At 54.5% G+C, this 70,148-nt stretch overlaps 1 protein-coding gene across 12 annotated transcripts; it reads left to right on the forward strand.

Annotated features, from left to right (window-relative positions):
* The first annotated feature begins 293 nt into the window (after positions 1-293).
* On the forward strand, positions 294-47,465 carry CELF5 (CUGBP Elav-like family member 5). 12 transcript variants are annotated; one of them, XM_059918804.1, is made up of 13 exons: positions 408-552; positions 19,720-19,802; positions 33,294-33,348; positions 33,846-33,850; positions 35,194-35,341; positions 36,816-36,895; positions 38,567-38,713; positions 39,469-39,610; positions 39,695-39,841; positions 41,353-41,436; positions 42,087-42,170; positions 44,779-44,922; positions 47,338-47,465. In XM_059918804.1, the coding sequence occupies exons 1-13, from the start codon at positions 408-410 to the stop codon at positions 47,463-47,465; spliced, it is 1,392 nt and encodes a 463-aa protein (XP_059774787.1). The 12 variants fall into 12 exon arrangements, with proteins under 12 accessions (XP_059774786.1, XP_059774787.1, XP_059774789.1 ...); XM_059918806.1 differs by having other exon boundaries at positions 44,779-44,862; XM_059918808.1 differs by having other exon boundaries at positions 41,353-41,415; positions 44,779-44,862.
* Positions 47,466-70,148: the final 22,683 nt, after the last annotated feature.

Below are 70,148 nucleotides of genomic sequence, written 5' to 3' on the forward strand. Positions count from 1 at the left end.
GGGTGCGCGATGAGCGCGGAGGCGGGATGCGGGATGCGGGATGGGCGATGCGCGCGGGGGGCGCCGCCTCGGCGAGGCGCGCTCTGGCCGCCAGGGGCCGCTGCGGAGCCGCCCTTTTGTGGTCCTGATGCTGGAGCGAGCGGGCGCGCGGAGGAGGGAGGAGGGCGCGGGGACGGGGCGGGAGAGAGGCGGGAGGCGGCGTCCGTCGCTCCAGCTGCGAGTCCGCCCGCCGCCCGCCGCCGCCGCCGCCGCCGCCGGCTCGGTCCCGCGCCCGCCGCCCGCCTTCGCCCGCCATGGCCCGCCTAACGGAGAGCGAGGCGCGCCGGCAGCAGCAGCAGCTCCTGCAGCCGCGGCCCTCGCCAGTGGGCAGCAGCGGGCCCGAGCCCCCCGGGGGGCAGCCCGACGGCATGAAGGACCTGGACGCCATCAAGCTCTTCGTGGGCCAGATCCCGCGCAACCTGGACGAGAAGGACCTCAAGCCGCTCTTCGAGCAGTTCGGCCGCATCTATGAGCTCACGGTGCTCAAAGACCCTTACACGGGCATGCACAAAGGTGGGCACCCGGCCCCCTCCCTCCCCTCCCCTCTCCTCCCTCGGCCTCCCCACCCCACCTTCCGGCATCTTCTCCCCCCCACCCCACCAACCCTCCTCTCCTCACCTCCTCCCTCTGCTTGCCTCTGCCACGGCATCATTTCTCCCCCCCACCAACCCTGTTCCACCCACCCCCTCCTCCCCGCTCTGGGGGTGCAGCTGACAGATCCGAGCTGGCCCCCTCCCCTCCTCCGCCCCCTCTCCCTCCCTCCCCACCTTCCGGCATTCTCTCTCCCTCTCCCTCTCTCTCTCTCCCTCTCTCTCTTCTCTTTCCTTTTCTCTCCTCTCCCATCTCCCTCTACCTCCCATCCTCCCCCCCCACCAGCATCCTTCTCCTTCTCTCTCTTGCTCTCTCTCTCCCTCCCTCTCCCTTTCATTTCCTCTAGACCCCCACCCCTTCCTCCCTCCCTCACCCACTCTTTCCTGCCCTTTTGCTTGGGGAGCTGCCTGAACACTGCCACCCCTCCCTGCCGCCCCCCTCCCCATTCATTCGGCCTCTCCAGGCCCCGTCGGGGAAGTTTGCACCTCTGGACTCCATTGCTTTGGTCATTTTCACAAAGCCAGGCCGGTGGGGCAGGTCCAGCCGGCCACGGGGGACACGGATGCCCAGGATCCCGGGCTAATCGGTAACTACAAAGAAAGCGGGGTGGGGGGCTGGGGTGCAGGCAGCTAAGCCGGTCAGGGGGAGCACCAGCCTCGGGTGGTTAAAAGGCTACCGTTTGCCCTCCCCCCTGCCCACCCTGTCTGGAGCAGCATCCCCCTCCATTTCTCTATGGCCCCCCACCCTGAATGCCGCCTCCACCTTTGGCTCAAGTTAAAACTGGCCAAGCCTGTTAGTGTGTTGAAGGCTGAGGCCAAAGACGATGAGCCTGGACCGTCCATCTGGCAGAGCCCAGATCCTGGGGTGGATGAAGAGGCGTGGGCGACCTGTGAGCCCAGCGGGGGAGGCAGGTGGGGTGTGGAGGCCTGCCCGCCTCCCTGCCACCTGATTCTCTGGTGGCATGCTGGGAGGGGGTGCCAGGGACTGTGGCCCCAGCCCTGGGCTCTGATCATGGCCCAGTATCCGAATGGGGGTGGCCCTGACAGTTCTTCCAGCAGGGGCTGGGGACTGCGGGTGGGGATGGTAGAGGCTTTGTGCTGACACCCCAGGTGAGACCCTGGAGGGGTCTTTGGGATGGATCAGGTCCCATGACCTATTTCAGGCCCCATTCATGCCTGTCCTCCCTTCAGTGTGGCAGGCATGGTAAGCATGAATACGTGTTTGTTGAATGAATGGATGAATGAATGAGTGAATGACTCAATGAATGATGGGTCAGGGCAGGCCATAGGGAGGGTCTGGTGGGTTGGAGCCCAGGCCTGCCACTTCAGCTAGACCCTCCAGCCGGTACCCTGGGGGAGGAAAGCAACTCTTCCCATCCCCCACCTCTTTTCAAATCCAACCATCACCAAAAAAAAAAAAAAAAGGGCCTGGAAAATCTAACTTCTCCCTGTGGCCTAGGAGGGCAGAGGGCTTGCACTCATCCACGAGTCAGGCTAAGGGGTCCACGGCTGTACGGAGGGCTCTTTCCACAGCCCTCACCTCCTGGTGTGTCTGAAGGGCCATTTTCTAGAAAGATTCTGGTGGGGTGGGGGAGTGTCCACGTGGCCCCCCACAAATGTTGAATTGAAAGGCTGTCGGTCAGCTCTGGGTCAGGGAGACAGATGGGGTACGGGGAGAAGGAGACACCCGGTGGCCCTCCCCTCGTTTCTCATTTTTAAATCTCCCCTGGAGACCCCTGCCGCCCCCGCAGCGTGGGAAGGTGAGGGAGAAACTGTGGCTGGATTTTCACCTGGTCAGAGCCTCAGTTTACCTTCTGTTAACAGAGCAGGGTCTCATGAATGTGGGTGGGATTATTTTTTTCTGGCTGGAGAATGTTGGGATGGGGGGCATCTCAGGGTGTTTCCCATTTGCGATCTTTCTTTGGAGGGTGAAAATTAGGAAGCTGGATGTCCATGACACCTGGCTCTCAACCTCCACTTTGCAAGAGACTTGGGTCGGGCTGAGCCCTGGATGCAGGGCCTGGGGGTATGGGGGGTGGGGGTCTTCCCCTTCTATTCCCCCTCCCAGTACCATCAGGACCCGAATGGTTCCCCCTCCTGATCCCACCTATGCTGGGCCTGGCAGGACCTTACCTGTGGATGGGAGCTGGGGGGACCTAAAGGCCAGCAGCTGGGATCGAGGCCTGTTTGTGGGGCTCAGCTGTGTGACCTCTGGCCAGTGGCTGCCCCTCTCTGGGCCTCAGCCAAAGGGAAGTGGAAGGATGCCTGGGAGGTTGTGGTGTGGGGACGAGCTCCAGGCCCCTCCTGCCAACACGTCTCTAGTTTCGTTTCTGGGGAGCCTACAGGGTGCAGGGTGCCTGCTGGGGGTGCTGGCTGAGAACCATGGGGTGGGAGTGTGGACCCCGGGTTGTGGAGAGAAATCCCCTGAGAGCTTTCTGGGCCACCGGAGGCTGGGCACCAGGGGAGCTGAAAGGGTCGGAGTGGGGTGAAGTGAAAACACCCATTGTGGTCCCCGTGACCCCAGCACCCAGTGGGAGGAGGACCATCCAGTATCACATTATTCTTATGATCACCATCGCACCCTTAATTTTCACATTTGGGGGCCTGTTTGATCCTCAGTGAAGGTATCGTCACTCCCATGAGCTTGTGAGCACCTGTGCATTTCATCCAGAAGGGAAACTGAGGCTGGAAGGGCAAATACTGGGTCCCAAGGACCGACCAGAGCTGCCCCCCAGCTGTCACCCACCTGTCTCCCTCCCAGGCCAGAAGAAGCAGAATTCTATATCTGTGTGATGAAGGGGCGACAGTGTCCCCCAAGCTGAGGATGAGGACCCCCCCACACCGCGGTGGTGTTGGGGGGGGGAGGGGAGGGGGCGGGGCTGTGACATCTGACAGCCGTGGCCAAGGGTGGGGGGTAGGGGCACCCCATTTCCTATGGGCCGTGCTGGGACCAGGAGAAAGGCAGGGAGTCCAGCTGGGTCCTTGGGCTCTGGGGATGGGGCAGCGTTGCAGGGAGAAGGCAGGGCGGGAAGTGAAGATTCCTCAGGAACAGGGCCGGCCCCTGGGTGCTGGCTTTTTTTTTTTTAAGAGAGAGAGATGGAGACAGAGGTGGAGAGACACAGCAAGAGCAGAGAAGGAGAGAGATACACAGAGACGGAGGGAGGGGGAGACTCAGGGAGCCGCCCCCAGACCCCCCCCCCACACAGGAAGAGGCAGAGAGAGGGCGGGAGTGGGGCAGAGCTGGAGAAGGGGGGGCAGGGAGGCCACGAGACCTTCCCCCCGCCGAGATCGGCGCCCCATCCAGAGAAAGGAGGCCTCCCCCGCCGCTCCCAGCCCAGCTCGGGGCTCAGGCCAGGCACTGGGGGGTCTCCCACTGGCCAGTGTCCAGTCATCACCCCCTCCAGTCACCTGCTGGGGGACAGGCCCCCTCTGGGACCCTCCCTCCGAAGGCGCTGGGTGCACGTGGGGTCCCCGGAGGTGCCTGGTGTGGCTCGGGCCGTCCCTCTCCCGATCGGGCTGAATATTAATACCCAACCTGCCCAGGGCAGGCGCCTGCCAGAGGGCTCGTCCGCTGCCGCGCGGCCCCCATTTATGGTAATCACATATATATTTGCATGTTAATGACAATATTTGTCTTAAAGCGGAGGTTGTGAGGGGGGCCTGTGCAGGTGGAGGGGGCGGGTCGGGGGCCTACGGTTTCCATGGGAGCACCAGCTGCTCGGCTGGCGGCAGGGGGGGAGGCTGTAGCACGCCGCGATTGAGGCGTGAGATTCCGAGTGTGACGTGCCAGCCCCAGGGAGACGGCGGGCTGGGCGGCCGGCAGGCGCTGCCTGGCGGGGGGGACGGAGGGAGGGGACAGCGGCGGGGGGCTGGGGAGAGCCACCAGGGCTGGCTGTGCGGCTTCGAGCCAGGCACACCCCTCTCAGTGCCTCAGTTTCCCATGATGATGGGTTTAACAGGCTTTTCTGAGGGTGACTGTGACATCGTTTCTGCCTTCCTTCAGGCTGAGGGCATTGATTGAGCGCCTACTGTGTGCCGGTGTTGGTGCGGGGCTGAGATTCCGAGCAAATAGGATTCCCCATGTGGCACGATGGAGTCAACAAGCCGTAAATCCATCTACCCCTATGACCAACATTTATTGAGCACCTGCTGTGTCCCAGGCCCCGTCCTAGACCCGGGATACAGTGTTGGACAAACAGATAAAAATCCTCTCCCAGACTCGTCCCACCCCCAGATCCCATATGGTGGGGGACACAGTGAGGAACCAGGAGGTTACAAGGCACTGATGTCAGGGCTGCGATGGTGGAAACACATGAGCGGGGACAACCCAGAGGAGGCCCCAGCCTCCTCAGTGCTGTTATCTATAGAGTTGGGAGGCCAGCGGGACCTCCCATCTCGGAGAGGGTTGGGGGATGTAAGGACCGGAATGGTGGTTAAAGCTCTTGACACAGGGCTGGGCACAGAGCCATGCTTATTATGCGAGTAAGCTGAGACCTGAAGGGTGGGAAAGCTCTGTTGACGGGGAAGGGTGTTCCTGGCAGAGTATGTGCAAAGGCCCAGAGCAATGCTGATGCTGACTCTGGGAAAGTTCAAGCAGGGGAAAGACAGAGTTTTTGCCCTGGTGGGAAAACAGCAAAGAGTCCTGGGAGCCCCAGGGTCCCCTTCTGATGTGGGGCATATCTGGCAGGGCTCCTCTGAGAAGTTCTGGCACGGGGGGTGGACCCACGAGCTATCTCTGAAATAGGCCCGTGACTCTCTCTTTCACCCCTGATGTTGGCAGATGAGACCCTCGCCATTAGGAGCACTCAGTAGGACCACACTCACTAATTTAGCCAACACTTCCTGAAAGCCTTTTGGGGCCTTGCCTTGTACTAGGCAAGAGAGATGTGAGACCCCTCTGATCAGTAGACAGAGCTAGACATTGGCACCTATAGCTGGAATGGTCAGGGTTGTATGAAAGGGACGGGATGCAGGGTTGAGGGAACTGGATAGGACGTTGAAGGCTCTGCCTGGGGACTCTGGCTGCATGGCAGAGGGGCATTAGAAGTGGGGTTTTGAAGGATGAATAGGAGCTTGCCAGGTGGAGAAAGCGTTTCATGTATTTATTCACAGAGCACTTTTTTTGTTCTGGGCCCTTTTATGGGTGTGAAAAAAAGCAGTGAGTCAGCTAGGTGGATGTCTCTGTCCTCATGGATGTGGACAGAGGGAACTGGGTTTGCAAAGGCCTGGAGGAGTGAAGGGGCACAGATGGAGTAGAGGAGGAATTAGGTGAGGCATGGGAGGTGAGGCCAGAGAGTTGGCATGGGCTGGACCCTGAAGAGCCTCTTATTGCTGGACTGAGCTTGGACTCTTTCCTGAGGACACTGGGGAGCCATGGAAGAATATGGAGCAGGGGAGGATCTCAGACCTGCATGAAAAGGGAGCTTCATGTCCTGTTAACTGTCATGGCCACCATTGGCCTCTTTCCAGCCTCCCAGCCTTGTTCAGCATATGCACATTTCCTACACACCTGGATGGGTACAACAGGAGCTTCCCCTTGGGGCGAGGCTCACAGTGTGGGACAAGAGGGTCACAAAGAAGCAGACATGTGCTCAGGTCGCAGTGGTTCTTAGAAAACCAGGTTCCCCTCCCCCACATGGATAGGCGAGGAATTGGGGCTCAGTGACGGGCAACACCCATACTCAAGTCACACAGCAGTATAGCTAGGTGTCACACCTCCCAACCTGAGACTTGACCCACTTTGGAAGAGAAATAAAGGAGTCAGAGAAAGAGATGTGATTGTGGAGACATAGACTCAGGATGAAAGCCATCCAGGGATGCTGGCTGTCCTTGTCCAGGGCCAGAGGGAGGGGCTGCTAGGTTTGGAAGACACTGACCTAGCAATAGCCCTGTTGGTCTGGGGTCATGGTCATCATCACTGACATGTAAGCTCTGTGAGGGCAGGGACTGTGTCTTGTTCACCATTTTTTTTTTAATTAATTAATTTATTTTTGCTGTGTTGGGTCTTCGTTTCTGTGCGAGGGCTTTCTCTCCAGTTGTGGCAAGCGGGGGCCACTCTTCATCGTGGTGCGCGGGCCTCTCACTATCGCAGCCTTTCTTGTTGCGGAGCACAGGCTCCAGACGCGCAGGCTCAGTAGTTGTGGCTCACGGGCCCAGTTGCTCCGCGGCATGTGGGATCCTCCCAGACCAGGGCCCGAACACGTGTCCCCCGCATTGGCAGGCAGACCCTCAACCACTGCGCCACCAGGGAAGCCCTTGTTCACCATTTTGAAGTGGATCGTGTGGATGAACAAGGGCCTGAGGGAATGAGAGGATGGGAAGGTGAGGGAGTGGTTGGATGTGGGGGGTGGGGCTGCTCAACAGGTGGATAGATGGATACATGAGTAGATGGCTCTAGGTATGAATGGACGGATGGGTGACAGTGACTTGTCTGTATGAGTGCATTGCTGGATGAAAGAGTGGGTAGACAGATGAAAGGCTGAATGGATTGATGGATGGATGGGTGGGTGGGTGGGTAAATGGATGGATGAATAGATGGATGGATGGATGGATGAATGGATGGAGGAATACATGGGTAGGGGGGTGGATGGATGGGTGAGTGGACGGATAGAGGGACGGATGGCTGGCTGGCTGGCTGGCTGGATGGATGGGTTGGTGGACACCCCTCCATTTACCACCTTCCTCCCCACCTGAATGGGAATGACCATCAGCTTTGCAGCCGGGCAGGCTTGGTTCCTATTCCTGGCTCTGCTTTTTATTTCTGTGTGATCTTGGACAAACCACCTTATCTTTTTTCTGAGCCTTAGTGTCCTCATTTGTAAAAGAGAAAGAATATCCATAGTTGTCTTACAGAGTAGTTGTAAAAATTAGAATTAATTTATAGAATGTGGTTAATGCAATCACTGTCAGTAGTGTCTTGTGTATACTTGGTGTCAGTAAATGGTTGGGTAGCCAGATAGTCAACAACTGTCTGTCAAGTCTCTGGGATGTGCCAGAGCTAGGCTCTGGGGGACACAAAGCAATCTGAGGGGAGGAGGGATTGACAATAAATGAGCAAACAGTTGAATAAGATTTGGGTAGGAGAGAGTTGCTCTGGAGGAAGTAAAATGAGATGTGTGTTGAAGGGTGACAGCTGACCTTGGGTGACTGAAGATGTCAGGAGGTGACATTTGGGATGAGACCTGCAATACAGATGAGAAAGATGTTGTTCTAAAGCCAAGGGAAAGGCATTCCAGGAAGAGGACATGGCATGTGCAAAGGCCCTGAGGTCAGAATTAGTTTGCCGTGTTGGGAGAATAGTGGCCTGTGTGTCTCAGGGCCCAAAAATCTGGAGGTAGAGAGCACAGCATGTGCAAAGGCCCTGGGGCAGGATAGGGCCTGGTGTATCAGAGGAATAGCAGAGATTTCTGCCACCACGGTTGAGCCCAGCTCCTCTGAGGGGCTCCTGAGAGATGGCGGGTTGCCTGCAGATGTCATGTAGGGTAGATTGTGACCTCCCCTAACTGTCCTCCTACTTCTCCCAGCAGCCTTTAAGGGTGGAGTCTTCACTTCTGAGAGGTGGGGAGGGGGCACTCATTATGTCCTTGTCCCTAACCCTCTGCTAGGAGGAGGGACCCAAGGAAGCATTCCCACCACAACTAGGGGTCTTCCGAGCAACCTCATGGGGAAAGGCAGGCTCAGAGAGGGGAGGGCACCTCCCCAAGGACACACAGCATGTTCATCATAGCAGTGTCTACGTTGGAAGGGTTTTGGTGTCATCTAGAGCTACCCCAAGTGGGCGGGCAGGGCTGCAAGGTCATTTTTCACCTACCTACCCACCCCCTCTCTCAACTGTTTGTTTTTTTTTTTTGTCGCTATTATGTGCCACCTTTGAGTGAACCAGACCTACTGTGCCCACGAGGAGCACAATGTGCTGTGAGAAAGTTGTCAGAACAGCTGAGTGGTCCTAAGGGTGGTGATTTGTGGTAATTAAAAAAGTCAAATCATCATCTCTTGGCGGGGGGAGATGAGGAGGAGGAAGGGGTCCAGTGAGGTGGGTCTCACCCAGAGCGATCCTGCCCCCTGGGGGACACTAGGCATTGTCTGGGGACATCTGTGGTTGTCATGAGTGGGGGGGGTCCTGGCTTTGGCTGGGGACCAGGGAGGCTGCTCCACACCCTACAGCACCCAGGATGGCCCCCACAGAGGATGACCCGGCCCCGATGGCAGCAGTGCCGAGGGGGAAACCCCGATCTAGGATCACACCAATATTCTGGCCTGAGCGGTTGGTGGTCAGTGTGGTGTCATGTAGACAAGCCCTCAGGATGCTCAGGATAGAACCATGGAGTCACCCTCACTCTCCCCCCCCTCACACCTCTGCTCCCCATCCCTCCCTCCTGATGGCTCTGCCTTCTAACCTTCTCCACATCCACTCACTTCTCCCCCCAACTCTGTCCACCCCATCATTGCCCACCTGGACCGGCTTCATCTCCTCCACCCTGGTCCCTCGTCTCCCATACTCACCCCCCACTGTCTGTCCTCCCCACAGCAAGCTGAAGGTGCCTGTGAGCACCTGAGCCAGACCCCACCCCCTCCTCTGCCCACAGCCCTCCAGGGTCCCACCTACCTCCCTTGGGGTAACAGCCCAAGTCCTCCACAAGGCCCTGCACGACCTGCCCCGTCCCCTCCCCTCCTCCCTCTCTCCCCCTTGCTCACTCTGCTCCAGACACACAGGCCTCCTCGCTGTTCCTCCAACACACCAAGTCCGGTCCTTCCCCAGGGTCTTTGCACGGGCTGTGCCCTCTGCCTGGACCACACTTCCCCCAAATAATCACATGCCTCCTCCTTCATCCTCTGTAAACTTCACCTTCTCAGTGAAGCCATCCTGCAGACATGATTTATAATCTCAGCCACTCTCCAGCACTCCAAACGCCTCTTCCCTGCTTTCCCCCTTTTTTTCCTGTGAAAATGAGAACTTCTGATGTACCATAGATTTTACTTTGTATTTTATTGGTTTTTCTCTCCTCCCAATAGACTAGAAGCCCTATTAAGATGGGATATTTCTGCCTTTTGTGTTCACTGATAGGTCTCGAGTGCCTAGAAAAGTATCTGAAACACAGCAGGTGGGTGGGTGGATGCACGGATGTATGTATGGATGGATAGGTAGCTCGATGTGTGGATGGATGAATGGGTAAATGAATGAATGATGGATGGATGAATAAAGTAATGGATGATAAACAAAAGGATAATGGATGGATGGATGGATGGATGGATGGATGGATGGACAGGTGGATGGATGGATGGATGGATGGGTGGATGGATGGATGGATGGATGGATGGACAGGTGGATGGATGGATGGATGGATGGATGGATGGATGGACAGGTGGATGGGTGGATAGATGGATGGATGGAAGGATGGATGGATGGACAGGTGGATGGATGGATAGATGGATGGATGGATGAATGGATGGACAGGTGGATGGGTGGATGGATGGATGGAAGGATGGATGGATGGACAGGTGGATGGATGGATGGATGGATGGATGGGTGGATGGATGGATGGATGGAAGGATGAATGGATGGACAGGTGGATGGATGGATGGATGGATGGATGGATGGATGGACAGGTGGATGGATGGATGGATGGATGGACAGGTGGATGGGTGGATAGATGGATGGATGGAAGGATGGATGGATGGACAGGTGGATGGATGGATAGATGGATGGATGGAAGGATGGATGGATGGACAGGTGGATAGATGGATAGATGGATGGATGGAAGGATGAATGGATGGACAGGTGGGTGGATGGATGGATGGATGGATGGATGGGTGGATGGATGGATGGATGGATGGATGGATGGATGGACAGGTGGAAGGATGAATGGATGGATGGACAGGTGGATGGGTGGATAGATGGATGGATGGAAGGATGGATGGATGGACAGGTGGATGGATGGATAGATGGATGGATGGAAGGATGAATGGATGGACAGGTGGATGGATGGATGGATGGGTGAGTGCACGGATGGGGGAATCACTGGTGCAGCGATGGTGACTAAAGCTGTGGGAGGAGTCAACATGGCCGCAGGCAGGAAGTCGGGGGTCCAGATGAGCCCTGAGAAGCCCCAGTGTGTAAGGTGGGGGCAGAGGAGGAGAGAGCAACAGAGGCTAAGGAGCAGCAGCCCAGAGACGGTGTGCCCGAGGGAGTGTGAGCCCTGGGTCCTAGGTCTTGCCCCCTTGGACAGGAAGCAATGAGTTTATAAGCAGAGGGAGGGGCCCATCAGCTCCACTATCTCAGCAAAGTGGGGGATGGCTTCAGGATGAGAGGTTGGACGAGGAGGTGGAGAGGGTGACCAGGGACAGGGGGTGGTGGAGAGGTGGCGCCACAGCAGAAGGGAATGTCTCCTATAATCCTTAGTGGACGGTATTATTATTTTATGGATGAGAAAGTGGAGGCTCAGAGAGGTTAAGTGGCTGGCCCTAGGTCACACAGCAGAAGGGCATCGGGCAGGGTTAATTCCCCATCTTTAGTCCCTAGATGAGTGCTGAATTGAAAGACCTTGAACCTGGGGTGCCAGTCTGCGGTGGGTGGGGATCAGAGGGGTTTGAGACGAGGGCTTTGCACAATCGGTCATGGTGGGAGTCCTGGCTGGGGAGGGGAGATGTTGGTGGTCAGAGAGAAATGAACAAGGCTGTCTCTCCTGCTTTTGTTTCCCCAGCACAGCTGGCACATGACAGGTGCTCAGGAAATATTGACTGACCCGATGCTGGGCATGGGGGGCGGTGGAGGGAGGGAGAACAATGAATCAAATGTAGTCGCCGCCCTCCAGGAGGTGGTCTTGATATTAGCAGGTCAGTTTGGAAACAAAGTCATTCATTCAGTCAGTATTTATTGAGCACCTACTCTGTTCCTGGCACTATTTAAGTTCTGGGGACCCAAAACTGAACAAAATACAAACCTCCCCCCATCCTCTTGGAAGTGGCATTTCAGTGGGGGAGACAGAAAAAAAAATTATGTGCCATTTGAGATGGTGACAAAGGCACTGGAAAAAATAGAACAGGGTGGGGGGTGGTTGAGGACTGTTTTTGGTTGCACTGGGTCTTCGTTGCTGCGCGCGGGCTTTCTCTAGTTACGTCCAGCCAGGGCTACTCATTGCGGTGGCTTCTCTTGTTGCAGAGCACGGGCTCTAGGTGCGTGGGCTCAGTAGTTGTGGCTCGCGGGCTCTAGAGCACAGGCTCGGTAGTTGTGGTGTGTGGGCTTAGTTGCTCCGCGGCATGTGGGATCTTCCCAGACCAGGGAATCGAACGAATGTCCCCTGCACTGGCAGGCAGATTCTTAACCACTGCGCCAACAGGGAAGCCCCAGGACTGTCGTTTTAAACAGGGTGCTCCATGGAGGTTTCACTGAGGGGGTGACATTTGAGCCAAGACCTGAAGGAAGTGAGAGGGTGAACCGTGCAGAGCTCTGGGAGAACTACATCCCAGAACAGCTTGTGCAAAGGCCCTGGGGCAGGACAGGGCCTGGCGTGTTGGAGGAACAGCCGGGAGGCCCGTGTGTCTGGAGCGGAGTGAGTGAGGGGAAGAGAAGAAGGGGGGAGGGCAGGGAGGGGACGGGGCAGGTCGTGCAGGGCCTTGTGGGCCACGGGGAGGACTTGGGCTTTTACCCCAGGTAGGTGGGAACCCTGGAGGGTTGTGGGCAGAGGAGGGACGGGGCCTGACTCAGGTGCTCACAGGCGCCCCCTGGTGGCTGCTCTGGGGAGGACTGAATGTGGACGCCAGGGCGTAGCTGGGGACCAGGGCGGAGGGGACTGAGTTGGTCCAGGTGGGGCTGGACCAGGATGGAGACCAGGAACAGTGGCCAAATTCTTACTGAGCACGTGCTGTGTGCTGGGCCCAATGCTGGACACTGGGAACACATCAGTGACTGGGACACTACCTGTCTCCACCCCCCTGACCCAGCATCAGTTGGGGATGGGGAGGCTTCCCCGAGGAGCAGTGACTCAGTTGGGACCTTCAGGCTGAGGAGAAATGAGCCAGGCAAAGATGAGGGTGAGGGTGTGTGAACCAAGGAAATGGCAAGTTCAAAGGTAGTCAGCGAGGGACTTCCCTGGCGGTCCAATGGTTAAGACTCCACGCTCCCAATGCAGGGGGACCAGGTTCGATCCCTGGTCAGGGAACTAGATCCCGCATGCCGCAACTAAAAGATCCCACATGCCGCAACTAAGACCCGACACAGCCAAATAAATAAATATTAAAAAAAACCCAAAAACAAAGGCAGTCAGTGAGAGGCCAGGCGTGGGGTGTGTCCAGAGTCAGGGTGCAGCCAGGGACACGACCAGTGTCAATCAGGGTCAGTCCCCAGACCTACCAAGCTGCCTGGGAAGTGACAAAAATCCCAGACTTATGCATGAACATAAGGGCTATGAATAGTAAAAAGGAAAAAAAATTGTTTTTCTTTTCATTTTTTTTTTTTTTTCTTTTCATTTTTAAAACAGTTTTTTTAGTTCATTAGATCAATGTAACAAGCTCCAGCGACTTAAGTCGTCCCCAACGCTCTGGAATTTTCTGGAACTCAGAAGCCCTTTACCCACCCCCAGTTTGGGTTTAGCACCAGGGGTTGTTTCTGACTTGCTGTGTGACCTCAGGAAAGCTGCTCAGCATCTCTGAGCCTGGGTTAACTCATCTGTAACATGGGGATAAAAATAGTGAGAATCCAGGGATAGCAGGGAGAGCAGCTGCATGAGGGCTTGGCTCTGTGCACAAGGCTGGTACCACTTGGGGGATTTTTAGTCAGTCCTGCGGGGGTCCTTCCTATGAAGACCCCCAAACCCTCAGATCCAGCAGGGCCCAAACCGGGTTCCACCTCTTCCTTCCAAACTGCTCCTCCTCCTGGGTCCCCATCTGTACTAGTTTCCTGGGGTAGCCGTTACAAACGATCACAGATTCTCTCTCAGTCCTGGAGGCCAGAAGTCTGAGATCAAAGCTGTGCTCCCTCTGGAGGCTCCAGGGGAGGGTCCCTCCTGCCTCTTCCAGCTTCTGGGGGCTCCAGGCGTCCCTTGGCTTGTGGCTGCATCCGTCCAGTGTCTGCCTCCATATTCCCCAGTCTTCTGTCTGTGTCTCCTCTTCTGTCTCATATAAGGACACTTGGCACTGGATTTGGGACCCACGTGGTTGTCCAGGATGATCTCATGTCAAGATCCTTACTTACATCTGCAAAGACCCTTTTTCCAAATAAGGTCCCATTTCCAGGTTCCTGGAGTGGATGGATCTTTTCTGGGAGGACCACCATTCAGTGCCCAGAGATGCTTATCTTCTGGGCTTCCTTAGCCCTGTGTCCCCACCTCTGCCCCAGGCTGACAACACACAGGGGTGTGTCTGTCTCTGCCTCTACCCAGCCTGGAGGCTTAGCATCACCCATTAGTCAAAGCATTGTCCCCAGAACCCCAGCTGAGCAGAGGCCTGTTGCCATGGAGGGACAATGGCCACCTCCGCCCCCTTCCTCAGAGAGGAGCATCCCCAGGGCTGGAGAGAGGAGCATCCTGTGGGCTGGGGGAAGAGCCCTGTGTCATGTGTCATGCAGGTATGGGCTTAAGTCCTAGCCCTGTCCTATCTGTGGGTGACCTGGGCCACTGGGAACCTCAGTCTCCTCATCTGTAACGTGGGCACTCTTCTCCCCACCATCGTAGGCTCTGTGGGGTCGGCCTGGGTCTCCTTGTTTGGGAGGCCTGTATTAATGGTTCAGTTTATCTGTGCATCAAACAGTTGGTGTCTAGACTAGATTGTAGGTGGCCCACAAGGGTCTTTTCATGGATGCGCTTAAGGCCACCTTTGTCTTAAAATATTAAAGGTGTGGAGTGAGTTCAAGGAAGATGGCAGAATTGGGTGCCCCTGCCACTCCACACCCCAGGGACCAAAGCCCCAAAGGTGCAGTGGATGGGAGTGAAGCCCATGACATCGGATACCCCTGGCTTCAAATTCCAGCTCCACCCCTTACCTGCTGTGCAATCATAGGCAAGTCACTTTGTCTCTCTGAACCTCAATTCCTCCGTACTATGCATAACACCTCCCTCATAGGATTCCTGCAGAGAAGAGAGGGGCGTGGAGCCAAGTACCCAGGACAGCGAACGCCCTAAGTGTTCAGTGAATTGGCTGTTATTGCTACTACTGTTATCTTATAAGAGGGGAAATATTGTGGTGCAGAAGGGCTGGGACTGGAGTTAGACTTCCAGGGTTCAGATTCCACCTCTGGGACCCGTCGCTGTGTGACAGCTCAATGTCTGGTGTCTCCATTTTCCCCATCTTAAAATGGGGAGAAAAATAGATACAATAGTGCCATTCTCTTGGGCTAGGCTGAGGGTTTGAAGGGTTCATATGGGTGATGTCTCTATAAGATGCTTGGCACTCAGTGAACTTCAACTATTACTGTCATTATTACAACTTCAAGTCATGAAATTCCAAAAGCTGTGATCTTGGAGCAGAGAGCAGAGGACCTCGTCTAGAGGAGGGACCCTCTGGATTTCCCAGTAAAGAAGTTTCCTCTCTGGGGGTCTGCTTGCTTGCCTCCAGGGACAGGGCACTCCCTCCCTCCAGAGAGAGCCATGATGAGGTAGATCTAGTTGTTAGACAATTTTCATATATTGAGGAAATCTCTTGTTTCCCAAGGATCCCCCCATTGGTCCCTACTCCACCTCGGGTGTCGAGAGGTCAGCTCTTGTCCAGGCTTTGAAAATGGGGGTGGGTGTGAAGGGAACCATAGGGTTGTCAAGTACTGAGCATTCTGGGTTATTGGTTCTTGGAGGTGGGGCTGCCCTCTTGACCTGCCCCGCCTCTACAGAACCCCAGGGCTTGGCCAGCGCGGGGCTTGGAGTGTGTTTTGCTGAACACCTGGTCCCACCCTCTTGTCATTGACGAGGCTGGTGTATAGGGTGAGGGTAGCCAGGGCTGGAATCTGCTGAGAGGCTCACTCATTGTGGGCACTGGCTGGGCTGAGATTTCCCTGGGAGGGTCCCTCTAGGACTAGGATGCAGCAAAACAGACCCCCTCAATTGAAATGGGGTCCATGGCTTCTTCAACATTTGATCCAGCAGCACATTCTCTCAGAAAGGTGGTACTATTTTAAGGTTCCTTACAGGGAAAGTTAAGGCAGGGGCCTGTGACCCTCCACAAAGGCCTGGGGGACCTATTTCCCTCATAGGCCCTGGGGGAAATTTTTAGAAAAGATGCAAACTCCAGGTAGTGTATCCCAGTGGCTAGCACACAGTTCGAGGCGCCTGACTGCCTGGGATATTCCACTGTGTGACCTTGGGCAAGTCACTTCCCCTCTCTGTACCTCAACCCCTCATCTGTAAAACGAGGACAATGCCAACAGCTCCTTTGTGGGGTTGTTGTGAGGATTAAATGAGTCAGTATTGAGTATAAGCTTATTAGCAATAAAAACTAAGGAGCTTTATTAACATCATCACTAAAAGTCTGTGTTTGTTGGGAACTGTATTCGTTTGTTAAGGCTGCTGAAATAATGTGCTGCAAACCAGGTGGCTTAAAAAAACAGAAATGTAATCTCTCCTAGTCCAACAGGCCAGAAGTCTGAGATCAAGGTGTTGGCAGGGCTGGCTTCTTTTTTTTTTTGCCGCACTGTGTGGCATGTGGGATCTTAGTTCCCCGACCAGGGATCAAACCCGTGCCCCCTGCATTGGGAGTGCGGAATCTTAACCACTGGACCGCCAGGGAAGCCCCAGGGGCTGGCTCCTTCTGAGACCATTAGGGAGAATCTGATCCAGGTCTTCCAGCTTCCGGTGGTCCTGGCAGTCCTTACCGTTCTTTGGCTTGTCATACATCCCCCAGATTTCTGCCTTCGTGTTCACATGGCGTTCTCCCTGTGTGCATGTCTCTGTGTTCAGGTTTTCCCCTTTTATAAGGGTACCAGTCTCATACTGGATTAGGGTCCACCCTACTCTACTATGACCTCACCTTAACTAATTACATCTGCAACGACCCTATTTCCAAATAAGTTCACATTCTGAGGTCCTGTTGGTTAGGAGAACAACATATGAGCATGGGGGAGGAGGGAGACAATTCAACCCTAATAGAACCTGAAATTCGAGGCTCTATTATCCAGAAACTGGTGAACATGACACGTTTTCACCAATTAGAAAAGAGAAGCTAAGAGGCTGAGAAGAGATAGGGCCAAGAAAACAGGGAAACATTTCAGTACCAGGGACAGCGGTTCGCGTGTTTGTTTTGGTTTTTTCTCTCGCTGCAAACCTTCCAGACCCAGAGGCTGATGGAAGGTTATTCAGGGGTCTCACCTACCCTCCTAGGGCCAGCACACTCACTCCATCTTCTGCATATAGGGCTCCACAGGCAAGACAGGACCCAAGGAGAAAGGGCTTTGCCCCTATTTTACATCTCCCTGCAGCCCAATTTCTTGCCAATCATGCCTAATTTCTCTCAGTCTTTATGGCTGATTTTCGTAGTGCTTCTCCTTTCCCTGAAGACCTTGGGAGATTCTATTCAGAAAATAGAAACACCAAAAAAAAAAAAAAAAAAAAGGAAAGACAAGGCATGTATTGGAAGAAGACATGGGCATCAAATATAATCAAAAAAGGATAAGTACACACAATTTATAAAGAGGGGATGTTTGTAATATATCCCAATTACAAGTTTTTATTCTGGTAAAATTACATAACAAAATTTACCAACTTAACCATTTTTAAGTGCACAGCTCAGTGGCATTCAGTACATTCACATTGTTGGGCAACCATCCCCACCATCATCTCCAGAACTTTCTCGTCTTCCTAAACTGAAACTCTGTCCCCATTAAACACTAATTCCCCATCCCCCTCCCCCAGCCCCTGGAACCCACCATCTACTTCCTGTCTCTGTGGATCTGACTCCTCTGGGTCCTCCTATGAGTGGAATCATACTGTATTTGTCCTTCTGTGTCTGGCTTATTTCACTGAGCATCAGGTCTTCAGGGTTCATCCATGTTGTAGCAGGTGTCAGAATTTCTTTCCTTTGTTGTCCTTTTATAGATGGACCACATTTTGCTTATCCATTTATCTGTTGATGGATATTTGGGTTGTTTCCACCTTTTGGCTGTTGTGAATAATGCCGCTATGAACACGGGTGTGCAAATATCTCTTCGAGTCCCTGCTTTCAATTCTTTTGGGATATATACCCAGAAGTGGAATTGCTGGATCATATGGTAATTCTATGTTTAACTTTTTTTAGGAGCTGCCAAAGTGTTCTCCACAGCGGCCGCACCATTTTACATTCCCAACACATTTAAATGTTTTTTAAATGCTAGAAGCTGTCCTCAGCTCTGCCTGGTGCCCCTTCCCCAGGGCTGCAGGGCACCTCTCAGGCCTGGGGCGGGGACCCCTCCCCATCACCAGGCCCAGCTGGTGGGAGCAGCCGCGTAGTGAGCGCAGCCCAGCAGGATGCAGCTTTAATTAGCTCCAGCCTGGGGCGGAAGTGGTGCCCACGGAGCTGTTCCTAGGGGCTCTGCACAGGGGGTCCTCTTCGGGGGAGGCAGAGAGACCATGGGGAGGGAGCTGGGCATGGAGGACACAGGACTCGACAGCATCAAAGAGCCAACGATGGTCTCATTTCACAGACAGTGAAACTGAGGTCCATAGGGGTTAGAGAGGCAAACCCAGTGCTGGGGCCCAGATCTCTATGTCCATCCCAGGGAACTTGCCTGCATCCTCTAGCCCGCCTCGGGCAAACATCTTTCAAAATATCTTTGATCTCATTGGCCTTTCTCTGGGCGCCTCCCTCTGCTCGCTCCTCTTCTGTGTCTGTCTCTCAACCTTTCTTGTCTCTGTGGCTCTCACGCTTCTCACCCCCCGCCCCCACTCAGGACTTCCTCCAATCACACCCTCTCTCTGGACCACTTTAGGGCCGGCCCCGCCCCTTGCCTCTCCTGATTGGCCCTGCCCTTTGACGCCACACCCCACCCGTGTAGCTCCGCTCCCCGCCCCTTGGTGGGTCCATCCCACCGCACCCTCGGACCATCCTCTCTGATGGGGGAAACTGAGGCCCACACAGGGGCAGCGTCCCATCCGAGGCCACAAAGCTGGTTAGTGGCAGAGTCACTGTGCTCGTCATTCCAGTGTTGAGGCCTCTTCTGACTCCCTGGGGCTGCTTGTGCCCTCCCCACCCTCCTCCCTGGGGCAGCAGCTCTGTCCCCTCTCCCCTCCCCCACCTCGCCCCGCTTTTTAGCATCAGCCACGGATTTAATTAACAGCGGATTCTCCTCTCTGCCTTTCCCTGTCTCACCCTTTGGGAAGTGTACGTGTGGGAGGGGAGAGCTGAGCTACTCCTACTGCCCCACACCCAAAGGGGGCTCCAGCCTCCTTTTCTCTTTTTGTTTTTTAAATTGTAGTAAAATACACATAACATTAAATTTACCACCTTCATCATTTTTCCTTCTTTTCTTTCCTTAAATTTTTTTTATTGTGGTTAAATACACATAAAGTTGACCATTTTAACCATTTTTAAGTGTGCAATTCAGTGGCATTAAGTATACTCCCACTGTTGTGCAACCATCCCCACCATCATCTCCAGAACTTTCTCATCCGCCCAAACTGAAACTCTGTCCCCATGAAACACTAACTCCCCACCCCCTCCCCCAGCCCCTGGCCCCCACCATCTACTTCCTGTCTCTGTGGGTCTGACTCCTCCAGGGACCTCCTGTGAGTGGGATCACACAGTATTTATCCGTCTGTGTCTGGTTCTCTCACTGAGCATCACGTCCTCAAGTTCATGTATGTTGTAGCATGGGTCAGAATTTCCTTCCTTTCAATTTATTTATTTGGCTGTGCCGTGCGGCATGTGGGATCCTAATTCCCCAACCAGGGATCGAACCCTCGCCCCTGCAGTGGGAGCGCGGAGTTTTAACCGCTGGACCGCCAGAGAAGTCCCATTTCCTTCCTTTATAAAGCTGAGTAATATTCCATTGTACAGGTGGACCGCGTTTAGTTTATCCATTCGTCAGTCAGTGGACGCTTGGGTTGTTTCTGCCTCTTGGCTATTGTGAATAATACTGCTGTGAACATGGGTATACAGCATCCTTTTCTCCTAACACCCCTTTTTGTCTCCCCTCCAGGCTGTGCCTTTCTCACCTACTGTGCCAGGGACTCCGCCATCAAAGCTCAGACTGCCCTACACGAACAGAAGACCTTGCCCGGGGTGAGTCCTGGGTGCTGTCTGGGAAGGGAGGGGACACATGGAGGAGATGCTTTCGGCCTGGGGAAGGCTAAGGCCCTTCCTGGGATCAGCTGTGAAGCCCACGTGCCTCTGGACTCAGAAAGAGGCATAAGGAACAGGGAGACAGAAATCATCACCAGAATGAGCATTTCTTGCGTGCCTACTGCATCCCATGCTGTATACTTCACACCAGGGTGGTTGTGTGCCGTGCAGGCTGCATACTGCACAAGGGCACCTGACTTCGCATGTGAGTGTCATTGGACTGAAACCTGAAGGATGAGGAAATATTGGCAGGGCCGAGGGACAGCCCGTGCAAAGGCCCTGGGGCAGGACCAGGCCTGGCGTGTTGGAGGAACAGCGAGGAGGCCCGTGCGTCTGGAGCAGAGTGAGCGAGGGGGAGAGAGGGAGGAGGGGAGGGCAGGGAGGTGAGAGAGGCAGATGTGCAGGGCCCGTGGGCCTCAGGGAGGAGCCTAGACCCTACCTGTTTCTCACCATAAAAAGGGAAGGGGTTCTCTTTCCCCTTGTCCTTATGGAGCAAATGAAGCTATGGCCCCTTAATGTAATAGTTCCTCCCCAGGGAAGGCTGGCCCAGGCTCTGTCCCTGCTGGTCTCTCTTATCAGCCCTGTCCTCTTTGGGTGGGCAGGAGGTCCCTGCCCCCAGTGAAGGATGGATGGTCCCCCTGAACCAGCCAAGCCAGGTCTCCAGTGAGAACTGTGGCACACCCCCCCATGAGTTCGGGGGTGGGGGGTCGCCCCTTCCCTCTGGAAATCTCAGGGACCCTTCAGCCTCAAGGGGATTCAGCGGATGCTTTGGTGGCATCATGCCATCACTGCTGGGAGCATGGGCACAGCACGGCTGACAGTGGACAATCTGGGGTTCGCCTGCCAGGGACATGAAGCTGTGGCATGGGTTTGACTCAACTCTGAACAAGCATCAAAATGTTTGGGATGGGGGCTTCCCTGGTGGCGCAGTGGTTGAGAGTCTGCCTGCCGATGCGGGGGACACGGGTTCGAGCCCTGGTCCGGGAGGATCCCACATGCCGCGGAGCAAATGGGCCCGTGAGCCACAATTGCTGAGCCTGCGCGTCTGGAGTCTGTGCTCCGCAACAAGAGAGGCCGCGATAGTGAGAGGCCTGCGCATCGCGATGAAGAGTGGCCCCCGCTTGCCGCAACTAGAGAGAAAGCCCTCGCACAGAAACGAAGACCCAACACAGCCATAAATAAATAAATAAATAAAATTTAAAAAAAAAAAAAATGTTTGGGATGGGGTGGCCTCAACCTTATCTTGCAGAACAAAGAGCCCCTCTTTGGAAGGTGAAGTGGCAGAGGCAAGAGCATACGCTCTGGCGGCCACATCAGTGGACTCCTCATTCAGCTCCCACCTGTTTTTGCTGTGTGACAGAGAGCCAGTAACTCAACCTCTCTGGTCTTCAGCATCGGAAGAGTATAATGTGGTGAAACTGTAGAGAAGGTCATGGAGGGATTCACAGAGTAGGTGGCATCTGAGAAGAGACTTGAAAGATGAGAAGGCAGGGCATGCCAGGAGAAGGAGCAGGACATGCAAAGGTGACTTAGAGCCTGTGGAATAAACACCATCCGGAATTCACTCTTCTCCCTCCCTTGGACCTTCTGCCAATACCTCCCCAAACCAACTGGAAACTGGAGGGCAGGTCCGTCCATACAGGTTAGCGTCAAGGGGCACAGTGGAGTTCTGCGGACTGTATTAGTTATCTCCTGATGCATCACAAATTACTGCTCACCTTAGTGGCTTCAAAAAATCAGCATTCGTTGTCTCACAGTTGCCAGGGGTCAGGAATTGGGGCGTGAGTTTGCTGCATGGTCCTGGCTTCGGGGTCTCTCCTGAGGTTGCAGTGGAGTCGTCAGCCAGAGCTCGACTGTTGGCTGGAGGCCTCAGCGTCTCTCCCCGTGGGCATCTCCCTCGTGCTTGCTGCTTGAGGGAGGGGCCTCGCAACAGGGCTGCTGGCTTCCCCCAGGGCACGTGATCGGAGCGAGCGTGAGCCAGGAGGAAGCCACGGCGCCTTTTATGGCTTCCTTTCAGAATGACACACTCTCATTTCTGCCATATTCTATCCTGGCAATTTGCCAGGAGCCAGGGGGCCTTGGGGAGGGACACCTTGGAGGGACAAAGTTTGGTAGTGGATTTGTCCAAGTTCTGGCAGCCAGCAAGCAGCAGAGCAGGGATATGACCTTCATGGTCTGACTGCAGACCCCATGCTAGCAACAGCCCCAGTGCTGTTTCCCAATCCTTCCATATCCAGTGGACCTTTTTTTTTTTTTTTTTTTTGTGGCATCAGGTCCTGGCTGGAAGCTCTGACTCTCTGTCCAGAGAAATCAATACCCACATGGAGATTTGCCAATGTTCCTAGCAGTTTCCCTCCACCCCCATCAGCTAAGTCCCTCTTCCCCATTCCCCTGCGCCCATTTTCCTGATGGGATCACTGAGACCCAAAGCCAGTGCCTTTGGCTGCCTGAAGCCTCAGGGGCCTGTTCCCTCTGTGTTGGGGGCTACAGCTGGGCTCTGGCAGACGGTGGAAGAGCCAGGAGTCAAGGAGCCATCCCTCCCTGTATGCCCCACCCCTCTTGCCAGGCTGGTCTCTGGTCCGAGGCCTCTTCAGGATGTAAAGATGCCAGTTGCCAGGGGTTCATTCTCTGTGTCAGGCTCAGGGCTCTCTGTCCTCCTCTCTCTGCTCACTCTCCCAGCCCATGGATCCAGTTCTTTCATCCATCTATCCAGCCACCAGCAAACTTTCATTGAGCACCTATACTGCACTTCTCTTGCCAGCTCTGTGTGCAGAAATCACCCCCTGGTGACTCTCCCAGGCACCCCAGACCCAGCAGAGCTCAAACTGGCCACAGCATCCCCTTTGAACAGGTTTCTCCTCCTCCCTCCCTCCCCCATCCCCCCCCATCCCAGCCATCCCCACATCCTGCTCTCCAGAGCCTCTCCTCCATGTGTCACCCCTCCCCCCACTTCTGTGATCCTGTGGGTTCACATCCCAGCTCCACCCCTCCCAACCTGTGTGACCTTGACAGTGTCTTTCCTTCAGAGGCTCAGTCATCCTTGTCTCCAAAATGGGCATCGCCAGGTCCATCTGACCAGCCTGGAGAGAGGGTTGTTAAAAAATGTGGGTACAAAGTAGATTCCATTTTTGGAGATGTTAAGCTTTTATATTTTGGTCTCCGGCAGCCCCTAGTTCCTAGAAATTCCTCACTCCCCAGATACTGAGGGACTGGAAAGAACACCAACCTCTAGGTCATGCTGAGAACGTGCGGGAAACTGCCTTCCTACCTGGAGAATCTCTATGCTGCTTTCAAGGCGACCCCTGTTATCTCCTCCCTCTGCTCATCCCTGACCCCTCGGGGCCGGGAGTGTCTGCGTCTGCCTATGTCTCCCCCTAGATTGAGGGTCCCTTGAGAGCAGACCCTGACTTTCAGGATGGGAGTAGATCCGGGGGTGTAGACGTCTCCTAGGGCCACTCTTAACAAGGCACCACAAACTGGGTGTCTTAAAGCAACAGAAACTTACAGTCTCCCAGTTCCAGGAGCCAGAGTCCAAGATCCAGTTGTCAGCAGGGCCGCCCTCCCTCTGCAGGCTCTCAGGGAGATTCTATCCCAGGCTGTCTCCCAGCTTCTGGTGGTCGCTGGCAATCCTTGGCTTGTAGACGCATCCCTCCAATCCCTGCCTCTGTCATCACGTGGCCTTCTTCTCTGTGTCTTCAGCTCTCCCATCTCCCTCTGCCTTTCTCTCTCTCTCTTTCTCTTTTTAAAAAATATTTATTTATTTATTTATTCATTTGGTTGTGCCGGGTCTTAGTTGCGGCTCGCTGGCTCCTTAGTTGCGGCATGCAAACTCTTAGTTGCGGCATGCATGTGGGATCTAGTTCCCTGACCAGGGATCGGAGCCGGGCCCCCTGCATTGGGAGCGAGAAGTCTTTTTTATTTTTAATTAATTTATTTTATTTTTATTATTTTTGGCTGCGTTCGGTCTTTGTTGCTGCGTGCGGGCTTTCTCTAGTTGCGGCAAGCAGGGGCTACACTTCGTTGCGGTGCGTGAGCTTCTCATTGTGGTGGCTTCTTTTGTTGCAGAGCATGGGCTCTAGGCACGCGGGCTTCAGTAGTTGTGGCTCGCAGGCTCTAGAGCGCAGGCTCAGTAGTTGTGGCACACGGGCTTAGTTGCTCCGCGGCATGTGGGATCTTCCCAGACCAAGGATTGAACCCGTGTCCCCTGAATTGGCAGGCAGATTCTTAACCACTGCGCCATCACAGAAGTCTCTGCCTTTCTCTCTCTCTATTTTTTTTTAATAAATTTATTTATTTTTGGCTGTGTTGGGTCTTCGTTGCTGCGTGTGGGCTTTCTCTAGTTGCGGTGAGCGAGGGCTACTCTTCGTTGCGGTGAGTGGGCTTCTCAGTGCAGTGCCTTCTCCTGTTGCAGAGCACGGGCTCTAGGCGCGTGAGCTTCAGTAGTTGTGGCACGCAGGCTCGGTAGTTGTGGCTCACGGGCTCTAGAGCGCTGGCTCAGTAGTTGTGGCGCACGGGCTTAGTTGTTCCGCGGCACGTGGGATCTTCCCGGACCAGGGCTTGAACCCGTGTCCCCTGCATTGGCAGGCAGATTCTTAACCACTGTGCCACCAGGGTAGCCCCTCTGCCTTTCTCTTATGAGGACACCAGTCATTGGATTTAAGGCTCACCTAAATCCAGGATGACCTCGTGTCCAGATCTATCACTTAATTACATCTCTAAAGATGCCTTTTCCAAATAAGTTCCCATTCACAGATTCCAGGGGTTAGGACTTGGACATATTTTTAGTGAGGACAGCCATTCAACTCACTACAAGGGGTGACCACAAAATGAAGAGCCAGATATAAGGGCCACCGTGGGCAGCATCTCAAGGGAGAACCAGGTGACCTGCGTTGATGACCTCGTGGAGGGCAAAAAGGGTGGCTTCTTGGAGGGGGATGCATTTGAGCTGAGTCGAGCAATGGGGAGGATTGTGGCAGATGGGGGTGGTGTGAGCGCGGGGTGTACCAAGACTTGGAAGCAGGAACATGCCTGGCCTGCTGAGTGCAAGGACATGTGAGAGCCTGACGGACGAGTTTACTGCCCCCAGGGACACTGGGCAATGTCTGGGGACATTTGTGGTTGTCATCACCGGGAGATGCTGCTGGCATCTTGTGGGTAGAGGCCAGGGATGCTGCTCCAAACCCTACAGTGCCCAGGGCGGCCCGCCACGATGGAGAATTATCCAGCCCCAAATCAACAGTGCTGAGGCTGAGAAACCCTGTTTAGGAGAATAAGGAGCTGGTTAATGTTCTAGAACGGTGCTAATAGGAATAGAATGCAAGGCATGTATAGCATTTAGATTTTTCTAGGAGCACCATTTAAAGAGTAAAAAGAAACAGTTGAAATGAATTTTAATGCTATCTTTTATTTTAACCCACTATCTCCAAAATCCTATCAAGAGGCAGTCAGTAGGGCCCATGTAAAGCTTACTAACGAGATAGTTCACATTCCTTTTTTTCATCCTAAGTGTTCCAGAATCCGGTGTGTTGATTGCACACTTCTGGTCCATCTCAAGTGGGACACTCAGTGGTTATCAGAGATGCTCGATCTGGATTTGCATTTTATAAAATTGACAGTTGAAAAAGTAGATTCACTTGCCCAAATCGTCCTAAACATACTTAAAGGTTTTCCAAGAATGAAGTCAGCTAGTATCAGTTTTTAGACTTAGGTTTACCTTTATATTAATTTTAAAAGAAATAAGTTCATTTATTTATTTTTGGCTGCGTTGGGTCTTCGTTGCTGCGCGCCAGCTTTCTCTAGCTGCGGCAAGCAGGGGCTACTCTTTGTTGCGGTGCGCGGGCTTCTCATTGCAGTGGCTTCTCTTGTTGCGGAGCACGGGCTCTAGGTGTGCGGGCTTCAGTAGTGGTGGCTCGCGGGCTCTAGAGCGCAGGCTCTGTAGTTGTGGCACATGGGCTTAGTTGCTCCGAGGCATGTGGGATCTTCCCGGACCAGGGATGGAACCCGTGTCCCCTGCATTGGCAGGCAGATTCTTAACCACTGTGCCACCAGGGAAGTCCTATATTAATTTTAACTAAACACAATTAAACACAGTTCCGTGTCTCGGTCACACAAGCCACATTTCAAGTGCTCAGTAGCCACATGTGGCTGTTGGCTGCTGTACTGGATGGCATAGTTCTAAAATGTTCCAGGCCAAGGGTCAGCGAGCTTTTTCTGTAAAGCAGAAATGTATGGCTTTGCTGGCCATACAGCCTCTGTCACATCTACTCAAAGTGTAAAACAGTAACAGATGACAAGTGAACAAATGGGCGTGGCTGTGTGCCAATAAAACTTTATTGACAACAATAGATTGGGGGCCCGAATAGGGCTGTAGTTTGCCAATCCCCATTATAGACCACTGCTGTCCAATAGAACTTGAAGGTGGAAGTGTTCTCTCTGTGCTGTCAAATAGGGTGGCCACTAGCTCCGTGTGGCTATGGAGCCCTTGAAAAGGGGCAAGAGTGACACAGGAACTGAAGTTTTAATGTTATTTAATTTTAATAGATGTAAATTTAAACTTCCAATGTCTACATGTGGCTAAGGGCTACCATACTGGACAGTGCAAATCTAGAATGTTCTAGATCAGGGATCAACTACTGCTTTGGACAGCCCAGACCCAGAATGTTCCAGACCAGGGCTCAGCCACCATATTAGACAGTGCAGACCTAGAATGTTCTAGGCTGGGGGTCAGCTACCATGTTAGACAGTGCAGACCTAGAATGTTCTAGGCTGGGGGTCAGCTACCATGATAGACCGTGCAGACCTAGAATGTTCTAGACCTGAGGGTCAGCTACCATGTTAGACTGTGTAGGCTAGATTGTTCTAGAACCAAGAGCATGGTGCAGTGTCATTATACATCTAGGTTAGGGAGTTCTCGGTCTCTCTTTGACACCTGCTCACAGTTGGGGATGGGTGAGGAGTCTCAAGCAATGCCCTTCTCTTCTTGGGCGTCAGTTTCCCCAGGGTTATCACTGTTTCCCAGCACTGCCGGGGCACCTCATCCATCTGCCATGTCAAGGGGGCACCAGGGCTGCTGCTCACCCCATTTGACAGGTGGGGAGACTGTGGCAAGAGAGAGGAAGGGACTTGTTTGAGGTCACCCAACAGAGTGAGGACTGCAGCTCCACCCACCCAGTTCCACAGACCTTGAACCTCTTGGCTTCTCTGGCTCAGTTCCTGCAAGCTGGCCCCCTTCCTCCCTGGAGGTGAGGGCTGATGTTTGATAAAGAAGAAGGAGGTGGCTCGGGGCTGGACCCTGGGGACGGAGGGGCCCCTGGGGGCCACCTCCTGACTGGGGCAGCATTCTGTGGGAGTAGAGCCTGGCTTAAAATTTTTTTTTCTTAAAATTTGAAAAATACTGCACACTTAGAGAAAAGTGCATGCAACCCAACTGATTACAAAGCAAGCACCCTGTTACCACTACACAGTTGGCACCCTGGAAACCACCCCGTCCCATGTCCCCAAGCCCAAGCCCCTCTCTTTTGTTGGAGGAGCTGCTGCCCTGACTTTTACGGTAACCAACCCCTGCTTTTCTTCTGGTACCGCGCCCGTGAGATTCAAAGCGCTTTGCACTTTGTCATCGCTGTGTGGTATTCCATGGCTGGGACACACCATTTATTCGTCCACTCTCCTGCTGGTGGACATTTGGGTTGTTTCTAGTTTTGCTGTTAAGGCATAGAGATCCTTGCCGGTGTTTTGTCTTTGGTGGACACATGCCACGTTTGGGTCAGGTGCATACCCAGGAGTTCCGATCCCTGAGTACGCGTATCTTCCGATTCTGATGAGCGAAGACGCTGATTTGGGGGGTGAGCCTCCCTGCCTGAGAACACCCGCAGAAATGGAATCAGCCTTTCAGAACAAGCGCTGGAGGCTTGCTTGCTGATCGCACGAGGAGGCATGGGGGCTACTGCGCAGGAGACCCCCTTGCCTGTCAGCGGCAGCTGAGCACGGGCTTCCGAGCCCCCTCCCAGGCGTCTCCGCCAGAGGATGGAGCCTCGGCCGGCCGCAAGAGAAAGCCCACCCCGCGGGCTCACGTCTCCGCGCATGCCCGCGCGCACCGCTGGGGAGTCGGGGCGGGGGGGCCGGGGCTGGGTTGCGCTAGAGACAGACAGCCACCATCTCTCCTGTCCCCGTGTGTGTGCGCGTGTGTGTGTTGGAGGAGACGCATAAAGCGGACACTTCTGTTTTTCTGTCTCTTGATGACCCAGGAGGGAAGTGGTCCCCGTTGTTTGCCGGCTCGGTGCATCTCTCCCTGCCCTGGCAGAGCCCAGGCCCCCACCCACCATAATGCTGCTTTCTGCAGCGAGTGACCCACCCACTCCCACTTCCAGTTCCCTCCTCGAGTATGACAGCGGCGTCCGTGGGGGACGCAGTTTAATCAAATCTCAGCACTCTGGAATAGGACCCTACATTGAATAAGAGAATCCCAGAATAGAACCCAGAATGGACCGCAGGACCCTGGAATCCACGCTGGGTGGATGTCTCCGATTCCCGCAGGGGTTTCCTGCTGGCTGTCAAACCCCAGGACGGGGTTCCTGCGGATGGAAGGGACCCCCCCTCCCCTCCTCACACCCCCACCCCTATCGACAACAGGCAACAGGTCCAGCTCCCGCCTCTTGGACGGTGAGGGGCTGGGCCATGTGAGGCAATGCCATCTCTTTCTTTGTGAAGGCCTTGGCGAGTGAGGGATGCCCCAGACCTGCTGGCCGCCCTGCTGCTCATCTGAGCACCCTGGAAAAGGATGAGTTTGTCCAGCTATGAGTCCCCCCACAGGCCCCTCCTGAAGCCCCTTCTGTGCACACAGGGGTCTCTGAAGTGGTCCCTTTGCACGATCCACCCCCATATCCCATGACTTGGCTCAGAGTCAAGCCAACCCTGAGAATGGGCGGGGGGGCCCCAAAGTGCCGAATGTCTCATGATCTGGCTTCCCCAGACCTCAGTCTCCTCGTCTGTAAAGTGGGTTTGCGGAGTGTTTTGAGGGTCCTGTGAGGTGACACAGGCCAGATGCTGAGCACACACTTGGCAAATAGATGCTGAGTGAATGAACGCAGGGTCCCAGGCAAGTCGAGCTGTGGGACTCTGGCCAGTCATGTCTCTTCCCGAGCCTGTTTTCTCCCGTGAAATGGGGACAGTGCAGACATGCCTGGCACGAGCTCTTGGGTTACTTCCCGTGCAGGGCACTGTGCCCAGCACGCCTGCCCCACTCTTGCCAACAGGACAGGAGTCTGGAAACCATAGGTCTCGTCTCGTTTCATCTCAGTTGTCATTGGTGGACCCTATGCTGGGTCTTTCTGGGGAGGAGTTCCCAGAGCCCCTCAGCCCTGACTTCAGGAGTTCATCCCAAAGAGGGACGGTGTGTGTGTTGGGGGATGTGTCACCATCAAGGCAATGCCTGGGCAAAGCAACCAAAGCAGATGGGGATGGAGGGGAAGGCTTCGGGGATAGGTGGCATTCAAGGGGCTTGTGGGGCGAGGATGGGGTGTACAGGGGTGCATTCCAGCCCTGTGTCCTCGGAGTGTGGGAGGAGGAGGGGGCAGGAATGGCTGGGACTGAGCAGTAAAGGTGCCTCGAATGCCAGGATGAGGAGCTGGCACTCTACCCCAAGGGCAATAGGGAGCCAAGGCAGAATCTAGACCAGGAGAGGGGCTTGGTCTGAGAGGTTGGGCTGGGGCTTGGGTGGGAGAGGAAGAGGCTGGAATGGTAGCCCAGGCGGCCCAGATAGGGGTCCACTTGGCTTCCTTAGCCTCCACACCATCCAGAAACCACCCAGTTGGGGCTTTCCCTGGGCCCCCACATCTGAAGGCATAGCTTTGCAAATCCAGGAGAATATTTTGGGCCCCAGCCTGTCTACCGAAGAACCTTCCTGCAGTCCCTCCCCACAGTGGCCTCAGTTTCCCCATCTGTAATATACACAGGTCAGACATACGGGACCCTGTTTTCCCAGTGGTGTATGGCTTGATTGAAGTCACTCAGCAAAAGCTAGGTGGCAGAGCAAGAAGTGGATTCCAGCCACTTAACGTATGCCCACCCAGAGCCCTATCCCATCTGATCCTTGGCTGGAGGAATGTCTGGGTCCTCAGAGGCCCCTGAGGAAACTGGCAGTAGGTCTGACCCCTGCTTCTGATTTCCTCCTCTCTCTTTCTGATTTGCTACCTGTAAAAGGGGCATGTTCCCATCTCATGAAGTTGTTTGGAGATTAAATGAATCAGTGGACGTAGGTATTGCTCCAACATGCTCCCCCCGCCCCACCACCAACTCCTATTTATACTTCAAAACCCACTGCAGATTTTCCATCTTCAGTGCACCCCCAGGATGATAGCCTTTGGCTCTTCATTGTTCTCGGCTCTAGGCTCTCCCAGCACTTGATCCTTCCCTCTGCCCCAACCCTGACCCCATGAGTCTGGAAGTGTCTGCATATGCCTCTGTTTCCCCCTCTGCCAGACTAGTAGGTTGCTCCCTGAGGCTGCAGAATTACTCAGCATGAGGCACACGGGAATGTTTTTGAATAAGTGAAAAGAGGAAGGGAGGGGGCAGGGAAAGGGTGCGGTGATGGGGAGCCAGAGAAGGTGGAGGAGGGAGGAAGGGCACTCGGCAGAGACCTCGGTGGGACAGATGGAGAGAGGGAGCCGGAAGGAGGTGGGCAGAGCCAGATGGGCGGGTTGGGGTGGGGGGGAGACCCAGCTCTCCCCTGGCACGCCTCCTCCCGGCTTGGGCGGGCAGCGCGCGCAGGGCCCGGCCTCTGGCGGGCGGATCGCCTGGGCGTTGGGCGCGGAGAACGAGGCGCGGAGCCCGGAGCCCGAGTGTGCGTGCGGCGTATGCGCGCCCGTGCGCCCAGGGCCAGCCGGGCGGGAGGTGGCACATGGATGCCAGCCTGGCGCGCGTCTGCAGGCCGGTGGGTAAGGCGAGGCGCGGGTCCGCGGGGTGTGGATGGCCGGGCCTCGCAGCCTCGGCTTTCGAGTGGGCGACTAGAGAGGAAGGGGCTGCCCACCTGGCTTCTCAGAGCCAGACCAGGACCACCCCCCCCACCCCCCCGCCGACCTGACCCAGGAGGGGGAAGGGGCCTCCCAGTCGGAGGCGGAAGGTCCCAGGCTCTGCAGCGGGTGGGGGAGATGGGAAGCAGGTAGCCAGGCCGCGAGAATGGGGTGGGGGTGGAGGATGCCGTGATGGGGGCAGGTTCCCTCCCTGTGGTCCCCCTCCCTCGCTCCCTCCCTCGGCTCATCCATCTCCAGAAGATTATATTTAAATATCTCTTTTGTGCAAGGCAGGAGCTGGGCTCGCCCCTAAGAGGCGGTTTCCATGGCAACAACAATTGCCAGCTTCCGTGTGGTGAATCAGCGTTGCCATGGCAACCCCATCCTCATCTGTCCAAGGTGCTGGGGGTGGCGGGGAGGAGGTGAGGGCCAGCGGAGGCGGGTGAGAGGGGTGGGAGAACGGGAGGCTGGCGCCCAGGTGCCCCCTCCCCGCCACCTCCCTTCACCACCTCAGTCTGCCCTCAGCCCAGAAACTGGTCCCATCGGTTGAAATAATCTCCCCTCCCGCCTCCAGCTAGAGGGGTGTGGCACCCAGGTGAAGAGGGCCCAGGGTGTGTGTGTGTGTGTGTGTGTGTGTGTGTGTGTGTGTATGGTGGGGGAAGGGGGATGTGGTTCGGCCTTTCCCAGGTGGTCAAGGTTCCTCTGAGGGTGTGGCTGGGTGGCAGGAAAATTGGGCTGGGGGAAGTGGGGGCCAAGAGGGGAAAACAGAAGCCTCTCTGGTCTGGGGCTCCCAAGGCTGTGTTCACATTGAGGAGGCCCATATGTGCCCCAGACACACACTCAGAAAGAGGGAGAGTATCAGAGCGGGAGGGGCTCACCGAGGGGAGGGGAAGCAGAAAAATAACCTTTCCAGGCCTTGATTTTGACATCTGTAAAACAGTGTAAAAATTGTGCATCTTTCTGAAAGCTTGCTGGGCAGCTGCACTGTGATTTAAAAACATGTTTATCAAGCACCTCTGAATGGCTGTGGGGATCTACTCCGAGACTGTCTGACCTGGGAGGGGGGGCTGGGACCAGTACTCGTTCCAACCCCAGGCCTGGTGCAGAGGGACCAGGTGCCTTTCTATGCTGGTGGGTGTTGGCCACTTCCTTCTGGTCAGTTCTGTTCAGCAAACTCCTCTGATTCTCTCCTGTACCCTGCCCTGAGGGGTGGGGTTGTGATGTTATGGTCTCAGTCTGGAGGGAAACAGAGCAACACATAGACACTTCCTGCCCTGAGGCAGAGGGAGGAAGGGACCCAAAAAGGTGGAAGGATTGCCTGCATGGGGGCTTTTGAGCTGGGTTTTGAAGGATGAGTAGGAGTTCACCAGAGACACCGGGTTGGGAGGAAGATTCTGTCCTAGAATCAATAGAGAAGCAAATGCCACCCAACCCCACATCCCTCAAATCTGTTCTAAAATATTCACATTAGCTCATACCCCTGGCTGGGTAAGTTGCAGGAGTGGGGGTTAGAGAAGGATTTCTTCCACTGAACAGTTCACTGGTTTCTTCCATTTTCAGTGCTGGGAGTGGGGGACAGTGTCCAGAACAATAAGTCCAGATTGCAGGGCAGTCCACTGAAGTATGACAGTTCCCCCAACTTGAGGCTCAGGGAGCTGGCCAAAAGTAGCTGCCTTGGTGTATCAGTCAGCTACTGCTGAGTAATAAACTGCCCCAACCATTTTATTTGTTCATGATTCTGTTGGTTAAGAAGCTCAGGCTGGGCTTAGTTGGGCAGTTCTACTGCTTTGTCCTGAGTCATTCATGCAGTTTCAGTCAACTGGGGCTCGACTGAGGCTAGCTGAGCCAGGACTCCCATGCGTTGTGTGTCAGCAGGGCATCTCTGTGCATGAGATCTCCTGTCTTCCAGTAACTCGCCTGGATTTGTCCACCTGGCAACCTCCATGGTTCCAAAAAGGCAAGTTCTCTTGAGGGCAAGGCTTGGAACTCTCACAACTTCACTTCCACCACATTCTCTTGGTCAGAGCAAGTCGCATGGCCAAGTCCAAAAGGAAAAGGTGGGGAAATAAGACTCCAGTCCTTGATGAGAGGAACCACAAAGTCACATCACATACAGGGACTGCAGGAGTTGGGCCATCTTTGCAAACAATCTATCACACTTGGGGAGGCAAGGAGACTTCCTGGATGAAGGGTTATTGCTACTGGGCTTTGAAGGCAAAGTGGGAGTTTTCCAGGCAGCAAGAGCAGAGCCCTGTAGGTGGGACCATGTGTCATTTGGTGTGACTGGGGTGCTGGTTGCTGCCAGAGGTTGGTGGGATGCTGAGGCTGGGGAGGTGGGCAGGAGAGCCCAGCAGAGCTCAGGTGAAGCTCCCACCCATGCTACCCCCACTGCCCACCTTGACCTCCCTCCCCCCTCTCTCCACAGATGGCACGGCCAATCCAGGTGAAGCCTGCGGACAGCGAAAGCCGAGGAGGTAGTTGTCATCTCTCCGTGGCCACCAGGCTGCGGGTTGGCAGAGGAATGGGAGGAGGGAAATCCTTGCACAAAGGTGGTGGGAGAGGCAGAGGCGCAGGCTGGGGTGGGGTGGGAGAGTAGGGAGGCTGTGTCCCCTCCTCCTAACCACAGGGCCACAGGCCCAGCAGTGGGAGGTGTGGCCGGGTCCTGCTGCTTTCCCCTAGAACTTGAAATACCCCACTCGTCTCAGGGTGCAATAACGGGGATCTTCAGACGCAGAGGGGATAGGGTCCCTGAAGGACTATGGATTGGTTTCTGGGCTCTGCGTGTGTGTGCATGTTTGCATGTCTGAGCAAGTGCAGGTGTGTGTATATGAGCATGCATTCCTGGGCACAGCTGTGCGCAGATGTATGCAAGTGTGTGCACAAGTGCGTGTGTGTTTCTGGCAGGTGCAGTGGGGGCGCCTGCCTGTCTGTGTGCACATCTGCGTGCCTGGGCTGTGCGTGGGTGTATATGTTCAAGCGTGTGTGCTTGACTGGTCCCGGCTGGGCGCGTGGGTGTGCAGGCTGGGCCCTGTGTCTGCATTAGGCTGGACCTCTGGGTGGCTGTGTGCCTATGGGGAGATGCTTGGCTGGCCCCAGTGGGATCCAAGGCTAGTCATTCTTGGATATTTTTGACCCCCCTCCCCATCTCAGGTGGATTGGGGGCTGAGGGAGAGCAGCCAGCCTTGGAGGTGCTGTAGGGGGTAGGGCTGTTAGGACCTCTGTGTATGTGTAGGATCCTGGTAAAGCCCATCGGGACTGGGAGCTTGTTTCCACACTCTCCAACCTGGCTTCCACTGTGGGTCAGGGACTAGAGAGGGGGAATCTGCACGTTTTCATCTCTATCTCTCTGTCTCTCTCTCTCTCATTCTCTCTCTCCTTCGCTCCCTCTCCCTCCATCTCTGTTTCTCTCTCCTAATCTTTTTCTCTCCTCCTTTCTCTCTGGTTCTCTTTGTGCTTCTCTGTGTATCTCTCTTTGCCTCTTACTGTCTCTCTCTTTGCCTGTCTCTGTCTCTCAGTCTCTCCCTGTCCCTCTCTCTCTCCCTCATATGTCTCTCTCTCCCTACTTCTGTGTCTCTCCCTCCCTCCCACCCCTATGAGTGACAGCTGCCAGAGAATGGGTTTCCATAGTAACCAAGCTCACCCTTCCTGGAAGAGGAAGCTGCCGTGTTCCTGATTACAGGGGAGCAGTGCAATTCCCCCGGGGGGAGGGGGGACAGAGCTCTGGTACCTCACATGGGAGAGGCTGGTCCAGACTGGCCCCTGGCCTTAGAGTTGGGCAGGTCCCAGCCAGGCCTGCAGCCAGGCCCCAAGCCAACCCCAGGCTCCCCAGGCACCTGGTCTTGTGCACACACACTGTTCATTCATTTAACAGACGTTGATTGCTTGGCCCTTCCTGAGCCCTGGCAAGGTTGGGCGGGGAGCTCTGCTGGGCACTGTGAGGATGCAGGGGCCCTCAGCGCTCACCCCTGCCTGGAAAATCTAGATGGCAGACAGACAGACAGACATGGACCCAGGCCAGGCAAGGCAGTTCCTAACCCTGGTACTATGTGTGGACTCTGAGTGCATAGGAGGGAGTGGCCGTTTTGCCCAGAGAGTGGAAGCAGTTGGACAGAGAGGCATTCCAGGCAGCGGGCACTGCATGAGGTGGGACCTCGCAGGCACGTGGAAAGGTGGAGAGACCCAGGCAGGGAAAGCGCGTGGCTGTGTCCTCCCTCACACGCGCAGAAAATGGCCCAGGGGGGTCCAGGCGCCCTGCTCCACGCCCTGCTACCTCCACTCTCTGCTGGAGGGACGGAGAAATTCCCGGAGGTTAGGACTCGGCTGAGGTGGTGTCTCCGCCCACAGGGGACCGGAAGCTGTTTGTGGGGATGCTGAACAAGCAGCAGTCAGAGGAGGACGTGCTGCGGCTGTTCCAGCCCTTCGGGGTCATAGACGAGTGCACCGTGCTCCGGGGGCCCGACGGCAGCAGCAAAGGTGATGGGCCGGGGGCGGGGCTGGCTGCCGGGGGCGGGGCTGTGGGAGGGCGGGGCTGGAGGGATGGGGCGGAGCGGGTACAGGAGAGCGCGGCGGGATCCAGGGGGCGGGGCCGGGCTCGTGGGGCGGGGCTGGCCCACAGTGGGCGGGGTCTAGCACGTGGAGAGCGGGCTGGAGGGATGGGGCCCCGCTAGGTACACAAGAGGGTGGGGCTCGCTCAGGAGGCGGAAGCGGCACATGGGAGGGCGGGGCCGGCTCCGGGGGGCGGGGCGAGCAGAGACTGTCCAGTCCCACGTGGTCCTACCCGTGTGCCCGTGTCCGTCTGGGGCTGCCTGTCTCCACCTGACTCTGTCCATGGGGCTGTTGCCGTCTGGATTTGCCTATGTCCTGTGCCTGATCCTACTTCCTCCACCGTTCCTGTATGGTTGTACCATGCAGGAATGATTGTTTAATGATCTCCAGAAACTTGTTTTCCGGTCTGCCCACGTGACTGCATGTACCTAGGGTTGAGTATCACTCCGCCTGTGTCTCTTAGTCTCTGACCCTCTTTCTGAGTGTCCAAATGGCTATTTCTGTTTGGGTATCCATGTGCCTGGTGGTCTCCGTCTACCTGATTCTACGTGTTCAGGTTCATCTGTCTGGGACTGACTCTCAGTTTCCCTGTCTCTGCCCTGGCGACTTTATCTTACTGGGACTGAATGTATCTGATGGTCCCTGACTGTTTATTTGCCTGGCTCTTTTCTTGTAATTGAGATGTGATCACATACTGTAAAATTCACCCTTTTAAAGTGTACAGTGAAGTGCTTCACAAAATTCACAAAACTGTGCAACTGTCACCACTATCTAGTTCTGGAACATTTTCACTCCCCTTCCCCCAAATCTGCCTGGCTCTTCCATAGCCCTCTCTCTGTCTGGAACTGTAGCCTATGACCGTCTGTCTGGATTTGCCTGTGTCAGGTGGTCTCTGGTTGTCTGTCCACCTGATTCTGCCCTTGCCTGGTGACTTTTCATCCCCATCTATCCAACTCTGGCCACATGGGCATATCTGTCTGGGTCTGAGTGTACCTCTGCCTGAGTGTGCCCACAGGACTGCATCTCTCTGTGTCTATGTCTGATGGTTTGTCACTCTAATTCTGCGTATCTGATTACAACTCTGGATCTCGTGGCATCGGTGGCTGGTGGGCGTTCTCTAAGCCCGTCCCCTTCACTTGTTCTAACGGGCAGGGCCTGCCTCTCCACCTGTGCACCTCCTCACACCCTCTGATGAGGTCTTGGACAAACCGCTATCTGGCTGGCTGGCTGTGTGCTTGTCTTACTGTCTGATCCTTCCTTGTCCAGCTGTCTGTCTGAACAAATGGCTGGCTGTCTCTCGGACGTCCGACTTTCGGGCTGCCTGTGTCCACGCTGACCGGCCGTGCAGGGCTGTCAGCCCCTCTCCTGTGGCCCCTCACCCGTTCCCCTTCTCTCGGAGCAGGCTGTGCCTTCGTGAAGTTCTCCTCCCACACGGAGGCTCAGGCGGCCATCCACGCCCTGCATGGCAGCCAGACCATGCCGGTGAGTCGGAGTTGCCCTGGGCCATGGGCATAGGGGTGGGAAAGGAGCAAGGGGGCCTGGCCTTACCATCCCAGCCATCCGGTGGCCCCTGCCCCTTCTTCAGAGAGGTCATGGCGGGGAGAAGAGGCGCAGTCTCTGATGGTGGTATGGGTGGGTGTATGTGTGTGATTGTGTGTGTGAGCCTGCAAGTAAGCGTGGAGTGTGTTTGGATGTCCTGCCAGCACGTGGCTGCCCGTACGCGAGTACGCGCAGGCCAGTGTGTGTGTTGGTGTGTGCACGTGTGCGTGTCTGTGTGTGAGCGTGTGGTTGTGAGTAGGTGGGTGTCAGTGTGCACATGAGGTGTGTGTAATGGGTATGGATACATGTGCACGTGTGCGCTGGTGCATACACACATGTGTACACGTGTGACTGCATACACACAAGTGTGTTAAGTGGGTGTGTTCGTGGGAGCACACGTGTGCAAGTATGTAGCTGAGTGCACATGTATATTTATGTGCGAGTGTGTGTCTGGGTGATGTGGGGGGAGCGAGTGCACGTGTGTACATCTGTAGGAGTGTGTGAAGGCAAATGTCTATGTGTGGAGGGGTGAGCATGCGTGTGAATGTAGGCAGTCACGTGTGTACATGTGTGACTGTGTGCACGTGAGTGTGTGAGTATATGTGCACGTATTTGGGAGTGTATGCATGTGTGTCTGTGAGTGTCAATGGTAAGTGTGAGTCTGTGTGGGCGGAATGCATGTGTGAGTGTGTGCAAATGTGTGTGAGCCCCAGAGGAGCAGGAAGAGATGGGGCTGGAGGGGCCTGCAGTTCAAGGCTGAGAAGCATGGGGTTCCTCCTAGGGTGATGGGGAGTCCCAGAGGGAAGGGACCAGGTCATTTGAAAATGTCCCCGTAGGGCCAGAGTGGGGAATGGGCAAGTCTGGAGCCGGGAGCCTGTGGGCCTGCAGCAGTGAGAGGCTGGAGGGGACCACACAGGTGTTGGGGGTGGCCCGCCCTCCCAGGAAAGTGGCCCTGGGAGCCACCATCACTGTACATAAATGTCCAGATCTGCCACGGGGAAGACAGGCCTTGGGGACCCACTCTCTGTTGTTCTGGAAAATGGGTGTGGAGAGCAGGGCAGTCTCAGATCCTTCCTTCTATTGCTCTCTGGGTCCTCAGGCATCAGTTTTAGTCCCTAGAGGGGCAGGAATCAGCTCACCCGAAGGGCAGGCTTTCTCCTGCTCCGAGCTGTCCAGTGATGGAGCTGGTGGGCGGCGCAGGAAGTGAGCTCTCCATCAGAGGAGGTATTCAACCTCTCTGATGGTTGGAGCCTTACCTGTTCTCAGGTGTGGGTGGCAGCTATAGGGTCCTCCATGCGGGCCCCCATTGTTCCTCTCCAGCAGTTGGATTCTCCACCCATTTTGAGAGTGTGGTTGACAGTCAGGGTCCTCACTATGCCCCAGATGCAGCCCCCCTGCGCCCGGATGCCCCACTTGTGCGCACGAGGGGGCTGCAGGGTCAAGTGCGAGACCTGGGATGCTGATCTCCGGACTGTCCTCACTGTGGCACCTGGGACCTCGAGGGTGGGGCTGACAGCTGCTGCTATCCACACCCCTACACCCCTTGTAAGGGACCCCAGAGTCCTGGCTACGTCCCCCCCTTCTTTCCCTCCCTGCTTGCGGCTGCCCCTGCAGGGTGCCTCCTCCAGCCTGGTGGTCAAGTTTGCTGACACGGACAAGGAGCGGACACTGCGGCGCATGCAGCAGATGGTGGGCCAGCTGGGCATCCTGACGCCGTCCCTCACCCTGCCCTTCAGCCCCTACAGTGCCTACGCCCAGGCTGTGAGTGACCCCGGCAGACACACTTCTGTCTCCAGCAGGGCTTCTGAGACTTCTCTGGGGATCTGGCTCAGTCTGTCTCGCTCTCTTTCTCCATCTATTCTCGGTCTAGGGCTTCTGCCTCTTTGCCCATCTTTCTGTTTCTCTGGCCCAAGCTTTCTGACTCAGGGCCTTATTCTGACTGTGGCTGAGTCCCCAAATCCAGGCCGCTTCCTGACCCCAACCCCAGCTGAGCCCCCAACCATGGACTATGCTCCGAGCCCAAGCGGAGCCCCACCTCTGGACGGACAGGACACCAGACTCAACCCCTACATGCAGCCTGAGCCCTCACCCTGCGTGAACATCAAATGAAGATCCAACCTTGAGTTGACCCCCAGATCCTAGCTGTTCCCCAAATCTAGATTAGCCCGAATTCTAGCTAAACCTCCTGGCTGACTCCAAGCTGAGACCCAACCCTGAGTGAGATCAACATTGGCTGAGCCCTGGTCCCAGACTGAGTCCTGATCTTAGACTGAGCCCTAATTCCTGGCTGAGCTCTCATTCCTAGATGAGCCTGGAACCTAGTCTAGGCCCTGATCCTACACTGAGACTTGATCCAGGCTGAGCCCCAATTCCTAACTGATCCCTGACCACGACCTGAGCCAAGACACCCGGCCTGACCCCCTAGTTCCTGGAGGACCCGCCCCCCACCTCATGAGCCGTGATCTCAGGCCAGATGCCACTTTGACTGTGCACGTTGACTCCCTCTCCACCCCCAGCTCATGCAACAGCAGACAACGGTCCTGTCCACCTCAGGCAGCTACCTGAGCCCCGGCGTGGCCTTCTCACCCTGCCACATCCAGCAGATCGGCGCCGTCAGCCTTAACGGGCTGCCCGCCACACCCATCGCCCCTGCCTCTGGTGAGAGTCCGCCAGGGACCCACGGATGGGTGGGCAGGGCCGGGGCCAGTATCAGGCTCCCCATGACGCTCTTCCGCTCCCCAGGACTGCACTCGCCCCCGCTGCTCGGCACCACCGCCGTGCCCGGCCTCGTGGCTCCGATCACCAACGGCTTCGCAGGTGTTGTGCCCTTCCCTGGTGGGCACCCTGCCCTAGAAACCGTATATGCCAATGGCCTTGTGCCCTACCCAGGTAACTCGGGTGGTCCCCGGGGGCCGAGGAGAGTGGCAGGCAGGGAGGGTGTCCCCCGGACAAGCATGAGTCCCTATGCCTTGGTGTCCAGGGAACAAAGGGGCAGGACAAAGGGAGTCTCAGGCGAACAGATACTAGCTGTGGGCACAGAGAAAGAGGTTAAACATAGAAACTTTGCATCCAGACCTTTCTGGGTTCGAATTCCAGTTCGGTGGCCCTGGGGGGTTTCTTTAAGTCTCTGAGCCTCAGTTTGCTCATCTGGGAAATGGGGCGGATAACATCAGTCATCTCATGAGATTGCACCGACGAGGCAATCAGTCTGTAAAATGCTAACGCGTCACCTGGTACCAAGAATGGCACCATCAATCTTCATTAGTAATCGCTACCATTTGGGAAAATATCAGTGCCCATATTCATTCATTCACTCATTAATTCATTCATTCAGTATTGGCCATGCACTGACTTGTTGGGCTGGGCTCTGCCCTCCTGAAGCAGAGGTCTCACTTTTCTCTACCCTATACCATAATTTCAAGGCAAACGTCTTCCCACACCTTGCTTAGGTGAAGTACGTCATCTGCGTTTCCACCGCTGAGAATTTGTTTATTCTTATCTTGCAATGATTGGCGCTCACGGGGAGTTTCAAAAATAATACAGAGAGGTCCTGGTACCCCTCACCCAGCGTCCCTGGATGCTAACGTCTTACATAACCACAGTACGTTGTCAAAACCAGGAAACTGACATTGGTACAGTACAATGAACTCAACGGGAGTTGGAGAGCCTATTCAGACTTCACTATTTGCAGGCACTTGTGTGTCTGTGTGTGTGTGTGTGTGTGTGCGTGGTTCTATGTCATTTTATCACAGGTATAGTTTCATGTAATCTACCACCACAATCTACAACCACCACCACAATCTACATACAGAACTGTTCCATCACTATAAAGTAATTCGTTCATGCGACCGCTTTACTGTCTTACCTCTCCCCCATCACCACTGCATCTTCTAGCAACCTCTCTCCATTCAAGATTTTTTTGCTCAATTTTCCCCAGAGTCTCCAGCTCTGGTTGCCTAGACAAGCTCTCCCCTACCCCTGTGTCCTCCCCTAGGGACCGTCGGAAGGTCACAGCCACGTAGGGGATCCATAGGGTGTCTGATGATCAAGGTGTGGGGAGGGATAAAGGGAAGGGATGGGGATGGGTGGTGATCAAAAGCAGAGACCTGGAGTCCTGGAGAATCCAGAGAATAAAAGAGAGGAGCAAGGGGGGTCAGGATGGGGACAGAGTTGAAGTTGATTGTTAAACCTCTCTGGAGTCTGAGAAACCTGGATTCGAGTTTGGCTTCTGTCATCTCCTACCTGAGCGGCCCTGTGCCAGCTGCTGTTTCCCCACCTGTAAAATGAGGGTCATACCTGTAAAACGTTTATGCAGAAGTGAAGCTGGGGGTGGGTGTTGCGGGGTGGATGGAAGACTTCTGCTGCCCCCGCCCCACTCAGCCCCTCCGTCTGCCCCGCAGCTCAGAGCCCGACGGTGGCCGAGACCCTTCATCCTGCCTTCTCCGGAGTCCAGCAGTACACAGGTAGGGAGGCAGCGCGGCCCCGCCCCGCGCGTGACCACGCCCCTCGGTCCCCGGCGTCCTACCTGGGCTAGCCAAGCCACGCCCCTAGCCACACCTAGATATGGTCCCTGCCCTCAGAGCCGCCCTCTCATCCTACCTTCCCTCTTCTGCCTGTGCCTCCTACTTTGGGCCCAATCCCAGTTCTTGGCCTTACCCCCGCCCCGCCTTTCTTCAACATTTGGCCCTGCCCCTCATAACCTGCCTTTGGTACCGCCCCTCATGTCCTGCCCAGACTGACCCCGCCTCTGCCAGGGCCTCGCTCGGATCTCTGGCTTGTCTTCATAAAGGCTGCCTTGGCCCCGCCCTCAGCCGGGGCCACGCCCACTCTGCTCTTCCCTGTTGCCTTGGCCCCTTCCTCCAATGTAACCGCGCCCCTCCCAGACCCGTCCTCGAATATGACCACGCCCCCTCCTTCTTCCCAAGACGGGTCCTTGGCCTTGCCCTCAGACCGTCTCTCCCATGTGACCACACCCCTCCGCCTTCCCTAGACCCGGTCTTGGCCCCACCCTCAGCTGTGACCCCGCCCTCAGCTGTGACCCCGCCCCTCACGTCTTAGCCCCGCCCCCACGCGCACCGGCTGCCAACCGGCCTCACGCCCGCTCCGCCCTGTGTCTCGCTCCCGGTCTCTGCAGCCATGTACCCCACCGCGGCCATCACGCCCATCGCGCACAGCGTCCCCCAGCCGCCGCCCCTCCTGCAGCAGCAGCAGCGAGAAGGTGAGGGGGCCGCGACCTCCCCTGGGCGTCAGCCCCTTACTTTGACCGCCCCCCTCCACCTCCAGGACCCCTGACTCGGCCTGGCCTCGGGGAACCACTCGGCCTGGGGTCCGGACAGACCTGGGTTCAAGCCCCGGCGTAGCCCATGGGTGTTTGGGGGGGCGACTGACTCTTCCTCTCTGAGCCTCAGTCTCCTCCTCCGGAAAGTGGGAATGGGGCTAGTCCCGACCCAGTAGGGATAGCCGTGACCCAGAACGGGATGATTCTCTGAAATATTTTTGAGAGAATTTAGGGGGTGGGATGGTGAGGTATCTCGGGGCAAATAAGGCTTCCTTAGTAAAGTCAAGGGGGCGAGGAGTTAGATTCTGGAGTCGGAGAACCGGGATTCAAATCCACCCAGTTCTGACTTGTGAGCGTCATAAGGAAGGCACCTCACTGCTCCGGGCCTCAGTTTCCTCATCTGCCACACAGGCGACCACCTTACTCCCCTTGCTGGGGAGTAAGCAGCGGCGGTTCCTGACACATGGTGGGCACTCAGCCAGGGAGGCCCTTCCTCTCCTTAATCCATCTAGTGGCGGTGGGGGCGGGGGGCTGGGGAGAGGCGACCAACCAGAAAAGCCCCAGATCGCCCCACGACCTGGGAAGCTTGCGGGTGGCCTGGCCCGCAGACTGATTTCTGTGAGGCTCTGTTCAATTTCTCCCTTGCCCTGGGCCTGCAGGAAGGGGAACACTGGCAGGGTGCAGTGGATAAAAGCTGGTCCCGATGCAGTCCGTGCTGCTGTAACAGGATGTATGCTTTCTGGAAAGTCACCTGAGTTTGCAGAACCTCACAATACCAACTACAAGGCTCGTGGGGGAAATGGGGTCGTGGTACACCATTCAGAAACGTTGGCTGTGAGGTGCCAAAAAAGAAAAAAGATAAGATCCTAATGAAAACAGCAGCAGTTTTATGCGTGTTAGATGGTTTAGAGATACCCGAATAGTACAATAAATTTGGTACTTTATCTTGGAAAAGACCGCAAGTTTGCAGGGGGAAGTGGCATCGGAAGGGTTGCAGCATGTGAGTTACCCTGAAGTGGTGGAAAGGCTTGTCTGAAATCAGACGGAGAGTCGGAACCCCAGACGGGGATGGGTCCTGCTCATAACATACTTGGAGAACTGAGAAAGTTGATGGATGTTGAAGCTGTGTATGCGTGTGTGTGTGTGTGTATGTGTGTGTGTGTGTGTGCATTTTGCTTTCTTATGAGGTTCGGTGCAGCTGCATGTGGTTTTCTGCATTCACCTAGTGTTTCTTGGAAATGAGATAGCACACAGACAAACACAAAATTCGTGTTTGCTCAGAATTGTTCCGTAACATATCAGTTGTATGGGAACGCACTTGCATTTTAAAAACAAGCATGTTAGGGAATTCCCTGGAGGTCCAGTGGTTAGGATTCGGCGCTTTCACCGCCGTGGCCCTAGGTTCAATCCCTGGTTGAGGAACTAAGATCCCACAAATCTCGGGGCACGGCCAAACAAACAAAAACAAACAACAACGACAACAACAAGCATGTTAGCAGAACTGTGGTCCTCATCAGGAAGATAAGGGTGGATGTGGATGTGAATGTGTAATCTTGGATTTTGTATTTTCTGGGGTGGGGAATATTCATTGTGAGGGTGGGGGGATTCTCGGTGGTTTGAGGGCTACCTTTTTGGCGGAGCGGGACCTGGGAGAAGGTTGTCTGTAGGTCTGGGATTAGAGGCAGGTTTGAGGACTGTTGATGACTTTGGATAATCAAGGTTTTAAAATGCTATTATTATTTATGGTTCTTATATGAGCCATGACTGGGGATTACTGGGGGAGGGGATGATTCTTGAGGGTTAGCTGTGCTTTAAAAAATTATTTGTGGTTGGTATAGCATATCATTTAAAAATTATCGGTGGTTTCAGGATATCTGGGGTTCGGGACTAGAGAATAATCTTTTTATTTTACTTGATTTTATTTTTGCATCATTTTTGAAATTATCCAAGGTTTTGAAAATTATCCAAGGTGTGGAGGGTTATCCAAGGTTTTGAAAAATATCTGGATATTTGGGGTTTAGGACCAGGCAATTACTAGCCTTATTTTATTCTGTGATCATCAGACTTTCAAAAAGGCATGTTTCATTTTAAAACCAGTTTTAGACTTATGGAGTTATTGCAAAGACAGTACAGAGTGTCCGTATACCCTACGCCCAGTTCATCTGATTTCTATAAATGACCAGGAGTTTGAGGCTTAGGGATTTTCCGGGGTTTGGGGTTGTATGGGATTTTTGGATTATCTGGGGTCTGGGATGGAAGAATTTATCTCAGTTGTGGAGGGTAGGGATCATACGAATTTTATAAGTTCCCTGGGGCCTGAGGATCATTAGAGGTTTGGAGTGTCCGAGTGTGGGATTTTATAGGCAAGGGATTAGGGCTCCCGGCCTGCCCTTCCTGCCACTTCCATGCCCCTTCTTTCTGAGTGTCACGGGTCACCCCTCTCCCAACAGCTGGAGATGCCAGATGTGGGCTCCGGACCCGTGCCCCTCCCCGGGGGGTCCGCCTCCTCTCCTTGGGGGCTTTATGTCTTTCTCTCCCCCACCTGCAGGTCCCGAAGGCTGTAACCTGTTTATCTACCACCTCCCCCAGGAGTTTGGAGACACGGAGCTGACGCAGATGTTCCTGCCCTTCGGCAATATCATCTCCTCCAAGGTGTTTATGGATCGGGCCACCAACCAGAGCAAATGTTTTGGTGAGTCCCTGCTGCGGGTGCCCCCTCCTGCTTGCCAGCCCCGTCCCACGCGCCCCTCGCCCTGGAATGGGGGTTGGGAGGGTGTGGTCAGCCATGAGACAGATAGGTCTGGTCCAAAAGAATCCCTGGAGGTCCAGTGGTTAGGACTCCGTACTGTCACTGCCAAGGGCCCGGATTCAATCCCTGGTGGGGGAACTAAGATCCCATAGGCCGAGCGGTGTGGCCAAATAAAAAAAAAAAAAAAGAAAAGAAAAGAAAAAAAAAAGAATCACATTTACAATCAAAGTAAACACTTACTAAGCACCTACTGTGTGCCAAGCACTCACCATGCAGCATTTCTAAGACTCCCTTGTTCATTTATTCATCAACAAATAGACATATGGTATACCTACTGTGTGCCAGCGCTCAGCATTGTGCCTGGCACACAGCAGTGAAAGAAGCCAACAAAAATCCCTGCCCTCTGAAAGCTCACAGTCTTGCCACTCTGCCTGTAGAACTTTCTCCGATGATAGAAATGTTCTACATCTGTGCTGTCTGAGCCGACCACCCCATGTGGCTGAGCACTTGAAATGTGGCCAGTGTGACCAAAGGACTGAATTTTTTATTTTACTTAATTTTAATGAATTTCAGTTGAAATAACCACCCGTGGCCAGTGGCTGTTGAACGAATTGGAAAGCACAGGTCCAGGGGGAGGAGATGGAAATAAACAAATATAGGATATAGGCCAGGGAGTTATAAATGGTATAGACAAAAATAAAACTGGTAAGAAAATACAGACTGATAAGGAGGAGGCAACATTTCAGCTGAGACCTGAATGATGAGGAGCCAGCCATGGGGTGTCTTGGAGAAGAGTGTTCTAGGCAGAGGGAACCACATGTGCAAAGGCCCTGGGGCAGGACAGTGCCTGGCATGTTGGAGCAACAGCAAGGAGGCCCGTGTGGCTGGAGCAGAGTGAGCGAGGGGGAGAGAGGGAGGAGGGGAGGGCAGGGAGGGGACAGGGCAGGTCGTGGAGGGCCTTGTGGGCTGTGGGGAGAACTTCCTTGTCCCCAGAAACAAAGGACATTAAGGCTCAGAGAGGCACGTAACTTGTCCAAAGTCACACGGCAGCAAAGAGGCAGAACCTAGGTTAGAACCAGTCTGTTTGACTCCAAAATCTGGGCTCTGAACCCACCTTGTCCTCTTGGAAGGGTCAACTTTTGACTATTTATTAAGCACCTCCTGTATATACTCGTTATCCAACCATAAAAGGGAAGAATTATCCCAATTTACATGGGGAGGAAAGAGAGGCACAGAATGGTCAAGCGACATGCTTGAGGTCACACAGCAAGTTAGGGACACCACCCCCTCCAGTGCCCAGGCTCCCTTCTCTACATCCTGCTTCCAGGAAGAAGAAGGAAATTTCTGGAGGAAAACCTACTCTGTCGCATTCAGCAGTCAGGGGGTCACATGCCTTCTCTGAGCCTCAGTTTCCTCCTCTATGTAATGGGAGGTGTGGGTGATGTGAAGACATCCACCCACCCCAGCTCCAGATTCCCCTATGGCTCCTCATGGGCCTCAGCCAGACCCCTCAGCCCTGACCCCACCATCTCTCTGCCTGACCTCCCACCCAGCCTCTCCCGTGGAGCTCAGGTATCCTGCCCCCAAATGCCTGCACATGCAGTCCTCTCCCCCTGGAGGACCTCCCCAGCCCCTGTGGTCTCTGCACAGTCCCCCAGGAAGTCTGTGAGGACCAACAGGTGAGGGGCAGGAGTAGGGCCAGGTGGAGGGTGTTATGCTGGTGGAAGCTTAAGAGGGGGGTGGGGGGATGCTGGAGTGTTTCTGATGGCCCAGGGTGAGGGGGAGTCTGGGACTGGAAAGACTGATGGTGACAAAGAGAGAGACAGAGACCAAAAGAGAAGAGACAGAAAGGGAGGGACAGAAGAAACACAAAGACACACACACACACACACAAAGACAGAAAAAGAGAAACAGAGAGACAAGGACAGACAGACAGAGACAGTCACATGGGCAGACAAGACCCCAGATGGATAGAGATCTCAGAGGAGGCGAAGGGTGGGCATCCAGAGCCTAGAAGGAGGCAGGCATGGGGTCTGGGGAAGGAGAACATGGCCCTCCTGGGGTCCCCAGAGACCCAGCCTGTCCCCCACGTCAGTTGGGAAGTCTCAGCAGAGCAGACCCCAGGTAAGGAGTGAGCGCCCCGTCCCCCAGGCACGCAAGCCCAGCGCGTGTCAGAACCAGGCCAGGGCTGCTGTGTGTGCTCTGGGAAGCCCTCCCACCTCCCTGGGCCATCTGCCCCTGCGAGCGCCCACCCCCGCCCCCAGGACCCCGCGAGCCGGGCAGCCAGGGCTGCTGCACTGGAGCGAGGAGAGGACGCCCGCGTTGCCCTCCATCGTGGGTCCACCCCGGTCTCCGCAGGCTTCGTGAGCTTTGACAACCCGGCCAGCGCGCAGACCGCCATCCAGGCCATGAACGGCTTTCAGATCGGCATGAAGAGGCTCAAAGTGCAGCTGAAGCGGCCCAAAGATCCGGGACACCCCTACTGACCGGCCCACAGCGCCCCGAGGCTGCGGGCTTGGCCCAGGTGAGCCGCCAGGCGGCCCCGCCCCCGCTCCCGCCCCCACCCCGGTCTTGTCCGCACCCCCTTCTCATTCTCCAAACCCTCCCGAGGCTGGGGGGATGCTGCAAGAGGCTACAAGGAGCCCCCAGGTTTGGTTAACGGGGACAGAGCTGGATGAAGACACCCCCAATCCCCACCTAACCCCCACCCCCCACCCCACGCCCCGCCAACCCCGTGGTCAGGGCTGGAACCGGAGCAGTAGGATGGGGTTGGGGAGGGTAGTTAAGGAATCCTTCCTGGAGAAGGCTTTGAAGGATGAAAAAAAGTTCACCTGAGAGGCGGGGCTTGGTCTGGGGTGGGGGCAGGCTGTGGGGAGGTGCTTCTGTCCTGTCCTAAGAATCTGTTCTCCCAGCTGGGCCCCTCTGGGAGCTCTTCATTTGGCATAATTCATACCCAGTGGGTTGATGGGAGAGTGGAATATTTGCCCCACCCGACAGCATGCGGCGGGGGGGAGGGGGGTGTCGGAAATCCCCTCGAACAAATGAACAAATCCCCAAGAGTGTTTGTGCCATCAGAGTGAACACCTCTGTCAACTCATCGCTTCTTTGGGGAATGAGCCGTGAGCCTCAGGGGCCAATGGGGAAACTTATAAGTGAGGCCAAGCCTTGACAAGCCTCATCTGTGAAATGGGCCCGTGCCTGTGGCCTCCTGCAGGGGTCGTGGGGCGGATTCACAGGGCACTCGGTGTTTTCCCGGCTGAGCCCAGGACCAGCCACCTGGAAAGCTCTGGATAAGTCGTTTTGATTTTTTCCTCTTAACCACCGTCGCCATCGTCATCACAGAGGCTCCTCTGGGGTCTGGTGCGAAGCAGGTGCTCAGTGAGGGGCTGCTCCCAGACCCTGCCGGGGCAGCACCCACAGATTCGAGGGTGTTCAGTCACCGGGTCGTGGGTCGTCGGGGGCGCGCGCGCGCGGAAATCCGCCACCAGAAGCCAACAACAGGATATCGGCGTGCTTTGAACATGCTGACAGCAAATCCTCACTAAGCACCTACTGTGCGCCAGGCACTGTTTCCAGCACCACGAATGAACAGAAATGGGGGCGGGGAACTGCTTCGTGGAGATTCAGGGGCAGGGAGCTGGGAAGAGGAGGCAGAAAGAAACAGAAATGTTTGTCCCCAGTGGCCGGATGAGGACACGGGCTTGGCGACCCTCGGTCCCTTCCAAGCCGGGTGTGTCAGCCTCCAGACCCCGAAATGGACTCTTTCTGCAAAGGTGGGGGCCCTTGGGTTTCCAGACCCCAGCCTGGCCAGGGCAGGGGGGTGGGTGGGAGGTGATGTCGTCGGTCGACGTGACCCTCCCGCCCCCAGCGCCGCGCCCTAACGCCCCTCCCTTCTCCGCCAGGTGAGGGGCCTTCCCACTTCCAACCGATCCAGGACTTTTACATAAATTACAACTGAGTTTGGACACCAGCCCCCCCCCTCCCCTGACCCCCTCCCCATAATGTGAAACGCTGCCCAAGGCCACATGGAATGGGGAGGGGGCTTCATGGTCTGCGGGGGACTCCTGAGTTGGGGGCCAAGGGGTTCACTGCCCCCTCCTGGGAGATTTCCTCACTCCCACCTTCCTCCCACACACACAACCTTTGTGGCTTCCCCAAATGAAATCGCAACTTTTCCTATATATATATATGCATATATATATAGAGCTATAGACAGTATATATATTTTTTGAGTATAGATCAAGGGACCAAACTTTTCCGACTTCCTTCCATCCAAGAGAAGGTGACCCTGGGCCGGTCACTCAGCAGGGACGCTCAGAAGGGCTGAGGCTGGCGGGGCAGCCCAGTGCCCCCCACCTCCCGCTGTCATGTCAGACCAGGGCGCCGGCCAAGCACTGGGAATCATCAGCCAACGCGATATACCTCCAGGACTTTTGACCCCCCGCCATCGACGATTCTCGCGAGCCTGTGGGCTCAGCCGGCTTCAGTGTCCCTGGTCCTAGCTGCAGCTTCCGGAACCCCCATCCCCTTCGTTCCAGGGCCCTGCCTTCCCCGGTTGTAGGCACAAAACAGACCCCTTGGCCTCTCCCACCCTCTACCCTCCCCAGTCATAGCCTTACTCATGTGACCAATAGCCCTTAGCTTTCCGTCGGGGACAGACAGGGTCGGGGGAGCCCCCCACCCCTGGAGCCCCCTCCCAAGGGTAGGCGGCCACCCTCCCTGCCTTTGGATCACCAGCCTGGAATTCACAATCTCATGACCAAGATCGCCACGTGCACTGGACAAGCCCAGCTTGCACGGGCCCAGCATCCCTTCACCGGAGATACCTCTACAAAGTTGTTTTTTTTTTTTTTTTTTTTTTAATCTTTCTGAGCAGGTACAAAGAAGAAAAGAAATGGGGGGAAAAAATCAAAGGACAGTGGATTTTTGTTTCCTAGTTGGGGTGGGGAGGGAAATCCTGTGGGGTGCCTCTGTATAGCTACCCAAACCGTGAAAACCCCCCTTGAAGCACAGAGTCAAGTTCGGTTTTTTTTTTGTTTTTGTTTTTTGTTTTTTGGACGTCCGGTGGGGCCTCGCGCCAGACGAGGCACCAGAGAACTTCATAAGCTCAAGAAAAAAATTTTTTTTGAAAAGAAAAACAAAGCATTCCCTTTTGTTTCTACCAAAATGTGTTGACCGACCCAGAAAAAAAAAAAAAAAGAAAAAGAAAAAAGAAATAGCAAAAAAAAAAAAAAAAAAGAAGAAAAAAAAAAAAGAAAAAATATCTTCTGACCAACCTGTTTCGATATTCCAGAGTTTGATAATTGTTCCGAGACCCTGTCTAGTGCGCCTGTGTCCTGTGCGTCTGCGTGTGCGTGCGCGTGTGCTCAGGGGTGGCGGGGCCTCGCCGTGTCCGTCCCGCCCAGCCCCCGCCAGGCCTGTTTGGGAGTGCGTGCTGGCGTGCAGTGGCGTGTGTCCTCTGGTCCATGTTTACTGGCTGTAAATACCATTTTTATACTCCACATCAAAGACCTACGTGATTTGTACGATGTACTTTATTTCTGCTACAAGTAATTTCATGAAGTTTCAACTTGCAAACCGACTTTTGGAGACAAACCGCGCCACACACACACGCACACAGAGAGAGAAAGAAAGAGGAGAAAAAGACTTGGAGGGAACTTTGGGTTGACTTGGTTTGAATCTCGAGGTCCCTGTCACTGTGGCGTGTTTCAGGTGAGAAGCTGCAGACTTCATCTTCATGTCCAAAACGCCTCTCTTTGGTCTGGAGAAACTGAAAGTTTATTTAATAAAAGTTTTACTTGCTAAAGGACTGGGTCCTCCCTCATTTGCCCTCTCGTCGAAAAAGACGAAGTAGATCTGACCGGGTTGGGTGCCTGGGCTAGAGATAAATCGGATTTAGAGTGAAGGGATGCGGGAGGAAAAGGGTCTGACCTTCCCATGGCCGGGATTTGGACGGATTCATCCAGACATTGAAGAAATGGAGTGTTCTTTCTGAAGAAGAGCCGGTGCCTGTGTTTGTTGATTAACACGTTCATTCATTCATTCAACAAACGTTTATTGAACGGCTACTGAGTGCCTGACCCTGTGCTGGCCACCAGGGACGCAGCAGTGACCAGATGGTTCTGGGCTCTGCCCTCAAGGAAGCAGCCAGGGGGGCGCGCGGGGGAGACACTCACTATTCGATACACATTTTTGCAATTGGGGTAAAATTCACACAACATAAATTTCACCAGTTTTACCATTTTGAAGTGTACAATTCAGTGTATTAAGTACATTCACAAGGTTGTGCAACCATCACCCCTATCTAGTTCCAGAAGGTTTTCATCACCTCAAAAAGAAGCCCCGTCCCCATGAGCAGTCACCCCCGCCCTGTTCCCCTCCCCCAGCTCCTGACAACCATGAATCCACTATCTCTGCAGATTGGCCTGTTCTGGACGTTTCCTATCAATGGAATCACACACTGTGTGTCCTTCTGTATCTGGCTTCTCTCACTGAGCATCGTGTTCTCAGGGTCCATCCACGTTGTAGCGAGTGTCAGGGCTTCTCTCCTTTTCATGGCTGAGTGATGTTCCAGTGTGTGGGCCTTGGTTCCACCTTTTGGCCATTGTGAATCATGCTGCTGTAATTATTCGTGTGCATGTTTCTGTCTGAACATCTGTTTCAGTTCTCTCAGGTACATACCTAGGAGTGGAATTGCTGGGTCCTGGTAACTCTGTGTTCCCACCAGCAACACATGAGAGTTCCTGTTTCTCCGCATCCTCACCAATGCTTGTTACACAATAGATTTGAGTTGGAATGTTGAGGGAGAAATCCCCCCATTGGACCTGACACAGTCAAGGACCCAGAAATGTACGGAAGAGGTGAGACCTGGAGGAGATAAGATCTAAGAGATGATGTGGCTTTGGCTGAAAAAACAAAGCAGTCTGAGGCCCCTGCCCCACCCCAGTGAAAGCCTCAAAGGTCCTAAAGAAAAAAAATCCTGAGACCTGCGATGGGGGACAGTGGGCTCCAGGGTAAAATCCTGGAGTAGGACTGTGAGTAGAGGGGGATGGCCACACCCAAGCTGAGCCTTTCCAAGTTCATGGGAGGGGTACTAACCACTCGATTTAATGAGCTACTTAATATCCTGCCAGGGGCTTTGCAGAAACGATATCTTTTAATCTTACCAAGGACTCATCCCATTTTACAGTTGAGGAGACTGAGGCTCAGAGACAGCAAGTGCTTTGCTCCAGCTCCAGCAGAGAGAACGAGGCCCATCTGGAGTGGGAGCTGGAAAGGTGAGTCTGAGTCCACCTGGAAGGATTTTCCAGGTGGAAGGAACAGCCTGGGCCAAGGCTCAGAGGCTTGGGATGTTGTGGTCATTGGATTATTGGCTAAGACCAGAGCACTGGGTGAAAAGATGGATGCAGAGATGACAGGGGCTGGGTTACAGAGGTTCTTTTGCGACTGAGCACCTTCTGTGTGCCGGACCTTGTCCCTGCCCACCCAAGGTTTCAATCAAGGAGAAAGTACTTTTGGACAAAAAATCAAAAGTACCCCATCCCCACAAGAAAAAGTAATTCTCAAGTATGCTAAAAGTTGTAATCACAATGAGACCAGCAAATCTGGGAGATTTTTTTATTTTATTTTATTTTATTTGGCCGTGCCACGTGGCATGCGGGATCTTAGTTCCCTGGCCAAGGATCGAACCCGTGCCCCCTGCAGTGGCAGCATGGAGTCCTAACCACTGGACCGCCAGGGAATTCCCTGGGACATTATCTTGATGTCAGTTGGGAGCTACAGAGGATTTTGAGCAAGGGAGGGGTGTGATCAGGTTGGGGTGTTAGGAGGATACCTGGGTGACCTCTATGCTGCTGGCGGGGTGTAAATTGGCACTCTGGAGAACAATTGGGTAGAATAATATTCCTACCAAGCATTTATTAAGCACTTACTATTTGCCAAGCATTGTTTCAAGCCTGTGTCATCCAATATAGTAGCCACTAGCCACCTGTGGCTATTTACATTTCAATCCATTTATCAAATTATTACTTTACTTCCTCAGTCACACTAAGCCACATTTCAAGGGCTCAAGAGTCACACATCCGTCACTTGGGAAGTTCTCTCAGACAACACTGGCCTCAACATTTTACACGACATAACTCAACCTGCCACAGCCTTGTGAGGTATGTCCTATTAATGGCCCCACTTTATGAGTCAGTAAACTGAAGCCCAGAGAGGTTAAGTGACCTCCCCGAGGCTGCACAGCAGTAATTGAACCCAGGCTCTCAGGCTGGTCTCTTAACCACTATGCTATCCCAATTCCCTGTCCTGTGTAGTGGCTTCAATTTGAATGTATTAAATTGTAATTCAAGTTGTTATTTGCGATAGTCCAATTTAAGCTTTTAAATTTAACTCAAAGTCAGGGAATTCCCTGGCGGTCCAGTGGTTAGGACTCGGCGCTTTCACTGCCGGGGCCGGGGTTTGATCCGTGGTTGGGGAACTAAGATCCCTCAAGCCTTGCAACGCACGAAAAAAAAAAAAAGTACATAAATAAATTTAACTCAAAGTCATTAAACATTTAGAATGTGCACCTGTGCAAAACAGAGATTCTACCTGAGAAGAATAGGGTTGTGCTTGGGATGGCTGAGCCCTGGCTGTCATGTAGGTGTTCATCCAGGGGGAATAGGCTAAGTGACACCCAGGGCATATCAGTTAGCTGTTGCTGCATAACAAATTAACCCCCCCACCCTGCAATTTAGCTGCTTAAAACACTACACATCTATTATCTCACCCAGTTTCTGTGGGTCAGGAATCCAGGAGTAAATTAGCTGAGAGGTTCTGGCTCAGGGTCCCTCAGGAGGTCACAGTCAAGACATCAGCCAGGGCTGCCTCATCTGAAGGCTCGACTGGGGCTGGAGGAGCTGCTTCCAAGCTGGTTCCCTCCCATGGCTGTTGGCTGGAGGCCTCAGTTCCTCACCACGTGGACCTCGCCATAGGGCTGCTCATGACATGGCAGCTGGCTTCCTCCAGAGAGTGTGATCCAATGTGGGGGGGGTGGTGGTGGTGGTGGTGAGAGAGCTAGAGAAAGAGAAAGAAGAATATATATAGTTAAAACATTCTCTCTGAGAACGTGTATATGATTGTAAGAATGAGAAGATGGAACTTCCCTGGTGGTCCAGTGGTTAAGACTTCACCTTCCAATGCAGGGGGTATGGGTTTGATCCCTGGTTAGGGAGCTGAGATCCCATATCCCTCATGGGCAGGGAACCAAAGCATAAAACAGAAGCACTATTGTAGCCAGTTCAATAAAGACTTTCAAAATGGTCCACATCAAAAAAAAAAAATCTTAAAAAAAAAAAAGAATGAGAAGGAAAGGCTAGACGTGGACTTCCCTGGTGGCGCAGTTGTTAAGAATCCATGTGCCAATGCAGGGGACACGGGTTCAAGCCCTGGTCTGGGAAGATCCCACATGCCACAGAGCAAATAAGTCCATGTGCCACAACTACTGAGCCCATGTGCCACAACTACTGAAGCCCATGCGCCTAGAGCCTGTGCTCCGCAACAAGAGAAGCCACTGCAATGAGAAGCCCATGCACCACAACAAAGAGTAGCCCCTGCTCGCCTCAACTAGAGAAAGCCCACACAGCAATGAAGACCTAACGCAGCCAAAAATAAATAAGTAAATAAATAAATTTATTTTAAAAAAAGGCTAGAAGTGTATTCACCAAAATGACGACGGGATGGCTTTAGGGGGAATGAAGAATTAGAGGCTAAGATTAAGCAGAGTTGAACCTCAGCTGCAATCTTTACAAGGTGAATATATTTAGTTATTATTCAGGAAATTAATAATTAGGTTTAAATACTTTTTTTTAAAGATGAAAGAATGGGAAAGACAGGTGTGGGAGTTATTTGGGGGAAAGTACCTACATGCAACTCAACTGCTCCACTGCCCTTCGGAGAGACCCTCAGAGCAAGGAATGGGGTGGGGCAGCCTCCAGCCAACAGCCAGCGAGGAACTGAAGTCTACCAGCAACCACATAGGCTTGGAAGCAGATCCTGCCTCAGTCGATCCTTCAGATGAGACCCCAGCCCAGCACAACACCTTGATTGCAGCCTGTGGGAGACCCTGAAGCAGAGGACCCAGCTAAGCACTCCAGATTTCTGAAACTGAGATAATAAATATTTTAAGCCACAAAGTTTTAAGGTAATTCATCATGCAGCAATGGTAACTAACACATCAGCAAAACCTCATCAACTACAAAGTACTACAACTACAAAGAAACTACAAAGTACCTGGAATAAACCTCAGAAAAATCTGCAGAGAGAAAACGGTAACATTTTACTGATATACATTTAAAAAAATACCAACCAACAAACAAAAAACCAAAAAACAGACAAGTGTGAAGTGGATGATGGAGGTACCCAGGGCAACTCACGATCTTAAAGGATCAGTTCTCTCCCAGATGAACCTTGAACATCATCGCAGTTCAGATCCTTGCAATAGTTTCCTTGGAAGTGGATAAACCGATTCTCAAATTCATGTGCATAATTGATTTGTAAGCAAAGCAAGGCTGGAATGTCCCGAAATGAATGACTGTTTATTGAGCATATGCTATGTGCCAGGCACTCTTCCCAGTGCTTTAGTTATTAGGATTAACTCATTTAATCACCGCAGCAACCCCAGATGGTTGGATCTAGTTCACAGGTAATGGAAATATAGAGAGCTTGGGTGGCTGGCTGCAGAGCCTGCCCACTGGACCTCTATGCCACACTATCCTATACAACAGTAAGACACATTATAAAGCTACAGTAACTAAAATAGCAGGTCATCGGTGCCTGTCCTGTTTTATTTACTCTTCTATTCCTTAGAGCCCAGCACAAAGTATCTGCTCGCTAAATGTCCTAAAATCATAGTGCTTAAGTCTGGAGGCTTGAGCTTAAGTCTGGAGACTGCCCAGGGTTTGAATCCCAGTTATGACATTTATGAGACCAGTGGCCGATCTCTCTTCAGCTAAGTCCCCCCCACCTCTGGAAAATGAGTCTAATCGGGCACGCTTCTGAGGACTGTTGTGGGAATGAACGAGTTAATATTTATACAGCCCAGAGTAAGCACTACAGAAGTGTCAAAATAAATCAATCCCGCGGAAAATTCACTTTCCAGAGGCTTCGCTGCTGGCCACCAGCAGGGGGCAGCAGAGACTCACGCCTTCGTTCAGTAGTACTGGAGCCTTCACTTGAAATGCGACAAGCATATATTGAGCACCCAACGTGTGCCGCGCGCGCGCTTGGGGCTGGATGAGGTGGTGAGGAGATCCCTGGGCTCTCTCCTGGGACATAAAAGCTACCTTGCCCAAATTTCTTAGCCCGTCCCTTAAAGCCTGTGGGATCAGCCCCACCTCCCTTCTGCCCCCTCGTCTCTCCAGATTGAATGTGGTCTAGCTGCCAGGCCATGGCACGTGCGGTTTCCCACACCGGGAAACCCTCCTACCCTGGAGTTCTGAGGCGCTGGGTTGGGGTGGAGGCACAGGTAATCTTCCGAGCACAGGGAACGGTACTGGCCAAGGGGTAGAGTTGGGAATGACCCGGGCCCTAGTGACAGAACAGGGAGCCCTTCAGCCTGGTTGGCCTCAAAGCTACACAGAGGATGCAAGCAGGGCACGTGGTGGTCAAATAGGGTGTCATTGGACGGACGTGAGGGCCACGAGGACAGAGACCGGCATGCTCACATCTGGGTCCTCAGTTTTTGCTGAGCTATTCAAGCTGTGCATGCCCTTGAACAACCTCATTCTCTTTCCAAGCCTCAGTTTCCTCATCTGTAAACTACTATGCACCATCCAGGATTGTTGATACGATCAAGAAGATTAATGCACACGAATAACAGCCGTTGTCATTATAATATAACATTGAGAGAAGGCAACACAGGATCTCCCGAATCAGAAACGTGAACTCTCGGACATCACTCCTACTGGATTCGAACGTCAACAGGCATTTACTGAGCGCCTGCGGTATGCCAGGCGCTGCTGTAGGTAGGTACTGGAGACACAGCCGGGAACAAAATGCACCAAAACACCCCCTGACCACGCCCCCAGCGCATCGCCCCGCCCCAGACCCGCCTCCTCTCCGCCCCCTCTTTCCTGAGCCTACCAGAACGAGGTAGAGGTGGTGCTTATCTACATATTCATGAGCCCATCAGCCAATCCACAGCCTGAACTCAGGCCTGTCTTTGGAGCCCGGCTGATTGTGACGTCAGGAGTGACGCAGTCAGTGATACTTAAAGGCGCAGTAACCTCCTATAGAGTAGGGAGTTCGAAACAGATTTAGAGCGACACACAACTGCCTCTCTTTGGGGGTCTGTACAATACAGGTTGGGATGTGCGAGGCATAGAAACCAACTCAGACTAATAGCACCGAAAGAGTGTTGCTTTCGTGGGTGAAGTCAGGGATACGTTTGGCGCGCGCACTGCCTGCCAGGCACTTGTCCAGCGCCGGGTTCTTGCCTGGAGCTGGAGCTTCAGCACCGGGGGTCGCGGACAGCTCCAGGGCCCAGACAGAGGGCCCTGAGTGGGTGGGTGTGCGGGTATGTAGAGGGCTCTGGGGACAGGGTCCAGAAAGAACCCTAGGCCCTCAGCCAGCCCACGGGAACAAGGACCTACTCTCTCTGCCTGTCTGCCCCCCTATCCAAGCCTCAAAGGAGCCCAGCTCCCCAGATCTATGAATCCACCTGACATCTCCAGGCGGATGTTCATTAGGTCGAAACTGTTTCTGGTCCCCAGTCCTGCTGCTCCCACGTCGTCTCCATGTCTGCAGATGGCAGTTCCATCCTTCCAGGTGCTGGGGACAGATATCTTGATGTTATCCTTGACTTCTTGCTTGCTCACTCCATAACCAATCTATTGGTAAGTCCTGTCGCCTCTGCCTTCAAAAGTCTATCTTAAATCTGTGCACTTCTCCCCCCACCTCTGCCTCCCCTTGACGCAGCCCTAGGATCTCCCACCTGGACCAGTTCAGTCTCCTCCATCCAGGCCCTCAGCTCCAGTCCTCACCGGCGCCCCCCCCGTCTGTCCTCCCCGAAGCAGCCACCAGGGGGCGCCTGTGAGCACCTGAGTCAGGCCCCGCCCCCCCTCTGCCCACAGCCCTCCAGGGTCCCACCTCCCTGGGGGTAAAAGCCCAAGTCCTCCCCGCGGCCCACAAGGCCCTGCACGGCCTGCCCCGTCCCCTCCCTGCCCTCCCCTCCTCCCTCTCTCCGCCTCGCTCACTCTGCTCCAGACACACGGGCCTCTTCGCTGATCTTCCAACATGCCAGGCATGGCTCTGCCTCAGTCTTTGCACTGGCTGCGCCCTTTGCCTAGAACCCCCTTTTCCCTGGATATCACCTCCTTTCCACTCACAGCGAGTGGGGGTGGGATAAGTTAGCAGAGGGCTAACTTTCAGGCATCATAGGCCCTGGAGACCTGGTGGAGATGTTGGTCTCTATCCCAAAGGCAATAGGGAGCCATGGAGTGTTTTATAGGCGGGAGAGGTGAGACAATCACATCTGCATCTTTTAGTTACCCTCTGGCTGTTGTGTGAAGAACAAACTGCCCAGGAGACTATGTAAATAGAGGAGGCTTGTGCCGGCTCCCAGGCGGGCAATGGTGTGGCTTAGATGAGGCCAGGGCCCCCCAGAATTCCCCTTGGGAGAATCTGGGGTCTGCCTTGATTGTGCTATGTCCCCCAGAGCTCAGTACAGGACCTGGCATACAGCAGGTGCTCAACAAGTCTGAGGAAGGAAGGAAAGAAGGAAGGAATGTCCCATGCCCAGAACCATGGCTTGGAGACATCTGACATTGCATTGGGACCTCACAGCAAAGCCGCGAAGAGGACATCATCGGATCCATTGTACAGATGGGGAAATTGAGAGTCAAAGAAAGGAATATGCCTGAGCAAACCCAGGCTGACTCAAGCGTCAAGGCCTCTGGTGGTAATGGAAGGTTTCCAGGGGGAGGTGGCATTTGAGTCGGGCCTGGAAAGACAAGGATGAAGGTCAAGGGCCAGAGGAGGGCACTCTTGGCTACAGGAAAGGCATGAGCGAGCGTAACGTCGTGCGATGGTAGGAGGATGAAATCCAGCTGGAAACCTGATGGAGAGATTGTGCAGGTCTGGAGGTCGGGGAAAAAGGTCCTGAGCTGGGAAGGTCTGTCCGGTGCAGAGAAAAGAGCTTCCGTATCTGCCCCGCGCCCAGACTGGGGGTCACCCATTCCCCTTGAGTGTGGGAGTGGCCTGCGACTTGCTCTAACCAATGGAATATGCGAAGGTGATGGCGTCACTCCCACGGTTAGGTTACTTTTTCCTCCCTTGTGGTTTTTCCAATTGTAGTTAAATACACGTAACATAAAATTTACCATTTTAACCATTTTAGGAGTACAGCTCAATGACATTAAGTACATTCATATGATTTATAATATAAGCATTTAATGCTATGACTTTTCTCCTAAGCACTGTTTTAGCTACATCGCACAAATTTTGATTTTCATTTTCATTGAATTAAAAGTATTTTCTCATGGCTCTTCCATCTAGGTTAGTAAGAAGTTTATGGTTTAATCTCCAAATCTTTGGAGATTTTTTTCATATAGCTTTCTGATTTTTTTTCACATAGTTACTGATATCTAGTTTAATTGTGTTACATATTTTGGATTATTTGACTTTTCTTAAATTTAAGGTTCATTTTATGACCTTCGTTGGTGCATATGGTTAAAGAATATGGTCTATCTTGTTGAATGTCCCATGTTAACTTGAAAAGGATGTATATTCTGCTGTTGTTGGGTGGAGTGTTCTAGAAATGCCATTTCAAGTCGGTTGATAATGTTATCAAGGTCTTCTAGTTCTTTGCAGATTTTCTGTCTACTTTTCCCACCAACTGCTGAGAGCATATTTTGAAGTCTCCAAGTATAATTGTAGATCTGTCACTTTTCCTTTCATCTTTATCAGTTTTTGTTTTGTGCGTCTTGACTGTATATTGTTGGATTGTTTGCTGGTTGTATGTGGTGAGATGCATACACATTCAAGATGGGTAAATTGACCCTTTTATCATATATGTCCCTTGCTATGATGTCTGCTTTGTCTGCTTTTTAAATTTTATTTATTTATTTATTTTATTTTTGGCTGCCCGCGGGCTTTCTCTAGTTTCGGCCAGCAGGGGCTGCTCTTCGTTGCAGTGCGCGGGCTTCTCATTGCAGTGGCTTCTCTTGTTGCGGAGCACGGGCTCTAGGCGCGCGGGCTCAGTAGTTGTGGCTCGCAGGCTCTAGAGCGCAGGCTCAGTAGTTGTGGCGCACGGGCTTAGTTGCTCCGCGACATGTGGGATCTTCCCGAACCAGGGCTCGAACCCGTGTCCCCTGCATTGGCAGGCGGGTTCTTAACCACTGCGCCACCAGGGAAGCCCCCAGTATATTTTAAATGACTATTTTCTTGGTATATTTCCCCCGTCCTTTTACTTTTATCTATGTCTTTATATTTAAAATGGGTGTCTTGCTAATCATGAATTTCCTCAGCTTTTGTTTGCTGGAAAAGCCTTTATTTCTCCTCCATATTCAAATGATATTTTCACTGGGTATAAGCTTCTGGGTGAACAGGCTTTTCCTATCAGCACTTTAAAGACATCCTTTTTTTGTTTTTTTTTTTTCACAGTTAAGTCTGTGATCATTCTTGTCTTTGCCCCTCTGTAAGCCATGTGTCTTTTTCTCCTCAGCTGCCTTCAAGAATTTTCTCTTCATTTTTAAATTTCTGCGTTTTGAGTATGACATGTCTGGGTATGTATTTGTGGGAATATTTATTCCGTTTGGTATTTTCTGAGCTTCTTGGAACTGTGATTCGGTGTCTTAAATTTTGGAAAATTATTGGGCCATTCTCTCTCTCTCTCTCTCTCTCTCTCTCTTTTTTTTTTTTAAGTCAGTTGAGGGAATCCCCTGGTGGTCCAGTGGTTAGGACTCTGAGCTTCCAATGCTGGCCATTCTCTCTCAAAATATTCTTCTGCCCACTTTTCCTTGTCCTTCTGAGATTCCAGTTACACATCTGCTAGATCATTTGAGCTTGTCCTATGGCCTTTGGGGGCTCCCAACCTGTCTACAACACCTCTTTAATGCTTGATCATCTTTTTAGGAAAGGCAGAGCAGGCTTCAGGCTTGTTTTCTGGTTAGAGTTGGATAGGACTGGGGAGGATTTTTATTGTATTTATCGTTTCAGCTGACCTTGACTGGTGGCAGCCTGTAGTGGTGAGTTGTACTTTTCTCTTTAAACACATCCAAGTCTTTTTCTAGAAATGGTCGGATGGGAAGAAAAATGTTCAGTAATACTCGGACACAGACAAAAGGGGGCGGGTGGTCTGTGAGTGGCAGGAGGTTGAGGGGGGCTTTCCTACCTAACCTCCTCTTTTGGCAGCTGGGGAAACTGAGGCTCAGAGTGGCCCTGGGCCCTCTGTCCTTGGGATTGGGGGGTGGGAAGTGGGGGAGGTGCTGGGGGGACCCTCACTGGGCCCTGGTCCAGCTCAGCTGCCGCTGAGGGTTTGGACATCCAGCTGGCCCGCAGGGGTCTCAGTTTCCTTGAATGGAGATGTAGCTGATGAGCCAGGCCCCTCGACCGGATATGTGTGTGTCGGGGCGGGGGGGACCCCAGAAGCCTCACCAGCTCCCCTGTCGCACAGGGCATGGCTGGGTCTCTAGGCCTTTCTTGTTCTGTCTGTCTGTCTGTCTCTCTGTGTCTCTCTTTGTCTCAGTCCCTCTGTCTCTCCCTGGCTCTCCCTGTGAAGTCTCCTTCTCTCACCCTTCCCGTTTGAAAGCCACCTCCTACATCTGCCTTCCGCCACGGGGCTCTGACCCGCTGTCTGAATGGCTGACCCCCAGTGCACATCTGTGGGGTAATGGTCTCCTACGATCACAAGGTACTGAGGCAAATTATAGTTACGGGGCGGGGGCCTCCATGTGGGTGAACTGTGTCTGCTGGGCTGGGCCCTGCCGGCCTCAGCTGGGCAAGCTGGCTGAGGCGTGGCCCCGCTCGGGCCACGAGAGCTATGCCCAGCCCCTTGCCCCTCCCCACCCCCCTTGCCAGACCTGCAGCTTTTGTGCCAAGAGGAAAATGCCTTTGGGGAGAGTCAACAGGAAATGCCAATGTTTGCAAAACCCTGACCGGCTCTTCATTCATTTATTTCAACAAATAGATTACCGAGCACCTACTCTGTGCCAGGCACTGTTCCGGATACTGAGGCCAAAGCCGCGAAGAAAACAGACAAAAGCTGACATCCCTCCCCCAGCTGGGGGCCACAGACAATCAATAAGTAAAGTGATTAAGGGAAATAAAGCTGGGAGGGGGCTGCATGTGCGTGGTGGTGAGCACTATTAAGCAGGGGGCTGGGCGGGCACCTTCCTCAGGAGGTGTCATCTGAGCTGAGACCCGAAGGAGGCGAGGGTGGAAGCTGGGTAGGTGTTCAGCATTCCCCCAAATCACAGAAGTGAGTTCTACTTGCTGTGTGTCCCTGGGTTCGTGACTAAACTTCTCGGAGCCTCAGTTTTCCTGTCTGTACTGACCTTACACGGCTTCTGGCATGTAGTAGGTGCTCAAGAAACAGTTGCTGTTAATAACAGTGATCTGAATAATCAAATCTGATCCACACCCTTGCGCTTGGTCAGGGATCATTGGAGCCTGTTGTGTGTGGGAGTCCCAGCTAGGGCTCAGACCCAGGTCCTGTCCTCTGGGAGTCCCCAAGCCAGAAACAGAAACTCTCAGTCCCGTGTGCTCAGGGTTGGAACCTAGGGCCAGAGGGTGTGGGTTGCACAATGTCTTTCCAACAAGAAAAAGGTGGCTGAGGGACTTCCCTGGCGGTCCAGTGGTTAAGACTCCGCCCTCCCAATGCAGGGGGCCCCGGGTTTGATCCCTGGTCATGGAACTAGATCTCACATGCCGCAACTAAAGATCCCGCACGTTGCAACAAAGATCCCGCGTGCAGCAACTAAGACCCGGCTCAGCCAAATAAATAAATAAATATTAAAAAAAGAAAAAGGTGGCTGATAATCCAAGCCTCTCAGGGTGGGAGGTAAGAGCGTGTAGCCCAGACAGTGGACAGGGCATGGCTGGGTGTCTCTCTGTCTCTCTCACTCACTCTGTCTCTTCATCTCTGTCTCTCTCTTAGTGTCTCTGTTTCTCTTTATCTCTGTCTGACTCTACCTCTCACCCTCAGGGACAGGTGGGGAATATTGGGCTGGTTTTGAAGGATGCATAGGAGTCCCCAGGTAACGAAAGGAGGAAGGGTGTGCCGGACAGAGGGGACCAGGAGGAAGCCAGGCCCAGTGTCACTGGGGGCCTTAACCTGGGGTCACTGGGGAGCATGGAGGGTGGTAGGCAGGAAAGAGAACCCGTCAGAGCCATGTTTGAGGAAGAATCCGCCAGGTTGGTGGCAGAGCAGAAGGGGCGGGCCTGGGGCAGCCATTCCCAGCATGCCACCGTGCTCACTCCCGATGCCACTGGGGTCAGCTTCGGTCCCCATTCATGTCCAGTCCTACTGCCACCATCTCCCATTCCCTCTGTCCACTCCTAATTGGCAGGCTTAAAGCCCAGTGGAAAACCAGATGCCACACGCTCTCCAGCCAGACCTCGCTGCTCTGCTGCCACTTCAGAGCTCCCAGCAGCCCCTGGCCAGGCCGGGGGGTCCTTCCTGCTGTCCACCTTCAGTCTCTCCTACTGCCAGGGCATCAGCCCACACAGAGCAGAGACCAGCCCCTTCTCATCGAGCTTAGGCACACCCTCGGCGCTCCATAAATGCACAACAACCATTAGATGATGAGACCAAAAGAATCCCCCTGGCTGGCTTCTGCTCAGAAGTTGGGAGAAGGAAGGAAAAAAGTGAGATGATGATCCCACCCCCTTCTATGCGCGTCTGCGTTTTGTCTCATCCCCCATCCCCACCTGTACCACTGTCCTCAGTGGTCAGCTGACATCTTCAAGACAGGGAGAGTGAAGCCCAGAGAGGCCCAGGGACTGGTCCGAGATCACACAGCCAGGACTCAACGATCCAGGGCCCTCGGATGCCACCCTCTTTGTGCACCGAGAGTGCCTCTCTCTCCCCACCTCTCAAAACGTACCATCTGCTGTGCCTTGGCTTCAGGGCCCCCGCCTGGAGTTAATGAAGCCTCAGGACCTGGGCACCTCCCCAGCCAGCATCCAAGACAGGGGTGGGTGGGAGGGAGGGAGTGGGGGTCGAGGCCCCCCGCTGCACGCACCCCAACTCCCTCCCGCCCCCGAGCTTTCTTCCCTGATGGAGTTGATGGGAAGGTGAATCAGCAGGGGAGGGGGGAGAAGGACAAGCCACACGCCTTCCGGGGGTGGGAGGGGGGTATTCCCAATCAGAGGCTCATTCACAAATCCACGTACCGACTGCTCTCTCTCTCACACACACACACACACACACACACACACACACACACAGACTCACGGCCTGTGACGGCTTCCTTGGGCTGTGGGTGGCCACTTGCAAGAGACCGGCCTGGTGTGTTTCAGACCAATGCATCTGCATCCCTCCCCCACTCTCTCAAGCCTGTGATCTCCAGCTCTGAGAGTCCCCGGCACCCTCTTCCGACTCCCCCAGAGAAAGCCCCTCGCTAGGGGCTATGGAAGTCTGGACCCCGGACCTGCACCCCAGGCGGCCAGCCCAGCCTGTGCTTCTGACCGAGTGAGGCAGCTCGGGCTGCCCTTGCCTCCTGCCAAGCATGGAGGTGCCCAGGCCCCTGGTGTCCAGCAAGCCGGGCGAGACCTCGGTCAAATGGCAGCTCTGCTACGACATGACGGCCAAGATGTGGTGGATGGTGAGTGGGAAGGCACCCACCAGTGCCGGGTGAGGCTCGGGTGGAAGTCTTGGGGGGCAGGAGGGGACAGCGGGGAGCCGAAGGGCTTCACGCCTCGTTCTCTGGACTCTCGGATTTGGGGACACTTGGACATTGGTGAAGGGGGGTCAGACGTGGTTGGCGGCAGCAGTGACCCCTCCCTGGGCATTTGGAAAAGGAGGAGAGGTGGTCAGAAGGGGGGAAACCAAGGCCAGACAATTGAGAGAAAGCCATTCCGGAGTCTTCCACCTGGAAGTGTGGCCAGGGCTGCCCAGAGGCGGTTAAGAGTCCGAATGTGCCGGTGTCTGTGGCCAGGAGGGTGCCAAGGCTGGCCGTCCTCTGGGAAGGTTTGCAGTATGTTAGCTGGATCTGAAACCTTGCAGTAGCCATGACTCCGTTGCCCCAGGGCCTACGATGGGAAGTTCTGAGTAGAGCGAGGTCTGGGGGCTAGGGGCGCTGGGTGGGGGGTTCAGGTTAACAGACAGGAGACAGGAGACTCAGGTCTGAGCTGCTGTGGGACTCTGGCCACACCTCTGCCCGTTTCTGTGCCCCCAGACCCTGGGGAAGGAATGGGTGCCCTGTAGCATCCGCCCTTAAGACTGGGCACCTTTCTGGAAACTTCGAGGGGGATGGCCATGTTCCCTGTGTCGGGACCCAACTGATGGGAGAGAAGACATTCTGGGGCAAGGCAGGCTGTGGCACCTGGGGGCTGGGTGTTTGCTGTCTGAGACTCTTCAGCCAGCATGAAGCCACAAGCCTGTGCACCATTGTCTGCCCCGCCATCCATCCATCCCTCTGTCCCTCCAGGAGCTGACCTGCCACCCAAAGTGGAACTCTGAAATCTTCTACCTACCTATACAGTTCTAGGTCTGAACCTGGGTGTGCTGTGTGACCTTGGGCCAGTGGCTTGCCCTCTCTGTTCCTCAGGTTCCCCTATCAAGGAAATGGGTTTGGCGCCTAGACGTCTCAGGCTTCTCAGCAAGTGTTCTCCAAGGAGAGCTGGGCCTTGGGTGGAAGACCTCCCACGACCCCTCATTACTGCTGCCCCTGGGGTTCAGGTGACTCAGGTGGGTTGGGTGAAGCGGGAGTTATAGAGTATCAAGGTTTTGGGGTCCATGAGGACAGAGATGTTCCCACATCCCTGAGTAGCATCACGTGTCGGTTTCATTTTTCATTCCTCATTTAGCCAACATTGATTAAACACCTACTGTGTCTCCAGTCCTGTTCTCCTGCTGAGGACACAGCAGTGACCCAGACAAAGACCACTGTCCTCTTGGGGCTGATGTTGCAGTGAGGGAGACGGAAAATAAAAGTATCAGTGCACAAAATCGGACTTAATTATGATTGTGGAAGGGGTTCTAAGGAGCTGGGGGCTTTGAGTTAAGCTGGGCAATCTAGGAGGGCTTCACTGAGGAGGTGACATCTCATCTGAGACCTGGCAGATGACAGAATTCATTAGAAGAGAAGGGGGGAGAGCATTCCCAACAGGAGGCACAGCCCGTGCAAAGGTCCTGGGGCAGGACCGGGCCTGGCGTGTTGGAGTAACAGCCAGGAGGCCCTTGTGGATGGAGCAGAGTGAGCGAGGGGCAGAGAGGGAGGAGGGGAGGGCAGGAAGGGGACGGGGCAGGTCGTGCAGGGCCTTGTGGGCTTGTGGGGAAGACTTGGGGTTTTATTCCAGGGGCACTAGGGAGCCCTGGGAGGGCCGTGAGCAGGAGAGGGCCTCCCCCTTCTGCCGAGGGGGTCCCTCTGCCCGTCTGTGAGTGCCACCCACTCTCTCCCTTGCCGTGTGCCCGGCGCTGGGGTGGGATTCGGGGGGCACATAGTCTCCCCAGCCCCCGGCCCGTGCCCGCCGGGCCGCCGCCCACTCTGCCCACATCTGAGGGACTGAGGAGCCGGACAGTCTGCTGCAAACCACGGAATGTTTCCCAGAGCGCCTGGGCCGGGAATGTCGGTGAGGAGGGGAAGGGCGGCGAGCCCCGGAGAAGAGAGTTGGGGAGACACAGAAAGCAGGGCCAGGGAGGGGGGGCAGCACAGAGGGCTGAAGGGGTCACCATCATGCCCCCCCCACTTTACAGACGGGGAAATGGAGGCACGGGGCGGTGAATGGACTTGTCCACAGAGCTGGGGTGAAGCAGCACAAGGATTTGAACCCGGGCTGCAGAGCTTGTGGGCTTAACACCTAAAGGAGTCAGTGCAATTCTTTAAGTGAATGCATGAAAGAAAGAAAGAATGAATGAATGAATGGTCTCTGCAACGGAGTGAATGAAGGCAGCCAACACCGCCGGCCCCGCCTCTCACTTGAGCCTGAGACAACCAGTACCTGACCGCACCCGTCAGCTCCCCACCCCACCCCGGCTCCAGGTCCCAGCACTTTCCTGCCTTCTGGAAGTCTTTCCTCTCTTCCGTCCTTTCTTCTCCTGGGCAGGCAAACATGGGGTGTTCAGAGCCTCCCCTGGGGGCTCCTGAGGCTGCCCCTCCAAGAGCAGGGTAGAGCCGGGCTGCTGCTCATTCTAGAAGTCAAGAGAAGGGAAAGCCATGGCTCAGAGAGGGACAGTACTTTCCCCAAGGTCAAACAGCAAACTACTGTAAATTTGCAGCGCTGAGCCGAGAGCTCAAGATAATAGCCAGTTGGAGTCCTCCCAATAAACCTATGAAGAAGGAACTGCCATGATCACCATCTTACAGATGGGGATACAGGCTCGGAGAGGGACGGTCACTGTATGAGGACGAAGGGATGTGACAGGATAATGCGGTGGTTCAGAGTTTACCCTCAGGACCAGCCTCTGTCTGTCATCCATGAGAGGCTGCTATTTTGGGAGGTCACTTCACCCAGGTAGTGGGTGTCACACCCCAGCCCCACACAAGCTGATGACACGGTGCTTCAGTCCACCTTTGCCCCTGGTGGCCTTGAGAGGCTCCGAGAGCCCGAGGCCTAGAGCCAAAGACAGGGTGGCGGTGCCTGGTCTTTGGATGGAAACTCAGGGAGCAGAGAGTGGGCCCTGGCCGGGGGCGGCGGGGGAGCTCCCAGGAGGAAGTGGCATTTCAGCCAAGCCTGGGGGGATGCTAAGGCTTTCAGCTCAGAGAGATGGTGGTGTGGGCATTCCTGGCAGAAGGAACTGTGCAGACACAGGTGTGGCGGTGGGAATGTGCTGGGTGTGACAGAGCTAAAGGCGGGAGGAGGTGAGTGAGGTAGCAGAGGGAGGCGAGAGAGAAGTGTGAAGCCAGACCCTGGTGGGCCTTCCCTCCCGGGCAGCAGGGAGCCGCGGGGTGAATGAGCGGAGAGGGGCATGGCCAGATCTCAGGCAGCTGTGGGATTGGGAATGGGGGCTGGGAGCAGAGCGAAACGGTGATCCAGATGGTAGAAAAGGAGACCTGAGGAAGGATGGGGGAGAGCCCCGAGGGGGAGAACGGGTAGAACGTGAGGACCCACAGGCTGCGGAGAGGGAAGCGGGAGGAGGTGAGGTCGATGCTGCGATCCCAGCCTCAGGGGCGGTGAGCAACGGTGGAATTGTCCCTGAGGTGGGGCCATGGGGTGGGGGAGGGGCAGGAAGATGCTGAGTCTAGGGACCCTAGGGGATGTCCCAGGGGGGATGCTGAGTAGGGTGTGGAGAAAACCACTGGGGCCTAAAGTAGTGCGTGGTACCTCTTACGTGATCAGTAACTGCTTATCCATGGGAGGGAGGGACAGAGGGTCAGGGAAGGATAGATAGAAGGATAGAGGGATGGATGAGTGGGTGGGTAGATGGATTGTGGATGGATGGATGGATGGGTGGATAGATGGGTAGATGGATTGTGGATGGATGGATGGGTGGGTGGTTGGATGGATGGATGGTTCGATGGATGGATGGATGGATGGATGGGTGGGTGGATGGGTGGATGGATGGATGGATGGGTGGGTGGATGGGTGGATGGATGGATGGATTGTGGATGGATGGATAGATGGGTGGATGGATGGGTGGGTGAACATATGGACGATTGGATGGCTGAATGGACAGATGGGTGGGTGGAGGCTGAAGACAGAAGTGGCTACCCTGAGTATGAAGGCAAAAGGGCCCAGCACAGCCTGGTGAGGGCCAGGCCAGTGAGATTTGGGGGGCGGCCCAGAAACCATGTCAGTTTCCCCATAACTCTCTCGCAGTGAGGCCCCCCCAAGTCCTCTCCTCTGTCCTCACTCTCCATAGACAGCTGTGGGGCTAGATATTCCTCTCCACACACACATGGCTCAGCTCTGGGGGGCCCACCGCAGACAAATCAGTGGAAAATTAAAATAGTGCCTGTGTGCTGGTTATCGGCGGCCTCAGCTGGGCCACTTAATGACCCCTTTCTGGGGATTGTTACCAGCTGGAGGTGGCTGGGGGTGGGCATCAGCGCTGAGCCACCCAATCTGAAAGGGAGAGGGAGGCGGTGGTCCCTGGAAACAGTGCTGCCGGGAGAGGGGAAGGGCCATACGGTGGTCATGATGGGAATCCAGGAAAAAGATGGTGCTGAGCTCTAGGTATGGACCAGCCTGGGCCCTGCATTCTGGTGGGTCCTCCCTCAGGGCCTCTGCCCTGCAATCCCTCCTGCAGGGGTGCCTGGTAGTTTCAGCTCATCTTTTAAGTCTCAGGCCCAATGGCACCACCTCCTGGAAGCCCTCCTCAGACCAGATCAACTCCTCCAATCATTTACTCTCTGCCCTGCTCACCTGTATGTATAATGTTATCCTCATGGATACACAGGTGTTAAGAGCAAGAACTTCACTTTGCCACTCGCCAGCTGTGTGTCCTTGGGTAAGTCACTTTCCCTCTCTGTGCCTCATTTTCCTCATCTGTAAAACAGGGATGATAATAACCCCTTCCTCATAGAACTGTTGGGAGGATTCAGTGAGCTATTCAGGGAAAACTGGTAATTACTGAACACTTACTATGTGCTGGGTAATCCCATTTTAGGGATGGGGTCACTGAGGCCCACAGTTAGATAAACTAACCTGATACCATCATTATGTTGTGTGCCTGGACCAGGACAATCCCTTCTGCCCTGATTCCCCAGCTTCCACCCTGGTCTCCACAGTCTGTCCTCCCCATAATGACCACCAGAGGGTGCAGGTGAGCACCTGAGGCAGGTCCTCCTCTCTCTTCTGCCCACAGCCCTCCAGGGCTCCCACCTCCCTGGGGTAAAAGCCCAAGTCCTCCCCACCGCCCACAAGGCCCTGCACGACCTGCCCCATCCCCTCCCTGCCCTCCCTTCCTCCCTCTCTCCCCCTCGCTCACTCTGCTCCAGGCACGTGGGCCTCCTCGCTGTTCCTCCAAAGGAACCAGGCCTAGTCCTGCCCCAGGGCCTTTGCACGAGCTGTGCCTTCCACCCGAG

The sequence above is a fragment of the Balaenoptera ricei genome, chromosome 3 (genome assembly GCF_028023285.1).
Source record: "Balaenoptera ricei isolate mBalRic1 chromosome 3, mBalRic1.hap2, whole genome shotgun sequence".
In the NCBI taxonomy this organism is placed as follows: domain Eukaryota; kingdom Metazoa; phylum Chordata; class Mammalia; order Artiodactyla; family Balaenopteridae; genus Balaenoptera; species Balaenoptera ricei.

Bases quoted from the DNA above. Each gene is read 5' to 3' on its own strand.
- CELF5 (XM_059918803.1), top strand. From the start codon at position 294: ATGGCCCGCCTAACGGAGAGCGAGGCGCGCCGGCAGCAGCAGCAGCTC. The intron at 33,346-35,212 runs GTTGTCATCTCT...CTCCGCCCACAG, and splicing joins CAGCGAAAGCCGAGGAGGTA to GGGACCGGAAGCTGTTTGTG. The intron at 39,611-39,694 runs GTGAGAGTCCGC...TCCGCTCCCCAG, and splicing joins ACCCATCGCCCCTGCCTCTG to GACTGCACTCGCCCCCGCTG.